Source organism: Chenopodium album, chromosome 9 (assembly GCF_948465745.1).
Source record: "Chenopodium album chromosome 9, dcCheAlbu1.1, whole genome shotgun sequence".
Classification (NCBI taxonomy): Eukaryota; Viridiplantae; Streptophyta; class Magnoliopsida; order Caryophyllales; family Amaranthaceae; genus Chenopodium; species Chenopodium album.
The window spans coordinates 3,821,854-3,876,365 of record NC_137842.1 but is presented as its reverse complement, the minus strand read 5'-3'; the positions used below and the strand labels follow the sequence as shown (position 1 = coordinate 3,876,365).

Here is a 54,512-nt window from a genome sequence, read left to right as displayed (position 1 = left end):
TTGCGTAGCAAGCCAAGCTTATGATTTCTCTACTCTACCCATTTTCCTCATAAGATAAGATATCTTTTTATTCGGTCGTATGAAAGATAATTATGAATAGGCGTTTTATGACACTGCATACACTTCCCCATAAATATAGATATTACTTTAATCTATCCAATTTACACTTAGGGGCCGTTTGGTTCGCACGAGGGAATCGGAATGGAATGAACAAAGGGAAAGGAGAAGAATGGAATGAAAATACCCTCTTTTTGCTTTGTTGTTTGTTTTTAAAACAAAGGGAATCATTCCCCCACCACACCACCACCACTACAACCACCACACATTTCATCAATTTGTCATCTTTCTCAGCCACCAAACCCCTCATCGGCCCTTCTGATAAGTCAATATTTTATATACTTTATTATATCATTTTAATGCTATTTTAGAGTATAAATTTATAAAATTATAATGCTTTGTTGTCTTATTATGAGATTTTATATTGTAATACTCGATTTAGTGAATTATACTCATAATAAGCTTGCTTTAAGAATTAATCAGGGGCCGTTTGGTTCGCGCGGGGGAATCGGAATGGAATGAACAAAGGGAATGTAGGAGAATGGAATGAAACCCTTTCCAAGTACTATGTTGTTTGGTTTTCAATAAACAAAGGGAATCACCACCACCACCATGTAGGGAATTATAGGTACTACGCAGCGGAAAAAAACATGAATCATATTCATACAGTACCTAATCCCAAGATCTAATGCATAACACATAAAGAACATATAATCGTACCTTTGAAGCGTGATTCCACGTGCGATCGAGCAAGAACATTGGGAGATAAAGAACCTCAAGCGTGATTCCTCTACTTGGTCCACGGGCACAGATTAAGACCTCCACTAATGCTAGTTAGTTGCAATTGAACCCTTCAATTGACCTTCTATGGAGAAGTGCGAGCAACGAACCACCATAAACCACCATGAACCACCACATGCGCCACCAAGGGTGGCCGGCCGCGATTCCAAAGGGGAAGGAGAGGGAGTCGTGAATTAGAGAGGGAATAAGGGTTTTGGGATTGGTTGCCTTGATGTCAAAATTCACTGTGTGTGAATTATGACTACTTGCTTGCAACCCTAGGCATGAATCTTATTTATAGATCTCATCTCTAAATAAGAGCCCATGTCAAAAGCCCAAAACTTATTTCCAATCTAACTATGCTAGCCCAATCCATTTCATGATTAGTTAATTGCTCATGAGGCCCATTAATGGGCCTCTAACTTGCTTAACCCAATACCCTTGTGTGTGACCTCATAGGATCCATTCTAGCGGGCTTTGGACCATTCGACTAGCCCAAAGATCATCTCTCATAGTCTAGCAACAGATGATGACGCCCCAAGAGAACGAACTTATTATCTCCATAATAATGATCCTTGATATATCTAGTAATTGCACTTATCGAAGACACAACTCCTTCAATCTCCCACTTGTCTGAGACAAGTGCGCAATATTCAAATTCCTTAAGTCAATGTGTGTCGATTTGATAATATGATTGCATCTTATGTCGTGATCATATTAATCTACAAATCGTTTCTTGAAATCTGAGTTAGAATTACAAAACAAATGATTACTATGTAATCCATTTGAGCACGACCATGCATTTTCTGAATTCTCCCTCTTCAAGAGGCCTGAATTCTCCCTCTTCAAGAGGCCAAAATAAGACACACTCCTAATTAAATAGGAAGACTCTATCCAATCTTGTGGCAACCAAAGCTCCCACTCAACTTCTGAAATAACCAGGAAACACCCTTTATAATCTCCAGTTACGGGCAGACGTTTGAATGTACCACAGTTATATCATCCATTGAATGAGATCAATGTTCCACTCATGTCAAAGGAATCCACTAATATATCCGGAAGCTCTATACTTGAACTTCAAAGTAGGTCTATAGTTCGATCATGCATCATTCATGCATATCCATGTGATTGACCGAGCATCACTACGCTCCTATAGCCCATGAAACTGCGCTATCCAATCAATCTTAACATGCTAGTCCAAATCGAAATCATTTATGTCCAGTTTAATGACTTCGAACTAGGAACTTAAATAATGTATAAATTTTGTTCACCTGTGGGGTTTCATTCAAAAGGTCATCAACGTAGTGAGCCCATCAATTCATAATTATTTTGGACATTTTATTTAATCTTGAAACCACGATTAAATAAGATTGAAACTTTGTTTCAATTGATAAACATAATTCTGCAAGCTAATGTATTACTTTTTTAATATGCTTTCTCAAAACATACACAACTAAAATTACATAACTTGCTTCAATCCAAAAACCTTAGTATTACTCTCATACCTTGGTCATGGAAGGGGTTCAGTAAGTAGAGTTCATGAGACATTCTCATAAACATGAACTTTGCAATTTCTAAATCTTATAATCATTTTCATCTCCATACACTAAGAGTTTTCCTTCGCCCTTTCGCAAGGAACTTAGGAATTTCTAATTTGTATTCCAACGTTACATTGGATTTCGATTGAAATCTATCATCGCTTGTTCTTAAAACACGTGAATCAAATGGATGATTATAGTCCATGATGTATCTTTTGCAAAATGCATAAGGACCATCACTCAAAATCTTAATTTCATCAACCTTTCTCAAAGAATTGAATCATTAAGCAATGTGCCATGTTACATGGGAATGAAACTCTTTTCAATATTATGTTGAACCTTATAAGAATCTTATCAATATAAGTTCCTTAATCAAACTCAAACATCCTTCGAGACCTATCTCTATAGATCTTGAATCCCAAATGTACTCATCATCCTCTTCAAAGTTTTTCATACAAAATGCATTACCCACCACTCGACTCTTCAAGCAATGAATAATTGCTCTCTGTACTAAACCAAGAAGACTTCATAGCTCCCACTAAACATCTTGTACATACAAGACCTTTTCTTCATTTTACAAAAAACATCAAACGATTTGATTTACTCACAAAATTAAGAACATTAACTAACTCCCTAATGCTTAATTTCAATCCATTATGGATATTTTATGCATCCCTAGGATTATTGGATCTCCAAACTTTTTATTGTATCATATACAAATCTTATTTCATGAACAATTTCAAGAAAGTGTTTTGAAATCCATTTACCAAATCTTATAAGGTAGAAATCACTGAAACATCTTTAATAGATCTTTGCAACGTGACTAATGTAAAGGTTTCATCGTAATCATAGTCATACTATGAATTAGTTGAATCCTTTAGCAAGTCTTTTCTTACTTAGAAAACATTTTTCTTTCTTGTTTGTTTTGCTTATAATGGGTCTCACCCAATTAGGCAAATTATTCAAGTGTCATACACTTGCTTACAAACTTAGAATCTATTTCAGATTTCCTGGTTTTTAAACCACTTGGAGTTATAACTTGTCAAATAATCTTTGTTACTTGCATAATCATCATGTTCCAAAATGAATATTTTAGAACTCTTAATCAATATGAAATCATATTTCTTTGACTAAGTTTTACATATGCTAGTCATCATTGTGGGTTTTGATGAAACAATTGAAACTTATACAACAACTTTGTTTAGTTTCAATGAGAAACGACAATTGAGGATGTGCACTTGGAATGTACTACCTTCGACACATGGTTATTATTCCCATTACACTTAATGAGACCACGCGTTGTCATTTGTAACATGAGGTGAATCATGCTCATATTGTTGCTTTTATTCGATTACTTCTTGAATTTCTTCAAGATTTTCGAAATCATTTTTCTTGAACTCTTTCAAGGCTCTCGAACTTTTCGAGATTCTTGTACTCCCACTTGCCTTTTTCAGGAGACACTTTTTAGCATAGGATGAACCAATCATGGTTTGAACCACGTTTGTTTGTTGATTTTCTCGAACTCTTTCGAGATTTACACTACTCCCACTTGACCTTTTGGAACAATTTCCATAAGGGCACCTGCCTGAGCAACAAACATTTTGTGCTAAGTATGGTTGTGTAGTAGTACCCCGTGCTCTATATATAGGAATAGAACGTGCATTAAACGTTTTAATACAACTTTTATTCCTTATTTTGTAGAAAGACTTTATAAGAACTTTTCTTATCCATATCATATGTGGAGTCTTTGCTACACTTGATTTGACATATATAGTTTGTTTAGTTTTGTAGCTTATCTTAAAAGTATATCCCTTGAACAATGGTTGGAAGATAGGTAATTTTCATCCATTATCAAAATATATCTCATATAGATTGATAGCTCCCTTCATAAACACTTCACAAGGTTTTCTTTCGGAGTTTGTCGTAAAACGATTTCACAACTCTTGGATGTTCATCAATGTCTTGGCTTAAATTCTTATTATTACGATCATATCGCAATACTTTGAATGTGTTGCCAAGTATATGTCTTGACTTAAATTTTCACAATTACAATCATATTGTAATGTAATCATTATGTTGTCAAGTATCACTGAACTTCATACTGAACATTTTGAACTTTTCAAAATTTTCACTCTTATGCTTCAACTAAGCACATGTGATCATATCACAAATGAAGTTTTATTGTACGTCTCTAGTCTTTGAACCTTTGGTTTTCTTACATCAATATGTATTCGACCTTGAGTTCACATCATCATTTCTCTAAATGGTGATTTTGTCAAAATTTCAAATTAGAATGATAATTACATATATCAATGGATTCATAATCTAATGATATTGAAAGTCCATCCCTTTGGATCTTTCGCATGCAATGTTCATTTTGTTCGAATTATTTGACATTTTAGAGACAAATCATTTATAGAAATGGTTCAATTATTTCTATCATATAGAACTTTGAACCTATTTAGCAACTCAAAACACATTATGACTCAATGAAGCAAAGAATAACATTTATTCCACGTTTTTTAATCTTCGATGCGTAGTCATTACCAACATTGAATGGTGTTTTGATAATGGCAAGAATGAATAACATTTATTTAATTCTAGCCAATAACAAGGTAAGGTGAAATATAGGTTCTACTTGTAAAGTTGCAACTTTTGCTTCCAGACTCGTAGATTCTACTTGTGAAGTAGCAACATTTGCTTCTAAACTTGTAGATTTATTTCTCCTTTAGCCATACTTCTTCATTTAGTTCAACCTCATTCTCAATGAGAGAGAACTAAACAAGACATCATATGTCCAAGAAGTAGTAGCAATGTGCTAAATCAATTTCTATAATATACTTCTTAAATTGGAACATTTCCATTCTTTTACCTTCCAACTATATGAGGTAGTTTCTAATCAATTGGAATTGGTCCATTTAATTTGAAACATTTGTTGTTCATAACAACTTTTAGCATGTAAGTAGTTCTAGGTTTGAGAAGTAGCAACTTGTTTGCATTTCTTGGCCTATAACTTCTTAATGCAATCCTCATATATTCCTAAACCTTTCCCATTTGAGCCACTTAGAACACTTCTCTTAGGTTCAAAATGATGCTTTACTTAACTACTTTAAGCACATTTCATGATTTTGCTAAGTCTATTCAATCATCATTCATATTAGAGTTTAATCAACTATTTAACTCCGGCGAGTTGTGGGGGAAGTACGGCGAGTCCGGCGGTGGGGACTAGGTCCGTGGCGAGGTGGTTGGGCTAGTTCCGGCAAGTACAACGGTGGTGGGTATGGTGGTTAGGGAAAGGGAATGGGAAAGTCTAGGGGGGTGGGGAATTAATGTAGAGTAAAAATGGGTGAACTCAAAAATAAAAATGGGTAAAGGGAATAAAAAAAAGTGACAAACAAACAACAACAAAGGGAATGATATCAGTTCATTCCGATTCCCTTTGATTATTAACCCCAACCAAACGGCCCCTCAATGAATTTGATTTCTCTTGTATTTTAATATGTTTTCCAATTGATAATTATAATGAGCATAATGTATTTTTATTATTTTAGGGAAAGGAGATCAAGTCAATGTTCATTAGTTAAGTGAAATGGAGCAAAAGAAAATAATTAAACAAAGAAAGCCCACTTGACTTCCTAACGTGATACACTTCACCAAAGAAAGAATGAAAGTGGGTTGAAAACCCATTACCTCAAAACTTCCAAAAGAAAGTAGCGGCGGCAGCAAGAGGCAAACCCACGAAAAACCCTCAAAAAACTCACTGATATAGAAGAGCAGCCACGCAGCAGAAGGGGGTATCACTCACACACGAAGAGACGAAGAGCAACCGGAGATTAAGGACGGAGCAGCAGCACCTCGCGAGAGCCGTGACTGAATTTTATGCAATTGACTGGTTTTTGCTTGATTTTATATGTTTAGTATTGACTCTTCATTAATTAGTTGTGTTCTCTTGATTTCCATGTCTAGCTAATTTCGTTTGTTCTAGGTTAGGGATGTAGTCCTTTATTATCTATCAATGAATTGAATTACTTTGTTTGGGTTTGATTTATATAATTGCAATTTGATAATCTTGTTTAATTTCGTATTATTAATTTGGCCAATTGATTGTATGTTTAAGGTATTGATTTAATAGCGGGAGTGAACTTTCAATACTAGTTCGTGGGATTATCAAACGTCAAGTAGTATAATTTTAGGAATAGTTATACACTTGGGGTGGTCTTATTGAATTCCTATTCTTAATGAGTTTATTTCAATTGTTGTGATCACGGAAATAGACATAATTTTGATTTAAATATACGTTTTCTGCCTTGGGAGAGGAGATTACATGCTATTGGTAATTCGATCATTGCTACATTATATATGTTCAACCCTACAACTAGTTTAATTTCATTATAGAGAGTAATTGATGAAACCCGAAACCTAGAACTATTTCTTATACTTGTTAGCAACTTTAATCATATCGTTTATAGTTTTAGTAGTACTTTTCTCATATTTTCGTCGTCTAAATAATATTCTAGTTTCTTAATTTGGTACTTGAGTAGACCTCCTTGTGGATACGATACCTTGCTCACCCTATATTTACTGTAATTGACCCGTACACTTGCGGTAGATTTAGACCCGACCACCTTCCCCGCCCCTCGCCGGCTACACCCCTCCCCTCACCGCCTTCCCTCGTTTTGCCGCCGCTAGCAGCGTGAGCATCGAGTGCCGTCATTCCATGAAGAGACCCACCAATTGCTCAAGAAAACCAAAATGGAGGCACCATTGTTAAACGGCGTTGATACGTCGGAGCCGCTTATCACCGCCGTAAATGTTCCCGGAGAAGAAGGAGATTATCCACCGGTAACGAGTTTCAAGGATGCGACGTCGGTTTATTGGTCGGAATCCGTGAAATTGTGGAAAATTGGCGGTCCATTAGTGTTCAATATACTATGTCAGTTTGGTACTAATTCACTCACTAATATCTTCGTTGGACATATTGGAGACCTTGAGCTTTCTGCTATCTCCATTTCTCTCTCTGTTATCGGAACTTTCTCCTTCGGATTTCTGGTTTTGCAGGGCTAGGGGTGATTTTTTGCGGGGCTAGGGGTGTTTTTTGCGGGGGAGGGGGAGGTGCAGCGGTGGTCGGAGGATGGGCGGCGGTGGTCTGGGCTGGTTTTCCGGTGGTGTTGGTAGGTGTGAAGGTGGTGATGTGGTGGTGTGAAGGTGGGTAGGGAAAGGGAATGGGAAAGTCTAGGGGGGTGGGGAATGGAGTTGGAAGGATTTGGGGTAATGAGGAGGGTAAAGGGAATGATTAAAAGTGTTAAACAAACATCAACAAATTAAAGGGAATCGAGCCAGTTGATTCCCATTCCCTTTCCTGATTACCCCCAACCAAACGGCCCCTTAGGGTATCTTTTGTTGGGCAAAATGAGTTTTTTAGAGCGTCATCCCTCCCTAAGGATTGATATAGCCATAACTTACCAACTTTCCTATTAGGGTTTTTGTTTTTTTTTTTTTATTTTTTTTTTTTTGTCCGAGTAACCAAGAACAGTCGCAAAGTGATATTTTAAGAAACCACTTCTCCTAATTTTCCTCTTTGGGTATTTATTTAGTTTGGCCAATAGCAATGGCTGCACCCTGAGAATATTACTAAATTATACTCCCTTCGTTCCCGATTGATAGTCACTTTTGACATTTTTGGTGACTCAAAATGCTAGTCACATTTGTTTTATTCAAGTACCATTAATATTTTTTTTTACCAAAATTCTCTAACATTTGCAAAAATATTTGTGCAAATTTAACTTTTTGATGTAAATTTTACTTTCCCATGTACTTTAATTACTTTCTCTCTCTACTTTTTTGCATACCCAATGTAAATTTAGTTTTTCAATGTACTTTCTTTAATTCTCCTTAATTCCCGTGATTTTTCTTCAAAAGTGACTATCGATCAGGGACGAAGAGAGTATGAAACACATAACATTGTATTATCAATGCATTTAATAAAAATATATATTTTATCAATGCTCACTTATTAAAAGATCGTTTAATTTTGATCAAGGTCACCTCGAGCCCAAATTTAATGAGCTACTCATGAGCCAAGCTCGAACAAGTAAAAATATAACGTGCTAAGCAAGTCATTCGAAAATTGAACGCTCAATCGAGCTTGGCTCCAGCTCATGTATTTCTTATATATCAATCTTAACTTAAATAGGTAAATACTTGGTGACTTCTCTATTGACAACATGATACTTATTGGATTTAGTTGTTAATAATGGGATCCAATCCATAAAATGAAAAGGGTGTTGTGTTGACCCATTTAATCAAATAGGTCATAAACTTCAACCCAGCTTGCTATTATTTCATTGGGTTCAAGTACATTTATTTGACGAATTGGGTAGTTAAACTTTTGCCCGTTCTATTCCTTTATGGCTAGACCTGGCAATCTTGATTGACTTGACCCGTGACCCGAAAACAATGAGTCGAAATTGACCAATCTACCCAACTTGACCTAACCTGAAAGTGGATTTAAGCCGATTCTCGAAATGACCCGACCTAAAGTTGACTCGATATGATTTTAACCCGAATAGACCCAATGCCTGAAATGTCCCAAACTAAAACTACCTACGGACTATTATCAAACTAAATTATGCATGATGCCATCAAAGACTCAAATTGTTTCATCCCCAACCACAACTGAACTCACAAATCAAATAAAATTATCGATTTGAGCTTGATCTACAGTAACGACATGAAATGAATTACTCGAATATGACCAAACTCGATTTTGACCCGACCCAAGCATGACCCGAACATACTTGACCTGACCCAATACTCAATCCGAAACATAAATTGACCTGATTTGAACCCAATTGAATATAAGTTAACCCAAATTGACCCGACCCGTACCTGACATGAATGAACCATTTGCTAGGTCTGCTTACGACCTTGCCTATTCCAAATTCCCAATCCGTCGTGGTCTCGTACTGTCGTACCGCCAAATAAGCATCATCCACACCTTCTGGTCCTTCACTCTCCCGAAGTTTGAGCTCAAACTCAAATCCTAAAGCTCTCAAACCCTAATTTCTCAGATCATTCATCCTCAAATTCCGATTCTGCTCAATTCATTTCTTCACAAAACTCCCGTCATCCTCTACAATTCAGGTATTTCTCTAGATTATTACATTCAATTTTTCGAATTTCTTGTTATTGTGACTCTAATTTTTTAAGTTTTAATTCACCATGACCGTTATTACCATGCGTGCTTTGATTTCAATTCAATTTAATTTGTAAATTGTTGGATTATTGCTTTTGATTTTGAGAGGGTTGATTGTATGTTGAAATTTCAGAGTTGGGTTATTTAAAATCGTTGAAATTGAGCGTTTACTGAGGCGCATTGTATGATTTCGACTGTTGGTTATTCTGAATGAGTTTGTTTGTTTATTTTGGAAACCCAATTTAATCTCATCTGCTGTTGAAAATTAGGGTTAGATTCTGGCACCACATACTTAGGATTGACATGAGGTTCTAGGGTCCAAAAATGTTTTCTGCATTAAAGAATTTAGGGCTTTGTCTGGATTGAATCTGATTGAAAGGAAAGCGTTTACTTTGATAGTCTTGATTCTTGAGACTCTCGACTCTCTAGTCATTGATTAAATTTAGCTCAAGATATTTGGGCTATGTTTGGGGTTGCATTTGATTGAAAGAAAGCGGTTACTTTAATTGACTCGATGACTCATGTGTCATTGATTGATTTAGCCCAAGACATTTGGGCTTTGTTTGGGTTGCATTTGATTAACAGGAAATTCATGATTGACGAGCATGGGCAAGAGTCTCTGTGCTCACCGGGAAGGTTGCTTAACTCCTCATATATGTGACTGGTGGGAATTGAGTGCTATCTCTGAGATATTAGGTCTATGATATGGTTTGATCGCAGTTGTAACCGATTGTGTTCTAGTATGCTTATAGCTTATGTAAGATGGATGTATTTGTGTGTGTTTTTTCCTTCTCTTGTTCTTTAAGTTGTGGGGTTGAAAATTCAGACTCACAGATCATTTAGATAAACTGCTTTCTTTGAATTTTGACCATGTCTTGTTTACTAGCAGAACGATGTTGTCTAATTTTTCTAGTTGTGAATATTATAGTAACTTGATCCTCATGTCAGATTGGTAATAAGTCAGAACGTTTGATAGCAAAGGGAAAATGCCTACAGAGAAAAGTCCCAACAAACTTAAATCAGAAGTTGGCAATAAGGATATAGATAAAAATCACAGACATCGCCGTCAAGATGCTTTACCGCTTGAGGGTTCACCAGCTTCTGAATCTAAGCAGGATGTCAAAGATGCAAGTTCCATGTTGGATAGCAAGACTAATGGAATAAGTGAAAGAACCAATCACTCTAATCCAACAGCAGTCTCCCGTGGATCGTATCATCAGGTTTCCTTAAATAAATCTTTTTGATTTTTTTTTTTAATTCTATTTTGCAATTATTTATTTCTGCAATGTATTTATGTGTATCACTTATTTATTTCTGCTGATATAATTATTTACTGCTACTTTTCTATGGTGTTTCCATTTTGTCTACAGCCTTTTTTTTGGCAATTAAAATGAAGGAAATTTAAAGTGAATTGAGAGTTTTCAGGAAGAGACGTGTCTTAAAAATTATGTATGTGTGTGTACACATGTGCATGTATGCTGGATGAAGTGCTTATGTTTCTACAGTGCTTGGACAAGTTATTAAGGCTACAACTGATTTATTTTGTGCTTTAACCGTGCAAATATCCAGTATAATGATATTAGCATGGATATGAGTATGTCTGTATTATTCTGAATGTGCTATTTGTTCAAATAGGCATACTTATGAAGTTATGAGTTTGATCACTTGGTGGTTATTCAGTATTTGCAAATCCATTTACTGGGCTGAACTAGGAGGGTACTTGTTCGTCCAATGATTTCAGTGCCCCCGTGTAAGTGTAACTATATTAGGCTTGCCTATTCATGTCTTGTAACAGCATGATGACCGCCGAACTGCCGCCCGAGATGGCAGCCGCTCTGGACGCAGATCAACATCTGGTAAGTTTTTTTCTTTCTTAACTTGTGGTTGCTTTTCTTTCTTTTTTTTTTCTTCTTTCACTAATTGCTACCTTTCCTCTTCAAAAATGTTCTTAGTTTTGAGGATGTATGGATACGAGTCATATGACCCTCAAAATTTCTGACATTGTACTAGATGCTTTCTCATAGGATGATAGTAAAGCTACAATGTGGCCGTATAACGGTATAACTTGACACAATTAGAATGTAGTCATACCATTATCATGAGGAAGTTCATGGGAGAGAGTTTTCTTGATGTGGGAGTAGACGACTGTAAGATTTGCAACCTTGCCTGTCCTCTCCTTGACTATAAACACTTCTCAGTGTTTATCTTCCTTCCTTCTATATCATCCCCCCTCCCTCTCCTTTTCTTTTGTTTGAAATCAATGCTGATGTCGGATTCACTTCTCAGTGTTTATCTGCAAGTAAGATATCTAGAGTACTGGGTGCAAGGGGTGGAGAGTGATTTAGAAGTCAAAGGTTTATTGTATGAAAGTGGTTGTCTGGAAGAACTTATATCGGTCGAATTTGTCAGATGGGTATCTTAAAAGTTAAATACCCCTCGTACCAAATTAGATATACTAAAGAGTATTAAAAGTATTGTGGAGAGTGATTTAGAAGTCAAAGGTTTATTGTATGAAAGTGGTTGTCTGGAAGAACTTATATTGGTCGAATTTAATTTGTCAGATGGGTATCTTAAAAGTCGAATACCCCTCGTACCAAATTAGATATACTAAAGAGTGTTAAAAGTATTGGTGGCCATTTGAGCTCGTTTATGGCTGGAATTCTCTTTGAAGGTGCGTGTTTAACTCTAAATCTTCATATTCTTATCTGAGGTGGGAAATTATTTGAAAAAGGGCAAGGGAAAATAAAGAAACCAGGGGAACCTTTCCATCACAAAACCCAAAAGTAAATTTCTTGTAAATAAAAAGACACAAATTACTGACTGTTTGAGCTTTTCAAGGTGCTCTTATGTTACTAAGTTTTTTAAGGTACTCTTTAAATTCCCATTTGATTTTTTGGCTGCTATACTTGGTCAGTGGGAGAGGATGGTAATTGGTATTGAAAGAAGTCTCTGGTAAGTTAATGTGTAGACTTTAGTGCTTAGTTGCTTACTGCCATTAGACTGAAGGGAAAGAGGGGGATGAATTAAGGCATATGAGTTGGTAGCTGGAGGAAGTGGAAGTATGGATGACGATGAGGGACTGGAAAGGTAGCGGGCACTTGTCACAGTTTTTACCCACTGATGATGAAAATTTGAGAGCATTTGTTGGATTGGAGTAGCTGAGGTACCAGGATATATGCACTAAGTTAATTGCAAGAGATGAGGGCTTTACTTTGAGCAAATTATTCTCACAAACTAAATCAGTGACTTGGGTGTCAGATAGTCATTATTTTCTGCTTCCTTGGATTTCATTGTAGTATATTTGGTAAGAACTTTTGACAAACTCTTTAATATCATTAGGATCTACAGCTTATTGTTAATCCTTTGTGAATAGGAAAAAGTCCTCAATGTTCCTTGACTTCCTTCCCCTATACAGTTTGAGCTAGATATCTTGATATACTTTTCTTAATTTGAATCTTTTTTGTTGGTTAATTCTTTTTGCTATCTATTTGCGTAGAACGTGGATGGTGGAGCGATTCCAGGGACGAAGACCGAGCAGCACATAGATCAGCACCCTCTAATCCAAAAGTAGGGGAGGAAAAAGCTCGAGCTCAAGGTGGTGACAACCATGCCTGGCGACATGATAAATTTTTGGAAGCGGAATCTGATGCACATCCACCTACCAAAAAAAGACGTCCGTTTAGAGAGGAGAAACTTCCTCTGAAGTCTGAGGGTGGAAATGATGCTGTTCCTGAACCTAGTAAGTTTGACCATCCTGCTAGCTCTACTGGTGGTACTGGAAGATGGGAACACGGAGCTCGTGATCGTCGACCTCTGGAAAGAAACGAGCATGACCGAGGATATGTAAGAGAGAGGTCGTTTTCAAACCGAGGACGAGTTGAAAATACTAACTTTTCTCCCAGAGGCAGGTTTAATGGTGCTGATAATGATGGCAAATTCAAGGGGAGGGAGAATTTTGGTGGAAGACAAGGGTATCGTTCAAGTGGTTCCCAGGTTGAGAAGTGGAAGCATGATATGTATGACGAGGCTAATAGAAGTCCAACCCCTAAAAAGGAGGAAGATCCCGTAGCAAAGGTGGAAGCATTACTTTCTTTGTAGATTGGGCAAGGCTTGGTAGAATCAGTGTTGGTTCTTGATCGAGGACTTGTTAGTTTGTGTAAAACTTATATGATTGTCTAATGTCTAGAGATTCTAATTTGGCAACGCTAATATATCCAAAGCCTTTTACAGCTTTTGGTGTGCTGTGAGGACTTTCCGACTTTGGTCTGTACATTTGGCATACAATTGCCTATTGCTGTGATTGATCTTGCATTTCTCTATGCTATCTTAGGACAACGCTTGAAGCATGAATTTATTACACCATTATACAGCACACCTTGAAGGTTCGTTTTTACATCTTTTCTCTTTTGCTGGAAATTGAACCACAAATCTAACAAAAGACATCATAATTTTTATAATGAATGGTGATGATGCATGTTGAGCATAAATTGACTTAGCCTGAGCTGTACTCAGTGAGTCTTGTACTACGCCCAGCTTGAAGAGTTGTGTGCTCAATGTTGGATTTTGACTAAAGCTCACAAGCTCAAGCTGCAAACGCGGTGTGCTCAATGTTGGACTTTGACCAACAACCCAGTTCACAAGCTCAATGTTGGCAATATATAAAATAGTTCTCAAAATGAATGCAAAGCCTCAGTGAGTCGTATACTGTATATTATTATGTCAAAATTATGCCACAAAATCAGCTAGATGGTAAGTAGCTAGTCTTAGCAACTATAAGCTGTCTGTGTGAATTTATGCTAAATCCCGTTCTGGTGCGATGTCTCACATGACCAACAACCCCGTTCACAGGCGAGCAAGGTAGTTTCTTTTGTAGCCAGACATGGCCTAAAGAGCTTGCTGTGAATATGAAAATATACATGAGACATGGCATCATCTAGTAATCCATCCCCTGTTGATTCTCCTGAAGGTTGTCCAGTACATTTTTTTCTCCAATCAACATCTCAGCCAGTCCTAGCAAGCAGATATACAGAGATCTTTCAGACAAGAAATTAGATAGTGTGACGACTAATTTTAGACAAAGCGAGTACTACTTGATTCCTCGAAAGAGCTCGCCATAAATTTACCATTGGTATAGTGACGACAATCATGGTGGCCAATGCGTAAATCAGTTTGCCAGCTGCTGTTGAACTTATAGGCAGCTTCTACAGCATTTGATAACTTGGATGAACCAATGTGCCAACACTTTTTCTTAGGAATCTTGCTAATTTTTCTTACCAGAATATTTCCTACACAATCAAGATGTACAGCAATAGAGAGTGACAAATTGGTACATTGCTTCGGTTTATGGAGTTACAAACCGCAACACGAGTAAGTAACAGTATTCGCTTACCTGGGATAGCTCTACCAGATAAGGCAGCCAGAGCCACATATATGTTTTCAGGATCCTGAGGCTGAAAATCAAACACTAACCCCTGCAAACAATAATTATTCCTACAGAATAAGGACAACTTTTTTTTATCAAGTCTGATCTTTTCAATAAAATTATCCACAAATAAGCAATGTCTATTCCTATATGGTGCTCCTAAGACCACCATAGTGACACGCTATGGCGGAGCATCATGCTTAGTGCTCCCAGGAGCATGAAATAATTTTCCAAACTTTAAATTTGGGGGAGGGGTGATACGGAAGAAAGCAACCTGGGAGCTTGAAGGAGAGGCAGAAGTGATGGATGGTTTGATGATGAGCATGAAATGCTGAAGATGCCACAAGTTGAGAGAATAGGCAGCAGACATGAGTAGTTGAGCAGGTCCCTTGGTTGCCCGTAGAGGTGTCGTGGCCACATAAATTTCATCTCTGCCTCTTCCCGGCGCCGTGAATGAGGAATTGCCTGGAAGGTTGATGGCCATTTGTATATCTTGCTATGATCAATTCACCTCTATGCTGTAATGACAAATTTAGACACAGAATGTAGTTAGCCTCTTAGAATTCACTGCTTTTCTCATATATAAGTGGCCAGTAGTGGTAGACCCATCCTTTTTACATTGGATATCATTATATTGAATTAATAATGTCTTTAGCTTGGTTTTGGTCCTCTATATAATATACAAGGACTATGACCGCGACTGTTTTGTCTTACAAATCTTAATATTTCTAGGTTCGTCATCTCTTTTACTATATTGACTAGGCACATTTGTTAATTTACAGCTATAACCATAAACGGTCTACAAAAACTTTTGTGTGCCTCGGGTGTATAATAATTTTAGTACTCCGTATATGTCTTGTAACTTTTCATATAGCTGGACAGTAAAATTTTCGTATCACAGACAATAACATGGAGTAAAATGTTAAGGATTTTGACACAAACGACTTGGAAGATTGCTAGCAGGTCAAGTAAGTATGTTCAATTTAAAATAAAGGGCAGTGAATTTACTCTAAACAAGTATTAAACAAAATACGCCGTATTTTATTGATCTAATAGCGAGCCAGAATTATACTTCCCGTCATGGATAAACATACAAGAGTCTGATAAAAGCTCATTACATCCTTATTTCACCAAAATGGGCTTAATTCGACCACATCGAAAATACAACCATTACTACATAATACATATAGCAGACCAATTTAACATATTCCTCTAATTTAACATACACACACAAATTAAAATGAAAGGTAAAATCCATCACATAATCTCAGAAAACAGAAGTTTTTTTTTTTCCAAATCATGCAGTATCAGCCTCAATAACAGCAACAGCAGCATCTGCTTCAGGTTCTGCAGGTGCTGCAGCAGGACCAGCCTTCACTTCATCAGTCTTCTCAGACGGCTTCTTCGCTTCTGCAGTGTCATCCTGCTTCACTGCTGTTTCCTCCTTTGCTTCCTTGACTTCTGCTTCCTTGTTTTCCTTTTTGCTTTCCTCTGCCACAGGCTCTGGTGCCACCTTTGAGGACTCCTCGACAGGAGTAGACGACTTCTTTTCCTCAACCTCAAGCTCTTCTATTGCTTCCTTAGCCTCCTTGACTGCTTGATTATCATCCTTAGTTTCAGTGTTTTCTTTTTCTTGTTCTGCAACATTTTCTGCTTCAACAGGTTCTGCTTGCTGTTGTTGCTCTTCCTCAGTTTTCGCCTCTTCTTGTACTGCAGTGTTTTCAGTTTTTTCACCTTCTACTGATGCTGGTGGTGCTGGTTGTTTCTCTTCTGCAGAGTCAACCTTAGGCTGCTCTGGCTCGGCGACTTTTGCTGCCTTCTCTTCTTCTACTTGGGGTGGTGAAGTTTTTGCTGGCTCCTCCACTTTCTTCTCCTGTGGCAGTGCTGTCTGAGCTGAAGCAACCTGCTCAGGTTTAACCTTAACAAAATAATTAACCAAATAAAACAATATGGATCTATATGAAGTTGCTAGTGGACCAACAATTTGTTGCTACATATCAATAAATAATTTTTTTACTCCTGCATTATTTTGATTGATTACATAGAGGTTAACTCAACAACAATTAAAAATAATGAAATTCGATTTTAAACTCAAAGTGACAAAGTTAGTGTAGGAATAGTGTGAAAAATCAAAATGATCGTATAAACAGATGTAGCAAATGAGATACTCCATACTACTTTTGTAATCATGCACCACAAATGACATTAACAAGGTTAAGATGTACGCAATCCTTATTAAACAAGCACATGATCAAAAACCTTAATAAAAAAAATGCTTTCAAATACTGTATGAAATTTAGCTAGTGAGAGGATTTAAAATATTAAAATACTAGTAAGGAACACTCAAGTACAATAATCAATTTGATCAATAATGCACAAAGACATTATTGCATATACATATTGTACTGATCAATCAACATAAATAGACATATAGTACTGCATCACTATGTACTCCCTTTGTCTAAATTTAGTTATTACGATTATAATACAACGCTAAAAGTATTATCAATCATAACACAACACAAGAAATATTAAGAGTACTAATCTTTAATTTTTGTTGTTTATCATAATTCATAAAAAGGGACTACATTGATAAATCAATAGAGGAAATAATATTGAATTATCTTACCTGGACAGTGGCCATTGCTATGAAGGAATTTGAGTAAAATGATGAAAGTGATCAAGAAAGAAAACAAGAAAAGGGTGTTAAAAGAAAGCAAATAAGGGAAGTAAATAAGCTGAGCTGAGAAAAGGTGATGAAAAAATTGATCAATGGGAAAGAGTATTTATAGGGCCGATCAAGTGATGGTGCATCTACAAATTTTATTAGGTGGGACCAAAAAAAAAAAAAAAAAAAAAAAAAAAAAAGGGTTTTCTAGTGGGAGTATTTTGAAGAATCTTGGGACTTTAATCAATTGAAAGCACTGAATTTAAGGTCAAATTAGCATGTTTGCTTGGTATAATATGAGTATGTCAAAAAGATAAGAGGGTTTACCATATCTAATAGGAAAAAAATGATTTATTTAAATAAAAGGGTTATTAAAAATATGAAGAAGAAGAAGAAGAAAAGTTAAGATATTAAATATATAATAATAACGTTAAAAGATGTATGATTAAGTTATAAATCTTTAATTTAACTTAAAATTCTCTATGAAGTAAGATTTTAAGTCACATCGATCTGGTAGGAAGCCAATTTACACTATGAATTTGTGTTAAATAAAACCTTTCAAAAATCTTAGCTTACATTTATGTAGCCAATACAACAATAATGTAACGATATTTATTTCCATTATAATTATTGAAGAAGGGAATTGTAGTGTGAACATAACTTTTTCAAATTTGAACTTAGGGCCTGTTCTCATTGACTGAACTGAACTGAGCTGAACTGAACTGAACTGAACTGAACTGAAATGAAATGAATATTTTATAAGAGAAGAAAATTAGGAGTTGAATTGAACTGAACTGAATTGAATTGAAATGAATATTTTATAAGAGAAGGAAATTAGGAGTTGAACTGAACTGAGCTGAACTGAACTGATCTGAACTGAACTGAATTGAACTGAACTGAACTGAATTTCAACGTAAGAGAACAGACCCTTACAAACATTTAGAAAGTGACTGATTATTTAGTTTTTTTTAAAGGAAGTTAGGGTAAACCGAGATAAATCTTGTTTAGTTTGTGTTTGATATCATCGTTCAATGTTTGGAGTTGTGTGCTGCTGTGCTTTGTGCAGTCTCTCTTAAGGGTAACCTCACTATGATTCACTCATGTTCATACATTATACTGCTAGAATCCCTAGTTATTGGCTATTTCTAGCAACCTCCAAAATTTCTAACATAGTGAATTTGTTATGTATTCATTAAGTCAAACTTAGGGACTAATGAAATATGATTCATTCAAGACTTTTTTTACACTGGGATCTACCATTACACGATCACATACATCTCATGCTAGAAGCTATTGTTTCATAAAGTAGAATTATTTTATTTAACTCAAGATTTTATATCTTTTTGTGGCGAAATCCAAGAGATCGTGCATGTTAAATTGTGTAATATTAAGCTATTTATGAATAATGATAATATCAACCTTTTTTGTACAAATCTTTGTGAAATATATACAATAACTCAAAATCGTAGACCATCTCCCTAGTGTAAAATTCATTGAAACAAAATAAAAGTGTACAAATATACCTCTAGACTTTATGTGATTAATGCTCCATTTTTGTTTGGATCCTTTTCTTAACAAGATTGTTGTTATAGATCTTAGTCCAATCCTTGTAAATATTTAATTATCGTTTATTTTCAAATTGGATGGATTTATATATTCTCACAATTTTATGATATAGCAAAACATATGTATTGAATTTTACAAAATTTACAGCTTAAAAAACAATTTAGAATTTCTATAATGTGTTGGATCGAAGTAAATTGTACTTTAATTGATCGAATCAGAAAGTAAATGTTTAGAGAAGAAATTACCCAACAATCCAGTTTAAATGTTTAGCATTATTTTAAAGAGGAATAATTTGGTTTGGAGTAATAAAATGAACATATAATGTTAGCCATTACTTAATGTATTTTCTTAATTGAGAGAGATGGATAGCTCAAGTGGTTAAAGCTCTCCTTCCGATTTTCAGGTGATCCTGGGATCGATATTTATCAGCCGTCCTTGTGGCTCTCTAAACACCCAAAAAAAAAAAAAAAAAAAAAAAGGCATTTTCCTGATTAATAATTAATAAAAGCAAACCCTTTTCTATCTATATTATAAATTTATTTTAACAAAAACAAAGTGATAACTTACAATAAGGACAATCATAAGAAAAACTGTTACATGCATGGAAGAATGCAAATGCATGCCTTTGATTTTAAAATAGTAAAAGAGACATATAATAAAAGAAAAGAGCCAATATGTTAGGTTTAAGTCCTAGAATCATGGTGATGAATTGAAAATGGTTGCTGAATTTCATTATAGAAACATAAAACGACACTATATAAGGTAGCATAAAAGCCTTAATTTCAAAAACCTTGCGTAAGCAAATGGAATAATCATGTATATCTATTCTATTGGTGCTAATTTTGAAGATGGTTAGATCTAGCCATTGGAACCTAACTTATCACTTATCAGCCACCGAAAGTCCTTCTCTAAACCACTTTTTCCCCATATTTTCATTGGCTTTTGTTGGATGGGACTCATATTGGTGGTCATTTCTAGTTACATGTCAATAGAAATAGTACTAGGCTAGCTTCTAATTAGATACCCTTTACGGTAACAGGTAATTGTGAGTTAATTGAAACAACTATTAGAAAGAAATAAACAGTGGTCGTTTTATTGACATATAAGTATAAGTAAAGTTGTGTATTTTAGTAAATGGCAGTAGAGCTTTAAATAAATGAGGGTCTATTCTCTTCAACTTAATTTCATTTCAGTTCAGCTCCAATCAGCTCAGTTCAATTCAATTCGATTCAGTTCAGTTCAGTTTCTAATTTCTTTTTCTCATAAAATATTCAGTTCAGTTCAGCTTCAATCGTCAGTTCAGTTCAATGTAATCAGTTAATTTCAGCTCAATTCAGTAAATCAGAACAGGCCCTGAGAGCACATAATATATACAATCATGGCTAGGAAGTTCTAATTCTTATATAATTGCTCAAAAGTGTATGTCGAAAACTCTAAACTTCTATAATCAACTTTTTTTTTTGACAAGCTTCTATAATCAACTAAACAACTATAATCAACTAAACAACTAGAAGTATGTAATTACGTATTATACGGAGTACTTTCTAATTTAATCAAACGACCACTAAACCCTTAAAATCTACAACTCGGGCTAAATATATAGCATGTTCATTATTCATTTTTAGCCTTCAATTGTCCTTGTCTGTTAAAGGTCATGACTGATAAAATCATAATAAACCGCTCTAACTTGTAACTTTGTTTCTAAGTACATCTTCATTATTCTATTAGCATGTTCAGTAAATCATATCTACTCGACTAAGCTAATTATTTTTTTTATCGAATATCGTAAAAAGAAGAAGAATGTATGCATGGTAAAAGAATATTGTAGATCCCAATTATAGCAGACCCAAACTGAAGACTTCGTACGTTTATGTTATTAAAAGTGACTTGATTAATGTGTTAAGAGCCATGTTTTATTGTCACTACACATCCCATATTAAACCTCCAATTCCTTGTTTGGGCAAACGGCTAACGCCCCCATTCCAAAAGTTGCTTAGCTTTATGATTTCATGTACTATGACCGATTAAAAAAAATTGGACGGTGATTAGGCCCCACTAATCACATCTTTACAGCTTCATGGCCAATCAAATTTTGCCACCTGTCAAAAAGTATTAATCATCCTACGTGTTTCCTTGTCAAATCCGCTACTAGTCTACTATCCTTACTAAATTGCATGATTTCTTCATTGATTCATAAATGGCATAATAGGGTTGGGTGTACGGTTTATATGTTTGTTCTAGTGAATAATTCTTTTCATCATTAATTGATTTTAAAGATCATCTTTTTTTTTAGTAGTGATTTAAGATGGAAATTTAGTTTGCTTGGATTGTGGGAATTCTACTAGTGAGAAAATAATTTTGTTGTACCTTCATAAGGTTAATATATGATCCAAACGAGTGTTATTATTCACTGACACACATGATGTAGATTAATGAATCATACTTAATGGTCATGACCAATAAAAACATACTACGAAGTATTATTTTTCATATAGTCCATATGATATTGTCTAGTTTTATATGGTTTGAGTAATAGGAATATATTAGGAATATAGGAAAATATATTATTGTGATATATAGCATGGTATCAAGAGTAGGTTAAATCTTGGGGCCGTTCACACAAATACTCCCCCTGCTGGTGGGTTAGAATATTAAACCCACCGATGGGATTCATAAATTTGCTTCCGCTGTGCAATAGTATTGCTCTTTGAAATTTCTATTTTTTTTATTTAATTTTTTTTTTTTTTTGGAATAACCATGTGATACATGGGTTATTATTGGTGTATGTGATCAATATGAATGATCATATGTGATTTGGTTAGGTTGTAGTGTTTGAGTGTGCTTCCTCCATTATTGCATCTCCATGGAGATGAAGAAAAGCCACGTTTGGCGTATTGTTTATTATTAAAAAAAAAATTGCAAAAGACCACGGACACCAGCGAAGGGTCTGGCAAAGAAGATCACGGACACCAGCAAAGGGTCGTGGCAAAAAAAAGATTACGGACACCAGCAAAGGGCCGTGGCAAAGAAGACCACGGACACCAGCAAAGGGCCGTGACAAAAGACCACGGACACCAGCAAAGGACCGTGACAGAAGACCATGGACACCAGCAAAAGGGCCGTGGTAGCAAAAGTTTGTTTTTTTTAAATAAAAAAATTGAAGGCGGCATCAACAGAGTAGTGCAACTCGATCGACTTCAACAAAGTGCGAATTTCCAATCGTAACGTTCGTGTTACTGCCGTTACGATTGCGGAAGGGTGTTAGGAATATAGGAAAATATATTATTGTGATATATTTTCCATATAGATCTTATGATATTATATTTAGGATAATAATATATCTTAGTGATATTCTAAGATAGATCTATGGAAGTTTATATGATAGAGTTTATATTGTGTAGGTTATCTTTTGTAGGCTATAAATAATAGCCAAGATCATCAATACAATTCAAGCTATTCTATTCTATTTCCTCTCTAATTTAGCAGAATAATACGAAGAAGTAAAAACCTAGCTAATACTTGATCTCCCTGTAACCCTTATTATCATGCTTAATGTTTAATTTGGTAATGCACAACTTTAAACATCGATATTTGTTATCAATCCCTCCATCACAATTTAGTCATCACACGAAGGTTATGCACCAACATAAATTAAATTAATGAAAATAATCAACTCATTTGCTACACAAGCCGAAAACTAGTTATGTTTGAAAGGGTGATAGTAGAGCTGATCAAAGCTAGCCGGCCCGATTTTGGGCGGGTTTTGGGCAACAATTTTCGGCCCGAAATTGGGTTAGGCTCGGTCCGGTCCGAAAATTTAATTTTTTAGACAGGTTTGAAAATGCGTTTTTATGCTATTTTTTTAGGCACATCCCAAAAATGGCCTGAAAAGCTTGACCATTTTGGACGGGTTTGGGCACAAAAATTCCACCCTGAAGCTTGGCCCGACCTGAGAACTAGGCTTAATTTTTTAACTTCAGCCTACCTAGCCCGCCCAATAATCACCTCTAGATGATAGGTACACCGTAAGGTTATTATTGCCTAGCTGAAAGTTTATACTTTACATTCATATTCGAGGTTACGAGTGCATTTCTTTTACTAAGTTAACTAACCATTTGGTTGTATATGGATAATGTGAGTATGAAACCAAGGGAATTGACAAATTATAAATACATCGATTCATCCTTATATAAATAAAAATAAACTAATTATGAGTTAGCTAAATAAAAATAAACTAATTATGAGTTAGCTCAATCGGTAAGGAGCTTACTTTAGATCCTAAAGGTTTGAACTTTACTAAGGGCATGTTCTCATTGACTGAACTGAACTAAACTGAAATGAATATTTTATAAGAGAGAAAATTAGGAGCTGAACTGAACTGAACTCTGAGCTGAACTGAACTTTGAGCTGAACTGAGCTGAATTTCAACATATGAGAACAGACCCTAAGTAATTAAGTGTTTGACTTTTTAGTAGTGGACCGAAAAACCGTAAACGTTAGGTCTTATAAAGGTGGTGCGCAAAGGCGCTATATGAATAGGCAGGCCCACAGAATTGGGCTTGTTTTTTTAAATAATGGGCTGATTCCAAAAGGATTGGGCTGATCTGATCAATCACAGAAATATCGAAGTTTGAGTGCAAGTTTTCTCTTCTCCATTGAAACAGCCGCTTGTAATACAGCTTGAATCTACCTCTCTCTCCTCCATTGAAGCAGCTTTCTGAGGTAACATATTTCTTTTCATTTTTTCATTTTTTTCATCTTAATCACCAAATATCAATTTCACAATCTAGTGTTAATCGCCACATTAATTTGATTTAGGGTTCTTCTAAGGTGGATTGATTATTGAACTATATATATTGCTTATAATCTAATAATTACTGAAATGCTGGAATTTTCTGTTCGTACTTTAATCGAGAAGAGTTTAATTTGATAAATGGGTCAAATTTGGTTGCTTATTTGTTGAAGAACCCTCAAATTAATTTTTAGGACGGAACTATGAAAAGGGTGTTCTTGCCCTGGCTCAGAGATGGGCCTACTGCTCCCATTGCTTATCGTACTGAAGCTGTGAAGAAAGTTTGGGATTACATTAAGCTTCACAATCTTCAGGTATTTTGATTAATTCTTTGATTAAGCTTAATTTTAGGGTTTAGGGTTTTAGGGTCCTATGCATTTGCTACATTTTGATTCGTTGGATGTTTGAAAGTTGATCCATTGACTAGGTCGATTTTCTAATTTTGATCCATTGAAAATGTGGAGGTTTTTTGGAGTTGCTGGTGGGTTTTGATTTATATACCATTCTAAATTGAGTGTTTTGAAGGTTATGGTATTTATGCATACAAAATAAGGGATCACTCCGCATTAACATTGCATTGTTATTGAAAGCTAACAAGTAATATTACATTGGTACCTTAAATTAGAGTGTTATAATGCTTTAGTAGAATGAGTTCCATATAACGGGAAAAATAACATGTGTGTTCTATTCATCTAATTTTTACATATCTAAACTTATATGAAATTATCTGAACTTATTAGACCTTATTAAAAACGTACTTTAGTTGAATTTTGAACTTGGGTAACCCTTATTAGAACTTATTTTTCATGAACTTATCTTATCAAAACTTAACTGAACTTAGTAGAATTGAAATAAGTGAAATAAGGTGAACATAACATACCCTTAAGAGTAGTTGAAAGGACAGAGAACGCGAGTTGCAACTTGCAAAGCATTTTTGTTTATGTTTGCTTCTCTAGTCTAAACTTGCGATGAAGCAGAATCCTCCTATCTATGGATTCAATATGCATGTAATTGCTAATTTTTGTTGAGTTATGTATATGGATTTTTACAAGAATTGATTTTGTAGGTTTATGGGGAAGGGGGTTGTATCTCATAATATTTTATTTTCAGCCTAACCATGAAAGCAATGTTGTAGGCATTTAAATGTAAATTCAATTCTTAATGAATGGTTTGACAATTTGCATTTGAGTAGCACTCAATATTTTCAAAGGTGGCATTTATACATCATTGATGCTCTCTGATGGATGTCAAGGGATTCTTTCAGAATTTATAATTCATTCTAGTTTTTTTTTTTTTTTTTTTTTTTTTTCCCTAAAAGTTTCAGGGAATTTCTACTTCAAGGACGTTGCTTGCAAATTCACCCTCTGATGCAACGCCGATCTCTTCTCCTCTGATCCCAATATCAGCGGCTGGAGCTGGGAAGACTGATGACCAGACTGAAAACCAGGCTGTAAAACCAAAGCCTGAAAAGGTTCAGGCAATCTTGAAAGGAATAAAGCAGGTAATGGTTCAATGTGGATCCATTATAATAGTCAAAGTTCCCTCCCCTGGAAGTTGATAACCCTCAATGCTCTATCTTCTTCACGTGTCAGCTTATACATTATGCAACTGCCTTAGTTGAAATCAAATTTTGGATGTAGTAACATTCCGTGCTTCCTTGCTGTGTGTTGTTTTGCTGTTTTGGTGAATTGTTACCATATTAGTCCATTTTGCTAGGTTGAGTGAGGTTGCATTTTTTAATGACAAGATGACATTATGTGTTATGACTAGTATTCCAGCCTGTCTAACAACTCTGTTCAATTGCTTCTTCTAGAGTCCTAAAAAGGTAAATTTGGTTGCTGCTTTGATCCGTGGAATGCGCGTTGAAGATGCTTTGTTACAGCTGCAAGTGACTGTGAAGCGGGCTTCAAAAACTGTATATCAGGTTTGAGTTCTTTTCCTGGACTTAAATCAGTATTTGGTTTTGGAAAAGTTAATGTGCAATAGCTTTAGTTCAGAATAGAGATTAAAACTTACTTTGTGAAATCAAAATGAACCTGAATTTGAAAATTGCAAACAGTGTTTGAAAGAGCTTGAGAGTTGAGGCTTCACTTAGCTTTTGGAGTACTCATGAAGTCATGATGGCATTAGGAAATCAGTTTTCTTCTCAGCATGGATGTTTCTATTTACTCCCTCTGCCCCTTATAAATGGACCACATTTGTATGAAATCGAGTAAACCACAAATATTTTTCCCTATCTGAAAATTTTACCTTTTCACCATATCATGTAGTCTTTCTTCTCTAAGAAAAAAACTTGAAAAATATTCTTTCTTTAAATTCATAGTTAGGACATCTTGAAATGGTAATTTTAAAGTTTAATTTTAACATTAGAAAGGTGAAATTTTTTAACTGATGTGTCCATCTGACTTTAGATGGACTTCTCCCCACTTTCCTCAAGAGGAGGATTTTTTAGTAAACAAAGAAACTTAAGCCATTCTCCCTTGTGGCTGTTGCCAGAAGGTGAGCTTTATAGACACCCGGCCTAGTAATTTTTATGCAAGTACAGTGGTCAAACGATCAGCATCCTGTTGAATTTGATGTGCAATATTCCTGATTTGAGCGGAGTCCTCTTCTGGGGTTGTTGGCCTTAATTGTGACCTGGCAATCATTCTTTAGAATAGCATCTTTTAAGTCTGGGGAACTGTCTTGAATGTGAGTAGGATGACATAGCATTCTGCCGGAAGCAGAGAAATGGCACATACTCTAGTTGAACCATTGACTCTGTCTTCATAGGGGAGTCTGCTACCCATAACACTGCTGCCTTCTATTCTCCTCTCCTTTTGACCGTCTTTTTCCATGATGCATCAACAAAGATGGAGATCATCTGCAGTTGGTGTATTTGATCCCTTTGCCATACCATTACTCTTGATTCATTCTGCTTTGTTCTCTCAAGTTGGCAGCGAGCAGTGGTGTTTCTGGCTGCTCTTACCCTTCTGCACCTTGATCCTCGACTGAGCTCCATGATCGTAGCAGGCACACAGTACCATTTCAAAAATGGATCTCATTTCTATGTATCCATATTGCTCATATGGTGGCCATGAATTCCATTACTCTTTTTTCAAGCTTGTCCTTGCTGAATGCGGTAGAAGGGTGCTTCAAATCCAGCCTCGGGAAGGGATCTTCTGAAATTTGAGAGTTATTTATGCCTACTGCTGAAGCTACCCAGAGGCGAGCTGATGAAAAATCTCTAAATAGGTGTAAGGGTTTTCATCAGCATCCTTCCATAGGCTTTTCCAGATGATGACTTGAGGATGATCTTGCGGTGTGCAATGAGATGCCAGTATACAGACTTGACTGAGGGCTTACTGTTTTTGCACCTATCCATTCAAACTCATCCTGTGTATCAGCTTTAGAAATGGCCATTGCTAGGATTTCTTCTGCTACTTCCTGGCTGAAGGAGCTCTAAATGATGTTTGCATTCCAGTTTCTATCTTGTTTTATAAGGTCTGAGACCCTTGAGGTCTAGGGCCGGTGTCATGGGGGGCCTGTTTCGGGGGGCCTGTTTCATTCTCACCTCCTTGTCTCCTACCCATTTATTCTCTTCTGAGTACCAACTTGCTATTCCTACTATTAGGTGCAGTCCTCTTCTTATTGCCTGTGATTTGACATTTACTGATGATCTTAAATGATGTGAAGAACTTAATGGCTTGATGTCCGTCCTACCTCATGATTATACTTGAACATAGTGTTAATTTGATATGCAGGTGGTACACTCGGCACGTGCAAATGCTGTCCATAATCATGGATTAGATCCAGACAGACTTTTAGTTGGTATGTTTTACAATAGCATATCTTATGAGTTTAGGTATTGCTACAACATAATGCATTCAAAAGATGGCTTAATTTGTGACAACTATCTTTATTCTCTGGTTTTTGCAGCTGAAGCTTTTGTTGGTAAAGGAATTTTTAAGAAAAGACTAAGCTATCATGCCAAAATGAGACATGGGATAATAATGAAACCAGAGTGTAGACTGACAGTGGCAGTAAGAGAATTGACACCAGACGAAGAGGCTGAAATAGCAAAACTCAGAGTCAGCAATTTCAAGAAGCTTACAAAACGGGAACATCGGCTGGTCCCTCATAAGCTCATTGAGAGTACTCCAGTTTGGGGAAGAAAGAACAAAAACAATAGTCAGGAGTCAACTGTTAAGGCTTGAAAGAGTTTCATTTTTGTATTTCCATCTGTTATCACACTGGATTATTGCCTATTTCTTTCTTACCTGAGTTTTGGGGCGCGTACGATATGATGCCGTTTGCCATTTCTATGTTATCTGTATATACATTTTGCCCAATAGATTGGTGTAAACACTAGATGTCCTCTACAACACCAATGCTGCATGTACTGAAACTACTTTAGTTAGAAGATGATATATTTCAGGTCATCATCTATGTGAACAAAGTTAGCTTATTGCATAGAGTAACTTACATTTCAGAAATAAGATTCTATCGAAGACGAAGGAATATGAACATTGAGAGAGCCTCGAACAGATGAGGCAATAGTTACTGTATTAGCATTGTTGATTTTAGTCATTGTATCAATTCGAACCGTTAAGTTGTTGGTGTTGAGTCCCAATCTTGATGTTTCTATTTGATAGGTTTATGTTTTTTGCTAAAGATTAGTTAGAATTAACAAACTAAGGACCTGTTCTCATTGACTGAACTCAACTGAACTGAAATGAAATGAATATTTTATAAGAGAAGGAAATTAGGAGCGGAGCGGAGTGGAACTGAGCTGAACCGAACCGAACCGAATTTCAACGTAAAAGAACATGCTCTAAATATAAACACAACCTATAATTCAGAAGAAAAAAAAAAAAAAAATCAACCACACAAGAATCTAAACAATAGAATTACATTAAATGGAATTGAATATTTAGATTTCAAATTCTGAAATTCAATTCCAACATTTGAAATGAATATCATGTTTCCAAACACAACATTTGAAATTAATGATTGTGCTTTAAGAGAATGTTAACCCTGAATTTAATGAAAAAAGAATACTGCTATCTCTAATTAGTTTTAAGGCACGGTACCGATTAATCGCAACATGTCCTAGTTTTTTTTTTTTTTTTTTCATTATATTAATCATGCAAAACAATGATATTAGCTACTATTACTTTAGGATTTAGGGTGAATAAATTGGTTATCCAATGTAAATATGAATTTTTAACAACCTAATGATTTTTTAATTTAAAGAGAAAGACCCTATTGAGCCAAAACGTCTCACATGTCTAATCTGGCTCTTTGGGAGTGGGAGGAAAGGTAAAGGAATCCCCACCCACAAATAGTCTATAATGAAGTATGATTTTAATATAAACTTTTCCACTAGTCTAAGCTTTGTTTGGTAATTAATTTGAATTGATAATCGGACATTTAAAAAATGTTTTAATTTTATCTGAAAAATATATTAACTTTAAATTAAATCAATTTCTTAAAATATTAGCATAATAACGCCAAAAGCAATGTCAAGGATATATCAAAATTCACAACTAGACAAGTACTCTCTACGTATTTCCTTGGATTTCATATAAAGACCAACCAATATAAAAATGGTTGAATAGACAATAAGACAATGAAATTTGCCTTTTGTTTTTCCTACCTTTGTTAGATTTTTTAATGAAACGTGATATAATAATAGTAATACTAATAATAATAACAACAACGCTTGTTAAAAAAAATGAACTATGGATTGGATTCATAAACATGAAAATGAGAAAATATGTAATTTGTATCCGATCCAAATTTGGTTATAATTCGGTTAGTATATTTAATCCAATTATATCGAGCTAGATATCTAAATTTCTCCGGTATTTAAGTTTGAAATTGGATCAAACTTCTTTATTTAGGTTAAAAAGTACTCCTTTTGTCGATATAAGATGGTCTCATCTCTATCAATTGAGTTTTTAAAGGCTAGTTCATTTGAAGTAATGTGAATTCTTATTTTTATGTTGTCATATGGTTGCACAGGAGTTGCCAATTTAAGGTGTCAATTAGGTAGTTCGAATCAGGTCATTATCGGGTATCCACTCATTCAGGTTGATTTCAGGTTTAGATCGATCTAAGTCGGGTCATCTTCAATTCTATTATCAATATGCTTTGTTTAAATACGATAATCATCATTAATACCATTAATAATTTGGTTAGTTCTAATCAGTTTTACCAGGTCAAGTAATAACAACATATAATTCATATAAAAGTACTTCGTAAAATACAAACATTATAAAAATGAGACTAACTTAATTCTTCATACTTCGTATAACATTAATGAGAAAATAATCTCCCAAAGTAATCAACTTTAACGCGTTGTCAACTTTAAGGCATTACAGAGTTTAGAATTTCCGGATCCGACACTGCTAGCCATAACTCCAACAAACCCATCCAGGCATCCTCATCCAACAGACAAAAGACAAGAATTCTATAAGCCTCAATCTTAGGCACAGAGAATGCGTTGTTTAGAGAAAGTACAAAACTAGTTAAGTTAGTGACCCTCACGATCATCTATCATTTCTTAGTGCACCTCACGATCTCTCTCTCTCTCCTCGCTCCTTTCGGATCACCACAAGAAAGAAGAAGCCTTTTCTTCTCCACTCTTCTTCCCCCCTTTCATCTCTCTCTTTCTCTCTCCTCTTTCTCTCTCTAATCAGTTAACCAACCAACCCACAACAACAACAAACATCATCAACATTCAATCAATCAATCATTCATTCTCTCTCTTTTGACTTTCCATTTTTCCTCTCTTTCATCATTTTTTTTTTTGGTTCCTCTGTTAAAGGGAATTCTGTTCTTGTTATTTTGTTTTCTGGGTTTTTTTTTGTTTGATTAATTTTATCCTGCATTGTTGCAAATTTTTGTTTCAATTGGGTTAACATTGAATTATAAGAAATGGGGTTTGATGAAAATAAGGAAATTGGAGAGAAAAGTGGAGCAGAGAAAGAGATTTTAAACCCAGAAAATGATGAAAGAGACAAACTTGGGAGGCAAATGAGTGAGAATTCTCTCTATACAACTGATCATGATGAAGAAGATTATGAGAATAAACTTGAATTGGGCCCACAATTTACCATTAAAGAGCAATTAGAAAAAGATAAGGTCTGTTATTTCTTTTTAATTTATGATTTTTAAAAATATTTCATAAATTTTTTTTGAATTTTTGTTAATTTTTGTTTTTGAATTTTGTAAAAAGATTGAAACTTTGTTAATGGGTTTGTTATAAAATTGGGAATGCAGGATGATGAGAGTTTGAGGAAGTGGAAGGAACAACTCCTTGGAAGTGTTGATTTGAATGAAATTGGAGGTATATTCTGTTTTCATAATTTTATTTTTGATTTTTTTTATTTGATTGGATATACATTATAGTTTTTTAAAGAGATTTATTCATGATAGTTCAATTATATTATAAAAGAAAAGAACTTTTGGTGTTACATAAATGTCATTTGTATATTATATGATGTTTGTCCTGCAATTTTGTAAAAAATTGTCCCATTTATATAAGCTAGGTAAATGCAATCAGTTTGCCTCCTGATTTATGTACAATATGGGCACCGAATTATAGCGAAAATTTGTCAATGATTTTTGGTGTTTGAAGCTCAACAATGATTGAATCATTCAGATAGGTAGGGGTGGTAAATTGGCAATCTTAATTCTTAAGATCCATTCTTAAGATCCTGATTGATTAGGCTAGTTAAAGAGTTCATTTGAAGCTTTGGGTGGCTTTTTGTGAACCAAGTTAGGGAAGGACATCTATACGCGTTTGGTTAGGGATCATACATGCCTCGAAAATTTGACATTCTCAAATTAGAACCAGCTTGAGGAAAGGATTGATATGAGTTTTAAGGGAATCATTGATGATTTACTACATTTGCCTGGTGCACAATTAAAGGTTTAAGAGGATGGAATAAGTATTGTTACTCAAGCTCCATGAATGTTTCGGTTATCTTTGAATCATAAATCGATATAATATATTGTTGTTTCTCTATTTTTCCATAAAATTTTGCATAATAATGCTGAAGTGCATGTATTTGTTTAAAGAGTTTAGTATGTGTTAACACGATCACACCGGTATTGGATTCTAAATCGAAGAATTGCAGTAACAAATGGCACGGAAAAAGGCTTACCTGATTCTAGCGTAGTCTTTACTGCTTATAGTTAACTTGGTTGAAAATTCGGCACCACTTGAAATTTCCTTTATTGAGGTCATTGAGCCGCCGTGTTTGGAAAAGAAAAAAGTGGTGTATAGATGGACAATTCTACTGCGCTTGCGTTGATTTGCTAATTCATTCCTTGTTAATGACTCTTTGTGTTGAAGGGTCCTGTCTTGAATAATGAGTTCATTTAAGTCACTGCTCCAATGGATTAGGTGACACGTGGCATGTAACTTATCCCCGAGTAATAATTAATTTTCTGTATATGGGGGAAGGTAGTCCAACATGATGATTAATGCTTTAACTAATAATTTCAAAGCAACTGCATCTCCAGGCCACACTATAGCATCATCTTCATCATTACTTGTTAAGTAAATGAGGAAACTTTAAGCATTATATTATTTGGTTAGTAAAAAGGAGATTGTTCATTAGTATTTCGTATGTTTTTTACTGTAACACAATCTGTAATCATTTAGTATTTTACTGAATGAAACTTTTTCGATTTCATGCTACTCATGTAACACTTCGGTTTTTGTGTGTATTGCAGAAGCCCTAGAACCAGAAGTGAAAATCCTAAGCCTTTCGATTCTTTCACCAGACAGACCTGACATCTTTCTGCCAATTCCTGAGGACGGAAAACCAAAATCACCATGGTTTACTTTGAAGGAAGGTAGCCGTTACAAATTGAGATTTACGTTCCAAGTTAACAATAACATTGTACTTGGGCTAAAGTACACTAACACTGTATGGAAAACTGGCATAAAAGGTAAGCTTTTCTTACAGTATTTCTTCAGCTCTTTTGAATATTGAATACTGAAGATCAAAGATAGTGGAAACCTTTGGCTTAATTGATCCTATTTACAGTGGACAAAACTAAGGAAATGCTTGGAACCTTTAGTCCGCAACTGGAGTCATACACACATGAGATGCCAGAGGAGACTACCCCTTCTGGTTACTTTGTGCGAGGTTCATACACTGCTAGATCAAAGGTTAGTCACATTCAAGTATACTCGTCATATATTCCTTGCTTATGTGCTCAACTTTTTGAATATATCTAGTATCAGTGTATCACTATCAATTATATGCTCCCACATTTTTACAATGGAATTTATTGTAGACACATTGCTGATTTTTCACAAATACCCGGAGTACCCTGATTTTTTTAAAAAAAATTATAATTCTTATTATGGACAGGAAAGGTTAAATCAATTAATGAGCTATTGCATACTTCAAATTGAATTGCTTTTTTTTTTTTCCTCAAAACATGTCTTTACTGCTGAAATTACCCTTCTGCCTTACACCACTCCATTCTGTAATCTTGTAACTCCCTTGTAATAAAATTTCTCAGGTCGTTCTGAGCTTTCACGTTTCAACTAGATGATTTTTTGTATCCTTCTTCCATCCATTATGATGCCTTCCGGTCACAGTTCTAAGAATTTTGAATTTTAGAAATTGTTAGGGTCTTTACCTTGGTTATCTTGCATATTCGCATTGATTGTCACCAACATTCATGTGAAAGATGTGAAGTGATCTATCTTTATTACTCCTTTATAATTTTGCTGTCTCAGACTCTCAGTCCAGGGTACCACGCTCCCCATTTTGCCTGTTCATAATAAATTGCTTTTCTAAATCATAGAAGGTTCATAAGAATCATAACTTCTATTTTAATCATCAAATAATTTAATATTGCCTCATTATAAACATACCAAAAAATTTACACGGTTTCTAAATCTTGGATTTCCATATGATCTGTGTTGGGGAAAACATCTAGCCTATTTAAGCAACTCAAATTATTCTTGCTGTGATTTCTTTAATGTTGCTTGCTTGGCTATACCATGTAAAGAATTATGTTTGCACAGCTTGCATTTGACAAAAGTCGCGGTGCAACTTGAAAGGCATGAACTAAAACATATATTCCTGTTTATTTTGCAGTTTCTTGACGATGATAACAAATGCTACTTGGAGATCAATTACACATTTGACATTCGTAAAGATTGGTTAACTACATAAGAGTTGTGCATGATCGAGTATTTTTTCACCAAATTATATCCAACTCCTTACTCCGGATTTATCCTCTCAAGATGAATATAGGTTCTCAAATTTGAAATGGCTGCGACATTTTCTTTTCTTTTCTTTTCTTTTTTTTTTTTTTTTTCAAACGTATCAACGGGAAAAGAACAAAAAAGAAGAAAAAAAAAAACTCAGATGTTCTTGTGTAATAGGAGTAGCTGACTTTGTTCAGTTTGCTGTTTTTTGCACTACCTTTGATTCTTGGAGACTCAAACCATTTTCAGGCTAATAGAAAATGTAGAAGTTTCGTTCTTTTTTCTTTCTGTCTGTACTTCTGTAGCAGTTCAGCTGAGCTCGAGTTTATTACAAGCCACCAACATGAATACCTAGTATTCTACCAAGTGCCGAAGCCCAACTGTCCTCCCACCCTTCATTGCTTTTGCGTGGAGATTGAGACACCGAGGGTCTAACTTGTGTTGTGCCATTGCTAAAACTCTTTGGCTATCACATGGTTTGGCGGTTACTTGAATCAGTTGCCGGGTGCAATCAACTTGGTTATACTTGGTTGCATGACCATTGAACAGTTCAAGTGTAATTTTGTGGCTTTACAAGAACACCCTACAAACATCAATGATTGTGATTTTTGGAATTTTCAATTTTGACATTGGTTTTGGTTTAGTGTTTAAAGTTTGAACAAAGTTTTGGGTTGAATCCAAAAGAAACCTTACTTCTTATCTAAAAACAAGTGGGCTTACTTTTTGGGATCCAGACCTTGTACAGCCTAGCCAGATTACAATCATACAAAAAAAAAAAATTAGAGCTAGCCCACCCAGCCTTAAAGAAATTACAAGTAACCTTAAATGTGCATATTACAAAAACTAATTACTTCTATCGGTTGAACTTATGTGTTGACATGTGTGTCTGGACGTCTGGTCAAACTTTGTCAATTATTCAGAAACAGATAGAATATATGACTAATAAATTGATGGCCTATTACATTTGTGGGCACACTAGATTTCATCAACGATTTTAACGTGAAATTTGCTTCTATAATTTATTTCACTCTTTGAAAACTAACAAAAAAAAAACTAGGGTGCTTTTCAGTCAATTTTTAAACTAAACATGATTAATATAGGTACGATTATTTTTCACTAAATTATACCACTTATATTAGATGACATATTTGAAACCCTAGAATCAATTTTTCACCTACCGAGAAGAATAAAATAAACACCAAAATTTTTAAAAATTGAAAATGACATCGCACGGGCCTTAATAGCATATTAAGGGTGTAACTATATAATTACCATAACCATCAACTTAATTAATCAAATTATTTGTCATTCAAAACACATTGATATATTGACATCAGCAAATAGCAATATGTTTAGCTTCTACTGCTAGAAATCAAACAAGCAATACAACCGACACCCTCAGGCCTCATATACCGAAACCGAATCATTTGGTTGGTCCTACATTCACATTCCTAATTCTAACTAGCATTATTTTCTCATTTTAATGTTGTTTAGTAATTAAATGTGACAATTTGATGTTGACTAATCTCCTACATCACATATTTAATATCAAAGACTAAGCTATCCAATATTAACTAATTCTTTTAACACAAGTGTTAAGGTTTTTGTATTATTGATTACCTCGTGTTTTTGTTAATTTACATAATGGTCGACGGTTTCTATTTGCCTGACTTTAAATCATTTTGAAACAAAGTCTTTTATTATTTGGTATTTTATATAGCGATTTGAAATCATTTTAGAACTAAGACTTTGTTATTACGAGAAACCTCATGTACAATCTGGATTAAATGTGAACTTTGGTAAGAGTAGAATGACTTGTTAATAATCATGAAAATTACTGACAATGATGATATTCACAATCATAGCTCCGCACAACCAAAAGATTTTAGTTTTGGCCCACTTTAATCATCATTCATCAACGAGTTGCATCATTCATCATGCCACATCATGCCCAAACATTTAATTTACTTTACAGCAAATTTTTTTTCTTTAATTTTTTGTATAATACAAAGGATAATGGTAGCAACTTTGGCAAGTTCCTCTTTGTCTTAAAAAAAACAAAAAAAAACTTTGGCAAGTTTAGGTTTCTAGTAATAATCTGATGTTTAATTTGTTAAATATGAACTTTTTTTTTTTTTAGAACACTTAAAATATTAACTTTTTTTTTTTAACCGACTTCAAATATGAACATGCCCTTAATCTAGCTAGGCGGGTTTTCAATATATAGTGTAAGATGGATGTAAAGTTATTGATCACAAATTACCTCAATATAAATTGATTAATTAAGTTGGTATCTTTAATTTATAAAAGAATGATTAGATCTCTTGAAATAGAATTACTCCTAATTTCTAGGAGTAGTAATATTTCCCTTAAAAAATTTATCATCTTAATCACTTCCTAATGAACAAAGATAACCAAAAAGTTAAAGAAAGGGCCTGTTCACATTTACTGAACTGAACTGATTGGAGCTGAACTGTACTGAACTGAACTGAGATGAAATGAATATTTTATGAGAGAGGAAAATTAGGAGCTAAACTGAACTGCTTAGAGCTGAACTGAACTGAACTGAACTGATTGGAGCTGAACTGAACTGAAATTAAGTAAATGTGAACAGACCCAAAAACCCAATAAATGAATAAAAGTTACCCTTATTTAAAGTGTTATACAATAATAACAATGTTAGCAAAAATGCTTTTAACACCCTAATATAAATTAAATATGTTTAAAAAAAATGCTTTAAAAGTTATATAGAGTAGAGTCATGGTGTAGGTGGTATATATTTGTACCGAAAATGGTATTGTATGGTATAACTTTTTGTCATTTTCTCCATCCCTCGATATAACTTTATACCATAGATAGCATTACTCTTATGGTGATCAACTTAAAAAGACATCGTGTTTAATCACTTAAGTAAAAATAAGTTGGCTCCCACATAGTTTTGACTCGAACACATTGCACATTTTTTTACTATCTATTAATCAAATACACATCCGGAAATAACCAAGCAATTTTGCAAGAAAATGGCAATGATGGGGTAGAGTGCAAGGTTGGAGACCCCCCAATAGTACACAACAATTATAAGTTTTGAGAGGGTTGATTTGGAAATCCCACCTTACTTGACCATTTTTCTAGATCTCTTTTTCCATCAAAACACTCATCATATACAAAGTATACATACCATTATACACTACTACTTGTATATTGAAAATTAATTAGATAATTAATTAATTAATTTTTTTTTTTAAAAAAAAACCATACATTAATTTTAGCACCAACCAAATCTTATTTTAACATAAAAATCCCAGCTCATGAGCAACTTTTGTAAGCTTTTACCTGCCAATAACACTTACCCTTTAAATACTCTCACATTTTAGATCTTCTTTACCAATTGTCACTCTCTCACCTCTTCTCTGTACTCTCCTTTTTCAGGTCAGTCTTCCACATTTTCTTTATTTTTCATTCATTCTATTCATGATTTCTATGTTAATCTAGCTTTTGATCTATTCACATTTTGTGAGAATAATGTATTAGTTTGTGGGTGTTTCTGATTTACTGTTATATTAGCTGATCTAGATCTATTTGCATTATAGTGCTGATGTACATGCAATATTTTACTGATAATTCTGCTTTTTTACTTAGAAAACTGATGAATTTGACCATTGTAGGAAGTTTAATTTCTTGTTAAGCAAAGAATTTGAGCTTAATTAAAGTGGGTTTTGCTGATTTTAAGTTCAGTTTACTTAGATTTTGACTGATTTGATACATTTTCAGTTGCTTAGCTCTACTTTAATCATTGCATGTAGCTTCAATGTGACTAGTTCTTCGGTTCTTTCTGAATCTGACAATTTTGTTAGTAATGGTTGATTTACTTTTCTTAGTTGACCAACCAAGATCTGTAATTATTGTTAATTTAATTATACATTTTGTTTTCTGGGGTTTGTTAAAATGTCAATTTCTGTAAGATTTACTCAAATAAAGTGTAAATCTTTGATGGGTTTTGGTCAATTTGCAGGAATTGTGAATTTTGGGCAAATCTGTAACTTTAAGTATTGCTTAAAATAGCAAAAATGGAGAAAACCATGATACTCTTATTTGCTACTACTTTGTTGATGTTGAGTTCTCCTTTGGCCAATGCTCAAAAGAAGAGCAAACCTGTTGCAAGTCCAACTCCAACCCCATCTCCGGCCCCGGCACCGGCTCCAGACTATGCAAACCTGACTGAATTACTGAGTGTTGCTGGCCCTTTCCACACATTCTTAAACTACCTAGAATCCACCAAAGTGCTTGAAACCTTGCAAAACCAAGCCAACAACACTGATGAAGGCCTTACCCTCTTTGTACCCAAGGACAGTGCCTTCTCAGCCCTTAAGAAACCTTCTTTGTCTAACCTTACTCATGACCAGCTTAAGCAGTTGTGCCTCTTCCATGCCCTGCCTCACTACTACTCTCTCGCCGAGTTCAAGAACCTCAGTACCATAGGGCCTGTCAACACCTTTGCTGGTGGTGATTACACCTTGAACTTCACCGATGTCTCGGGCACAATCCATCTGACTTCAGGATGGAGTGTCACCAAGGTTAGCAGCAGTGTATATTCTACTGAACCTGTTGCCATTTACCAGGTTGACAAGGTGCTTCTTCCTGAGGCCATCTTCGGAACTGACATTCCTCCTATGCCAGCCCCAGCACCGGCTCCTGAAATCGCCCCTGCTGCTGCTGATTCTCCTGCAGATGTGGCCAAAGACGGAGACTCACCAACTGCCTCAAAAAAACCCTTAGATTCTTCGGCCTCCTGTCGAGTCATGGCTAGCCTGGTTCTTGCATTAGCAGGACTTGCCCTGTTCTTGTAAGAAGGGATTTTGTTGTTCATTTAACTTATATGAAGTGGGTATTTTCCCAATAGTAGTACCTTTGATTGTTTCATCATTCTTTTATTCCACCCTTTTTCGACGAGATTATATTGAAAAACATTGTATGTGAATGTGAGATTGGTTTCAAAAACCTTTTGTCAATGTCCATTTTTAGTTCTTCAGATTTGTTGGTTATGTTTATTTTTTCTTCTTGACATAAAAATATGTCTGTCATGTTATACATTTTGATTCCTGATTAAATGTACAAATGTGCAATAGTATATATGTTGCCCATGTGTTCTTTTATAGAACTTGGCATTTTTTTATGTTTTCTTAATCTTGACTGCATTTAATTATACTTTGGATCTTGATGATGAAGGAAAGACCAAAGCTGTAATATGAATTATTGGTGGGCCACATTAGGTGTTCTTTTGTTTTCATCAAGTTGCTCACTTTGATGGGAAAAGAATTTTATGCTAATACAGACAGACAAATATACTTGGAGTCCTAAAGAAGTGATCTAAAAATGAGCAAAGGTAATAAAGGGAAGGACTGCTTGTCATGGTAATTGTGTGACAATGTTCAGTTTTTCACCTCATAATTGATTAGCTTCTTTTTATTATTCTGTCTTCAAGGACACAAATCAGGGTTCAGGTTTCCGAGGCAAGCGCAAGCAAGGCTGCGTAGAGTGGCGACTGAGACTGGATTTGGGGGCATGTTGAAGAAGGAGATGTTAGTCAATAAATAGGACATTATGGGCTTAATTCATAACTTTGAGGAAATATTGTTACATTTTGTACAAAATTTTTAGAAACTAAGTGTGGGACTATAAACCAATCCTGCCCTTCAAGTAGGTAAATTATGAAAAAAAAAAAAAAAATGGTGGTTACTAAAATTGCACTTCTCAAAAGTCTGCAATTTAGAATATCACTACAATTACATTTTGTGTATGATCACTTGCAACGACCTATAACCAATTAAGATCTTGCTGGTTTACTAAACTATGTAGCAGGTTGATGCTGCCACCAAAGCTCAAATTAAGGTGTGTTGCAACTAGATTTTCATTCACCATAAGCTGTAAATCATCTTCAGAACATGGTCAGTACGAAGTGCGAATCTAGATAGAAAACAATTGAGTGAGATGCTCCTGCTCTTCGATTTAAACCAGGGTTAGAAGAGGATGATTTATTTACAATACACCAATGTCGATATAAACTGACCAGACAAAATATTTGAGCACAAATTATTGCGAGAAAACAGTAAGAACTGTGAAATGCAGATTAAGATGCAGTAATCAGTACTAAAAATGCAAAAATTTCCCATATAAAGCACAAGTAGTAGATTACATAGGCTTCTAACAGAAAAAACAAGCTCATGTTCAGCTACATCATAACATGAACATCCCTGTTAAGGTGTTATCAATTCATCAAGACAGAAAAAGCTTCTTTCTGCAAAACATTCATACACTAAAAGTTTGACTACCAACTAGACCTGCTAATAACAGCAGAAGTACTGACGTGACTCGAACACTAGTTAATTGAAACATGGGGGATATGTTGAATGTTGGACCAATCCTCCTCATCCGGATTCTGACATCTTTCATACAGCTCGGGGCAGCCTCGAACATCTAGCTGCCTCAGAGAAGTAAGTTTCTTCAACCAAGCAGGTAGCGAGTGCAACTCTTCACACTCCCAAATTCTAAGGATACGGAGGTTGGTTAAGTACAGCATTCCTGTTGGAAGATTCACCAGCTTCGGGAGTTCCCTCAATTCCAAGGAACGGAGGCACTGATCAAGGGATCTCCATGGCATTCCATCTTCCTCTTCTGATTCAGGGCTGGTGAAGAGATTGGGTATATATTCTAAAACCAGTGTTTCCAAGGCGGTGAGATGCTTCAACCCTCCAGAAAGACTTCTTAGTTCAGGACAATGGCATATTATCAGGGTTTGCAGAGAAGACGAGCAGCTATGAAAAACCTCCTCAACTTGTGACAAACTCTCCAGCTCCTTGTCCCAGTATATACAAATACGAGTAAGACACTGGAAAACTTCTGTTGGGAGCGATTTGTACCATTCTATGTTATCTGTATTCAGGGATCTCAGTTTGGGAAGACTCAAAATTTTAGCATCTGACAGTGATGATGATTGACAAGAGGATGAAGTGACCTCCCATTTTTCATCCCAACTCTTTCTTATCACACTTATTTGCAGTGTTCTATTAAAAATGTACAGTTCCAGGTCTTCAACCTTTGGACACAACAGAACTGAGGTCATTCCCGGGCATTCTTGTACATGCAATAATTTCAACTGCGGAAAGCAGGGAAATGATGATGATAGAGATGTTTTCTTTCGGATGCCACCAACGCGCAGATAATCTCCTACCACCTCTTTTTTATGCCATGCTTTCAAGTTTGGCAGCTTGCATAACCGAAGCTCTTCAAGACAATGAAAGAAAAGGAGATTGTGTTCACTTAACCCTGCCTCAAAAGAATCAATGTACTCCAAATTTGGCAGGTAGAAAATAGAGAGGAATTTCAGATGATTTAGGCTTGCAAGAATAGGAAGGTATTGCAAGTTATGACAATATGATAGTTCTAGCCTAACCAGATTCGGGAGGAAGGTTGCCAAGCTATCATCCCTTGCCCAACCTGGCATTCTTACACAGTGATACCCAAATAACACCAATCCCCTGAGATTCGAATGCGGCTGCAGGTCTTCCAGCATGGCTTCTTCATAAGCAATGCTTGCATCACTCTCTGCATGTTCAATACAAAACCGAATATAATTGAGACGATCCTTGCTCCTTAGATATGATACTTCCATATCGCCTTGCTTAACATATTTCAGATTCTTGGGAAGTTGGATATGCATTTCAAGTTGTCCTCTGAGGTTTTTAAAAGCTTTTAGGCCTTCTAGTTGATCTGAGCATTGCTTTAGACTTGAACTTGCTTTTACAGGAAACTTAGTCAGTGTGTGAAGACAAGTCAGCTTACCCAAGTCTGAAGGTATAGAAGTAAGCCTATAACATGCCACTACATCCAATACCCTGAGCTTAACCAACTTGCTCAAATCTTTTGGCAACGCTTTCAATCTGATGCAAGATCTTAATACTAATGTCTGCAAATTATGGAGGTTTGTAATTGATTCAGGAAGTACTTCCAGAATTACATTGTCAGAGAGGTCAAGACATCTCAAATGTAGTAACTTATCAATTGAATTCGGTAGACTTTGAATGCCCGAATCCTTCAAGACCAATGACCTTAGGCAAGTCATATTTTCCAGTAATTGATCTGTAGATAACTGATCCACCCTGCCAACCTGAAGATAGGTACGAATTTGACTCTTGCTGAAAACATTAACTGCAGATTTGCTTCTTATAACGGATAGATGGTGAGCTTTTCCATCCATGTTGCAGGTGAAAGGATTCGCTACACATATCTCGTTTCCTGCAGATTCTTCAGCAATATCATGCATGAGAGCGTTTATCTTACACGAGACAACCTCACCATATTCATCAATTTGTACATCTTGAAAAAAACATCTCTGTAACAACATTGAAAAATATTCTTCACCAGCGTCTTCTATGCTTTGACTTTCATCTAATGGAACAACAAAGCCTTGTGCCATCCAAAGGCTAATCAACCACTCCTTTTCTATCTCAAATCCTTTAGGGAACAATGCACAATAATTGAAGCAACTCTTCAGCGAAGATCCAAGGTGACTATAACTAAGCTTCAATAGCGGCATGATGTTTTTGCCGTTTCTGATGTCTGCTAGTCCAAACTCCTGAATTGAAAGCCACTTACTCTTGTCTTGACCATGTAGAAGACTTCCTACCACCCTTACAGCAAGAGGCACACCAGCACATCTTTCAACGATTTTTCGCCCAATCTTGACCAAGTCCTCTGGGGGAATTTCTTGTTCAAATGCCATTTTTTCAAACAAACCCCAGGAGTTCTCTTCAGATAAGCCTTGCAACTCATATACAGGACCATTTCCTATTATTTTTGTTGTCTCTCTGGAACGTGTCGTTACCACAATCCAACATCCTCTTCTACCTGCCATAAAGAATTCTGCCAACTTAAGCCATTGATCAAGATTCTCAGTCCATACATCATCTAATATTAGCAAGAATTTCCTTCCTGCCACTTGTTCCATAAGTCGGTCTTGCGTCTGATCTGCTGGGCCATCATCCATCTGCTGCAAACACGATCTTAAAATCTGATTAAAAATTTCCTTCACGTTGAACTGTTTCTGGTCTTGATCAGAGACACAAGTCCACAACCTCAGCGAAAATGCACTTACAACCCTTTCATGGTTATACACCAGTCGGGCAAGAGCAGTTTTGCCCAATCCTCCAGGTCCCACAATACTAAGGAATTTAACACCCTGGTGAGCATCATCAGAATCAAGCAACATACCTAAAATTTTGAAGACATCATCCTCTCTCCCAACAATATTATCTGCACCGACATACAAACGAGTTTCCTCTCTTCTCCTCCTGATGGGTAAGAACTCAAGACTGAAGCCAAACTTATTATCATGACGAGCAACAGTGTCTAACTTCTCTCTGATCTTCTGAACTCCTTGAGACAGTTTGTAAGCAACACCAAACAGGCTGAAACGAGAGAAAAAGAGACACACCTCTTCAGAAACTTTGCCATCTTCTATGAGTTGCTTCTGCTCAGAAAGAGTAACAAACTCATCAACCAAATCATCAGCATCATAAATCACATCCTTGAGCTCCTGAATCAATAGTTGTGCTTCATGGGGGACCTCTGGCAGGGCACCTGCATAGTGGATCATAGCCTTGACAGCAGAGACCGTGTCACAGAGGTGATCGAGTTCTGGTTTGTAACCTAAGATGGAACAGACATCTTTGAGTTGAGAACATTGCAGTGCTTCAAGGAGAGTTTGGACAACAGACAATGTTCCGGAATTCATTTTTCTTTCAGAGTTCAGCAGCTGTGGTGGACTGATGGGAGGTAAAGATTATGATAATGCCAAAGGGTTAGACTAGTTAATACTTAATTAATTAGTGAGTGATCAGCAAACTCTACTCCCAAAAAAAAAAAAAGAAAAAAAAAATCAGAGTAATAAAGTTGCTTCACATGTTATAGATCCAGAATACTATTTAAGATATTTGTAATCAAACAGCAAATCCCGAAGTTTCAGCGATAGTCAAGCTTATTAAAATCGAGTACACTTATATAAATTTTCCTGGTTGATGAACATGGTTTGTATATTTTAAGCATCACCCAGAGCATAACTAAGTACTTATAAAGGAAACAAGGGATTATCACCTAATCGGAAAATTAAATAAGATTGCAGAAACAACATGACACCACAATATACAGGTATAATTATTTTTAAAAAAATGCTGGTTACTAAAACTGCACTTCTCAAAAATCTGCAATTTAGAAACTCGCTACAATTACTTTTTGTGATTGAATTGCAGTAATCAGTACTATAAATGCAAAAATTTCCCATATTTAGCACAAAAAGTAGATTACATAGGCTTCTATCAGCAATATCCTTACAGAAAAAACAGCAAGTTCATGTTCAGCTACATCATAATAGGAATATCCTTGTTAGGGTCTTATCAAGACAGAAACAGCTTCTTTCTGCAACACATTCACACATTAAAAGTCTGGCAGACAACTAGACCTGCTAATAGCAGCAGAAACACTGAAGTGATTTGATCACTATCTAATTGAAACATGGGGGGATGTGCTGAATGTTGGACCAGTCCTCCCCATCCGGATTTTGACATCTTTCATACAGGTATGTAAGGGCTACCTCGAACATCTAGCTGCCTCAGAGAAGTAAGTTTCTGTAACCAAGCAGGTAGCGAGTGCAACTCTTCACACTCCCAAATTCTAAGGATACGGAGGTTAGTTAAGTACCGCATTCCTGTTGGTATATTCACAAGCTTTGGGAGTTCCCTCAATTCCAAGGAGCAGAGCACTGATGAAGAAATCTCTTAAAAATAAACACAGCCATGTATCTACTATTTACACAGGCAGTCAATTCATTAGCCACTGTGCTTCAAGTCTTCAACAACAATGCAGTGCAAATAATCATCCCTGCAACCTACAAAAATCCGTCCACCAACCATAACTGGTGAAGAGAATACGTCTCCTTGCAAATCAATTTCTGCAAATTTCTCAACTCCCTCTTCTGCTGTATTATCCTCAGCAGTAACACAACTTACCTGAAGCAGAATAATTCTACCAGAACTGGAGCAAATGCAAACCAATCTTTCAGAAGGATCAGATATTAACTTTACATTTTCATCGACAAAAGCTGAAGATGTAATTGGACCTCCAACATTGTACTTCCACAAAATTCTACCCTTTTCCAACTCAAAAGAGTAAACATTCCCATTCCTAGAACATACCAGAGCCTGAAAACCAAGTGCCTTAGAGATGCATGGTCCGGCAAAAATTGGACCATCAGTTTTCACCCTCCAAATAATTGATCCTTTTGAGTTCAAAGACAGAACATCCCCGTTAACTAAGCAGCATAACACATGGCCATCAGAACTTATGGAAAGAGACCCAAATATCGGAGCTTTAAGTTCAAGCTGCCACGCAACAGAGAATGGAGAAGCCTTTAACATTATAGCTGTCAAATTTCCATTGGTTGTGCCCAGGTAAAGCATATCACGAGCCTCATCAATTGCAGGGGAGCCAAAAATACTTCCGGTGCAAGGGAATTGATAGACACAGTGATAATTTCTATAATCTAGAGCATACAGATTATGATCATGTGAGCCACACCATATGAGGTTCCTGCACTTGTCTATGGTAGGTTGTGACTTAACTTCACCACCTGTTTGAAAAGTCCAGTTTATGATTCCCTTCATCATATCAACAAAGTATATGTTTCCTTCGTAGCATCCAACTACAACCTGAGAGAAATCTCCATCGATCATAGCCGAACACTCCACTCGACCTTTTAATTTTATCTCCCATCTTATGGAACCACTTTTAGCATTAACACAGAGAAACTTATGGGAGTGAGACCCTATAAATATTAAGATTTGGTTATCTTTGAAAGTAACTAATGGTGATGCATCAACACAAGACTCCAAGGAAACTTTCCATATTTCTCGTAATGACCCTTTTCTGTTACTAGGAAGTTCAAATTCCTGAGTAGGCCACTTGATATTTAAATCACAGTTGCTATTGTAGGTAACCTTGTTGCAACGGCTGATTGCACATTCGCCTGGCATCGAATGAGATTCCCATAGAATGGAACTAGGTGAGGTTACACCCTTGAGATTTGAATATAAATCAGAAACTACTTTAAGATGCTTAGGTTTTCTTTGCTCATCAGTGTCAGTCCATGCAGTTTCTCCGTGTTTCCTGGGCTTAACTAATCCAAAATTAGATGAAGGAGGCGAGTCAACTTTCTGAGCTTTGGGCAAAGTTTCCCACTTTACTTGGTGGTCAACCTCAAAAAGACCTTCTTTCTCTGCAAGAGCCTTCTGAAGCTCTAACGGACTTGGAAACATGTACAGCAATCTCATATCAATTCCTAAGTTATGAGCCACATGAGCTGCAATTATCGAATCACCACCCATTGCAAAGAAGTCATCATCGTTACCAATTTCTGCAACACCCAAAGAATTACAAAAGGCTTCTTTAATATGGTCTAAAGTTTTACCACGTTTAACATGACTGTTGTTTGAACCATCAACGGGAGAAAAAAGTCTAGGTAGTAACATATAATCAACCTTTCCTGTAGAAGACATAGGAAGGGTTTCAGTACAACGAAATTCCTTGGGAATCATAACTGAAGGAAGTCTGTCAACCATCCAACTTTTTACAGCTGCCAAAATTTGAGATGCCTTGCCTTTATCTTTCAACACTAGAACCGCTTTAAGAAAGGCATGCCCTTCTTGCTCATTACAGGAAATTACAGCAGCATCCACTATGTCTATGTGTCCTCTTAATGTATCTTCTACCTCCTCCAGTGCAATACGTTGGCCATTAACTTTAATGGTGCGATCTTCTCTTCCACAAAAAACCAAGTCACCACTGGGAAGCCTTCTAGCAAAGTCACCCGTTCTATAGTAAAGCTTACTACTCTGACACCCATTATCAGAAACAGATTCTTCTCTCAATCCCTCATAGTCCAAGGGCATAATATTACCATCAATATAATAGCCTCTCGAAAGACATACACCCGTTACACATATCTCTCCTTCATCACAGTTCCCATCTTTCTCAATAAGCCTAACACCACAATTAGAAATGGGCTTACCTATAGGAACACTGCTCAACATTTCACTTTTAAGAATTACTGGTAACCATTTGCAGTCAAAGTAAGTACAATCACCAGAGACCTCGGTGCTTCCATATATATTTAAGATAGTATAAGCCTTAGGCAATATCCTAGAAAGCATCTCCCATAAAGATATAGGAAAAATTTCACCACTCAACACCAACAACTTCATTGAAGACAGCACTTGCTCGGAATACCGTCCCTCTAAAGCAGGAAGAAGCGCCCTCATTAACGATGGAACAGCGGTTATTCTAGTAATAGAGTAATCATACAGAAAATCAACAAGACCAAAAAAATTCCCCTTCAATTCATGAAAAGGGGGCACCACCAAAGTACATCCTACTAGCATAGGAGCTAGAAATTCTTGAAGATGGTCAACAAAACTTATAGATGTCTTGAATAACAAAACATCATCCTCTTTCAATGGATAAAACTCTTGCATCCACAAAAACCTATTCAAAACCCCTTCTTCTGTCCCACAAACACCTTTAGGTTTACCAGTAGACCCAGAAGTATACATCAAATAGCTAAAATTTCTCAATTTCTCACTCTCACAAGTCCAACCCAAATCCAATTTCCCACATTTTTGTTCAAGAACCCCATCAAAATCTATGCATATAACATGAAATTTGCAGCAATTAACAAGCCAATGTGATTCATCAACCAAGTGGGTACTACTAATTTTATCAATATTCGAACACCCAATTATAATATCAACATTTGAAGATGAAATTATTGATAAAATCCTATCTTTAGGCCAAGAAGGATCAAGAGGCAGAAAAACCCCACCAAACTCTAAGATAGAAAGTACAGTAATTACATATTCTACTGAAGGTACCATGTAAATTCCAATTATTTTTGTTGTAACATTTGATTTGATGTTACCTGAGGTGGGTTTGATTAAGGAGGGATCATCACCACCATTGAAAATGTGATGAAGCCTGACACTGAGGGAATCAACGGCAGATGATAGCTCGGAGAAAGTGAAGAACTTGTCGCCATCATATACTGGAGGATTAGCATTACTAAATTTAGTTTCAGAATTAAGATTTTTGGGGCCTTTTTTGGCTTGAATAATGGCTAATTTGTTAGGGTTAGTAGAGGCAATTTGGTGGAATCCATGGGATATGCAGCAGTAGGAAGAGTGCTGCTTCTGCTTCTCCATAATTGTTTCTTGTTTCTTGTTTCTTTCCCTTTTCTCTTATTTTACTTGACTAGAACATGCAAGTAAACTGATGCAAGATTATACTGTTTCACTTTCACATATGTAATTATTCGAAAATTTTACAGTAAATGACGCGTACCGATATGTACCACTAAATTAATTAAATATATTATATATTTTTTGCATTCACTTAACACAATTTGACTTTAGCTAAGATGGTAAATTGCATTATTCCTTTGTGTAGGGGTTTAAGGATCAAATCTTTGTGCTCACCATTCTCTTATTTTTTTTTGCTCTTCTCATTTTTTTTTAATTTTACATCATACAACCTATTTAGAATTACCCGTAGGACTACATTATAATTAAACATCTTATTATAAATTTTGAATATTTTGCAATTTATTTGATCCATTTTGTTTTCCTTTAGACTACCTTCATAAAGAAATATGAAATACTTGTTTGATTTATTTTACATCATACAACCTATTTAGATTACTCGTAGAAATACTTATATTATGATGCAGTATGATCTAATGAGAGGACAGAATGACAAATATATAGTCAAATTCTTTTTTAAAAAAAAATATATTATATGAATTTTAACATCCCATACACGTATCCCTTATTTTGAAATAAATGTTTCCTGTATTTGTTTCATACTTGTATCCGTGTCAATATCCATTCTTATGCAGCCTATTGTTTAACTATATAAAAATAAAGTCAAAATAGTGGTATAACATGTCCAAAGTTTTATTGTGCCAATTAATCAATTGTTTTAGAACAAATGGATTTTTTTTTCCTTATATTGAAATATCGGTACTCCATTTATATGACACGTTTCTACTAGTCTTCTCTATTACTCCATCCGTTTTTAAATACTTGCTCCACTTTTCTTTTTCGACCGTTTTTAAATACTTGCTCCATTTCCTTATTTGGAAAACTTTTACTCTCTCCGTTTCACAATAATGTTCCTGTTTCGTAAATTGATGCAAATTTTTATCCAACTTTGACCGCAAATATCTTTAATATCACACTAGCAAAAATTATAAAAGTTAGATATTAATAATCTACTCACCAAGAAGATCAAACTAGATCTCATATCACTATATTTATTCTTATAGATTAAGAGAAATTTAGAAGATTCTCTCTTTCTTAAAAAAGTCAAAGATTTCAAACAAGAACACCATTATGGAACGGAGGGAGTACAATATTTAACTGATTTCACTCACGTAGTGGACCCACCATGATCATATTTTATTAATTTCATATTATCTCTCCTCCAATTGTTTCCACTACTTTTGCTTTTTACAATTTTTTTTATTGTTCCACATACCTCACTAACTCCATATATTATTAATTTCTCCAATTTCTCCTAAAACTCTGCGCATGAAGAAATGGAGCAATAAAAATGGAGGGAGTACTTCTTTTGTCCTATTTTCTTCATTTCAAAATAAATAAATGACATGTTTTGACTTGTTACGATATCCGCACAAGGTCTAGTTTGATTAAGGGTCTGTTCACATTTACTTAATTTCAGTTCAGTTCAGCTCCAATTAGTTCAGTTTAGTTCAGTTCAGCTCTTGGATATACAAATGTGTGGGTGGAAAGTGATTTTGCAAAAGTGGTGAAAGCAATTACGTGCTTGAACAATGGTGCTACTCCTATTCACCTCCTATTTGATGATATTAGATTGGATAGCTTATTGTTTGATTTCTTTAATATCTCTCATATTACCTCCTACTCGTATTACTTATTCTACTATAACCTCAGTTATATTATTAATGTAAAAAAGAAAGTGGCAATTATAGAATAACACCATTCAACAATAAGTCAATAATACATGAGATAAATCAAGATAGCTGCTCCATTAAAAAAAAAAAAAAAAAAAATCAAGATAACTGCTTGAGATAAATGGATGCATCTCCCAAAATAACACGCTTAAATAGTGTAGCTTCATTAAATTCGCTAGTGATGAGTTTTGCCAAATACTTAAGTCGTTCAATTCCCATGGATGCCGTCTGCATTAAAAAAAAAAAAAAAAAAAAAAAAAAAAAAAAAAAAAAAAAAAAACACTCAACCTTGTATCTATCACTCTATTATATATATGAAAGTTATAAATCAATCTAATTCAACTTTACCGTATAGAATATTTTGACCAATCTGATTTATTTTCAGCTTCAATATATTTTAAGATGTACATGCCACAATCAGTTCTGCATAAAGTAATATAAATTTATATAAATTTGATTAAGAATCGATTGTAAAATGAAAGTAAAATGTTAACATTACAATAATACTCCAATATGATCTGCATTATCATTTTTTTCCTGCATTTAAATAAGTGTTTACATATATTGATAGGAATATGTAAGCATCCAATTAATTATATATAAGACTATAAGATGTATAGAAAAATAATTTACCTTGATGCAAATATTCTCTGTACAATTGTGAGCATGTTGTTTTGAAGGATTCAAATTCAAATCCATCGATTAGTTTCTTTGACCAAGCAACAATAAACTCAGACCATATAATAGGTAATTTGCAAAATCTGAAAATTAAACAAAAATATTAAAGAGGTACGGAATGAGAAATCTACCCAACAATGACAAAGTCAAGAATTTAAGTAAAATAGTTGATCAAATTTGAAAATTGTAATTGACATCTAAATACTCACGGAAATTAAAGAATCTTTTTACCAAGATTTTATATAAACTAATAAAAAAAATACTAATAGATCGGGGGGTGGGATTGAATCCAAAAAGAAATAAAACACAAATTAGTACTCCGTATAATACTAATATTGGTATTTATATTATATAAAAATTGCAAGTTTGATTACAAACTAAATCCATTAATTAAACGTCCTAGTACAATGCAATGGTGAACAGAATTAGATGAAGAGTGACATTATACTGTCAATTAAGAATTTGACTCGAAATTATAAAAGCCTCATATGCATTTATCTATACTCTAATTGACTAAAAATGAATAAAAAAACAAAAAATTATAAGAATTGACTAATAACAAGTAATAGAGTAGCAAATCACACAGTAGTATCGTGGTATGGAGCACTTTCACCAAGATTTTATATAAACTAATAAAAAAAAAATCAGAAATTGCAAAAATTGAAATAACATCAACAATTCATAACAAAAGCTGAAGAAACATTACGAGGGAAAAGAATAGAATTACTTGACAAATGCATGCCGAGATTAGGGTTAGGGTTTTTTAGGGTTACGTTTTAGATTAATGAAAAGAGAGATTAATATTGAAAAAAACTAACAAATTACCTCAATTGAATCTTAAAATTAAAGATGTTGAATAATGTTGTCCCCAAATTACAGTTGCTTCAAGATTTAAATGTGATGAATGAAAATAACGAAGGACGTAGGTAGAATGGGAGAGCGAGAACGATAGAAACTGAAAAAAAAAACCTACGTGAGAAATATAAAAGGAATTAGGTGTTTTCCTATATATATATATATATATATATATATATATATATATATATATATATATATATATATATATATATATATATAATTTAGTAATACATAGCAGTACATAACATTTATGGTACATAGCAGTATTTGTCATGCACTGTAGACTCTCCCGTAATTATTTTGGAGAAAATCCAAGTTAAAATCCGTGATAAACGAGTATTGTCGTGGCAAAATGGTAATAAAAATTCATTGATGTGCGTGCCCAGAAAATAAAAAATTGCTTTTGAACAAAAGTTCTGACATATTGCTACTTTGCTAGTTGCTAAGGAAAAGTAAGATGATGGAGATAACAAACGTTCGTTAAGCTTTTTATTTCAAAAAAGCAACCACACACAGTTTCAAGTTTCTTGCCTATTAATGGAGTTCGAAAATGTATGTACTCATCTTCAAGACTTCAATGGTGGAATTTCAATGGAGGAGGGAAATATAAATTACGCTTTGGGGTTATAACTATACCCTGAATTTCCCTATTTTCCATAGGGTTTTTGTTTAATTCCGCCATTAATATATCGGTGTTGGTGTCAGTGTCGGCATCGGCGTAAGAAGAAGAAAAATGAAGGTGGTTGGTTGAAAAGATGAAGGTGGGTGGGTTGCAGGAAGAAGAACAAGATGGTGGTCGATTTTTAGTTGTGGGTCAAAGGGGAAGAACAAGATGGTTAGATGGTCGTTTATAGGAAGAAGCAGGGGATAGCAGTTTGTTCCAATAATGGTGATAAGTAGGAGGAATAAGGAAGTCTGAGGTAAATACCGTGAGTCACAATTTTCATGAATAAAGTGGTCCCATCTTTTGAATTTTTGTATTATTAACATAAATGCCATTGAAATAAATGAAAATGTTTTATCACCGACATTAAAATGGGGCTCGCTCATTATTTTGTGTTATACTCGTTAGTACTAGTTTTTTGGCCCGGGCGCTGCCCCGGGTCATTGTATGTATATAAAAATACTATATTAAAAAAGTAAAATACATTGGTGGTTTTATAAAAATAATATTGACCATTTGTTAATTCATTATTTAATATGAAGTAACCTAAATGTTATATCGTATCAATTTATTTTACTTGTTAAAAGGATATTTTTTTTTCTAGCTATATATCAGAAAAAATGTTTCTTCAAGTAACATATTTCGTGGTTAAGATAAATATTATATCGTATCAATTTGTTTTACTTGTTAAAGGGATTTATTTTTCCAGCTATTTATCATTAAAATTCCTTCTAGTAACAAATTTCGTGCTTAAAAGAAAAAACCTTAATTTAAATTTGGGTTACACATTTTAATACCTAAATATAAGTATATAACATATACTAAAGGTTGAGTAATGGAAAGAAATGAAATTAATTTTATAATTATATTGTTGTCAAAATATACACATATAAGTTGGCAATTAAAATTTTTGAATTTATGAATATGAATAACTCTTTTTAATACAACTTTATTATCATAAGATTTGCTGTTAGAGTGATGATTAAAGTTTAACTTTAATGAAGATAAGGTCATGGGTTCAAATACAATAGTATTTGAAGGTGACATGGCAACACGTGGCGAGATTGACAACATGTGGCGAGATGATTAAAGTTTAACTTTAATGAAGATGAGGTCATGGGTTCAAATACTATTGCTCACAAATTATTATTTTTTGTGTGGAAACATTGATGATTGGTAATAGAAGGTGACATGGCAACATTTGGCGAGATTGACAACATGTGGCAAGATTACAATATATATACTGATTGATTAGTTGACTTGCATTTTTGAGTTTTAATATATATACTGATTGATTAGTTGACTTGCATTTTTGCAATACAACATAATACAATTGACATGTATAATTAAATAGCTATAATTAGGGGTGTAAATGAGATGATACGTTCGTTAACTACTCGCGAACAAGCTCGGTTAAAGCTTGGTTAAAACTCGGTTGTTAAGCTATCAAACAAGCTTGAACAAAATATTTAAGCTCGTAAAATAGATGAACAAAGCTCGAACAACATCATGTTCGACTCAGTAATGTTCATGAATAAGCTCGTTTAAGTCTATTTGTAAGTTTTTACATGCCCAATTAAAACTCGAACAATTTATATATCTTTTATTCATACATACTAATTATTTCATCATGTAAAGGCATGAAAACTCCGTCATTATCTTTTTCTGTAGAAAGAATATAACCATCTTATATAAAATTAGATGGATGTGTTAAAATTTGAAAGAAACAAATTTTTTAAATGAAAAATTAGGGTTTGTTTATTTAATCAAGCACGATTTTAACCCGTTCAAGCTTGAATTTAAACTCGAAATGCAAACGAGTACGTCCGTGAACAAAGCTCGAACAAGCCAAATTCTTAACAAGCCCAACTCGAACAATATTTTTAAAAGCTGGTTCAAGCTCGAGATGTTCGAACACAATTTTTTCTTATCAAACTTAGTTCGAACAGACTAAAACTCGGCTTGACTCGGATCGT

The 54,512-nt window shown here is 35.0% G+C and overlaps 8 protein-coding genes across 10 annotated transcripts; 4 read left to right on the top strand and 4 right to left on the bottom strand.

Annotated features, from left to right (window-relative positions):
- The first annotated feature begins 9,330 nt into the window (after positions 1 to 9,330).
- Positions 9,331 to 13,894, top strand: LOC145558279 (uncharacterized). 2 transcript variants are annotated; one of them, XM_081619474.1, is made up of 4 exons: positions 9,331 to 9,518; positions 10,499 to 10,790; positions 11,366 to 11,426; positions 13,067 to 13,894. In XM_081619474.1, exons 2-4 carry the CDS (start codon positions 10,557 to 10,559, stop codon positions 13,666 to 13,668), a joined length of 897 nt encoding a protein of 298 aa, XP_081475600.1. In that variant the 5' UTR covers positions 9,331 to 9,518; positions 10,499 to 10,556; the 3' UTR covers positions 13,669 to 13,894. The 2 variants fall into 2 exon arrangements, with proteins under 2 accessions (XP_081475600.1, XP_081475599.1); XM_081619473.1 differs by having other exon boundaries at positions 9,332 to 9,518; positions 10,519 to 10,790.
- A 309-nt stretch (positions 13,895 to 14,203) lies between these two features.
- On the bottom strand, positions 14,204 to 15,592 carry LOC145558280 (uncharacterized). The gene is made up of 4 exons (XM_081619475.1): positions 15,267 to 15,592; positions 14,960 to 15,041; positions 14,694 to 14,855; positions 14,204 to 14,580 (listed from the first exon to the last, which is right to left on the bottom strand). Exons 1-4 carry the CDS (start codon positions 15,474 to 15,476, stop codon positions 14,504 to 14,506), a joined length of 531 nt encoding a protein of 176 aa, XP_081475601.1. The 5' UTR covers positions 15,477 to 15,592; the 3' UTR covers positions 14,204 to 14,503.
- A 501-nt stretch (positions 15,593 to 16,093) lies between these two features.
- Positions 16,094 to 17,775, bottom strand: LOC145559417 (uncharacterized). Of its 2 annotated transcripts, none has more exons than XM_081620843.1 (2): positions 17,622 to 17,775; positions 16,094 to 16,910 (listed from the first exon to the last, which is right to left on the bottom strand). In XM_081620843.1, exons 1-2 carry the CDS (start codon positions 17,634 to 17,636, stop codon positions 16,290 to 16,292), a joined length of 636 nt encoding a protein of 211 aa, XP_081476969.1. In that variant the 5' UTR covers positions 17,637 to 17,775; the 3' UTR covers positions 16,094 to 16,289. The 2 variants fall into 2 exon arrangements, with proteins under 2 accessions (XP_081476969.1, XP_081476970.1); XM_081620844.1 differs by having other exon boundaries at positions 16,094 to 16,895; positions 17,622 to 17,757.
- A 6,060-nt stretch (positions 17,776 to 23,835) lies between these two features.
- LOC145559416 (uncharacterized) lies at positions 23,836 to 28,439 on the top strand. The gene is made up of 6 exons (XM_081620842.1): positions 23,836 to 23,948; positions 24,213 to 24,332; positions 25,337 to 25,519; positions 25,832 to 25,942; positions 27,762 to 27,828; positions 27,937 to 28,439. The coding sequence occupies exons 2-6, from the start codon at positions 24,222 to 24,224 to the stop codon at positions 28,212 to 28,214; spliced, it is 750 nt and encodes a 249-aa protein (XP_081476968.1). The 5' UTR covers positions 23,836 to 23,948; positions 24,213 to 24,221; the 3' UTR covers positions 28,215 to 28,439.
- Positions 28,440 to 30,549: 2,110 nt separating this feature from the next.
- On the top strand, positions 30,550 to 34,527 carry LOC145559415 (rho GDP-dissociation inhibitor 1-like). The gene is made up of 5 exons (XM_081620841.1): positions 30,550 to 31,146; positions 31,285 to 31,351; positions 32,746 to 32,964; positions 33,063 to 33,187; positions 34,131 to 34,527. The coding sequence occupies exons 1-5, from the start codon at positions 30,940 to 30,942 to the stop codon at positions 34,206 to 34,208; spliced, it is 696 nt and encodes a 231-aa protein (XP_081476967.1). The 5' UTR covers positions 30,550 to 30,939; the 3' UTR covers positions 34,209 to 34,527.
- Positions 34,528 to 37,519: 2,992 nt separating this feature from the next.
- Positions 37,520 to 39,272, top strand: LOC145559414 (fasciclin-like arabinogalactan protein 7). Its single transcript, XM_081620840.1, has 2 exons — positions 37,520 to 37,672; positions 38,256 to 39,272. The coding sequence occupies exon 2, from the start codon at positions 38,311 to 38,313 to the stop codon at positions 39,088 to 39,090; it is 780 nt and encodes a 259-aa protein (XP_081476966.1). The 5' UTR covers positions 37,520 to 37,672; positions 38,256 to 38,310; the 3' UTR covers positions 39,091 to 39,272.
- Positions 39,273 to 40,619: 1,347 nt separating this feature from the next.
- On the bottom strand, positions 40,620 to 44,460 carry LOC145559305 (disease resistance protein RGA2-like). Its single transcript, XM_081620730.1, has one exon. It carries the CDS (start codon positions 44,031 to 44,033, stop codon positions 40,620 to 40,622), a length of 3,414 nt encoding a protein of 1,137 aa, XP_081476856.1. The 5' UTR covers positions 44,034 to 44,460.
- On the bottom strand, positions 44,453 to 48,558 carry LOC145559413 (putative acyl-activating enzyme 19). The gene has a single exon (XM_081620839.1). The coding sequence runs from the start codon at positions 48,544 to 48,546 to the stop codon at positions 45,124 to 45,126; it is 3,423 nt and encodes a 1,140-aa protein (XP_081476965.1). The 5' UTR covers positions 48,547 to 48,558; the 3' UTR covers positions 44,453 to 45,123.
- Between the last annotated feature and the right edge of the window lie 5,954 nt (positions 48,559 to 54,512).

Bases quoted from the DNA above. Each gene is read 5' to 3' on its own strand.
- LOC145559416 (XM_081620842.1), top strand. From the start codon at position 24,222: ATGAAAAGGGTGTTCTTGCCCTGGCTCAGAGATGGGCCTACTGCTCCC. The intron at 25,520-25,831 runs GTAATGGTTCAA...TGCTTCTTCTAG, and splicing joins TCTTGAAAGGAATAAAGCAG to AGTCCTAAAAAGGTAAATTT. The intron at 25,943-27,761 runs GTTTGAGTTCTT...TTTGATATGCAG, and splicing joins CTTCAAAAACTGTATATCAG to GTGGTACACTCGGCACGTGC.
- LOC145558279 (XM_081619474.1), top strand. From the start codon at position 10,557: ATGCCTACAGAGAAAAGTCCCAACAAACTTAAATCAGAAGTTGGCAAT. The intron at 10,791-11,365 runs GTTTCCTTAAAT...GTCTTGTAACAG, and splicing joins CCCGTGGATCGTATCATCAG to CATGATGACCGCCGAACTGC. The intron at 11,427-13,066 runs GTAAGTTTTTTT...CTATTTGCGTAG, and splicing joins TGGACGCAGATCAACATCTG to AACGTGGATGGTGGAGCGAT.
- LOC145559415 (XM_081620841.1), top strand. From the start codon at position 30,940: ATGGGGTTTGATGAAAATAAGGAAATTGGAGAGAAAAGTGGAGCAGAG. The intron at 31,147-31,284 runs GTCTGTTATTTC...TTGGGAATGCAG, and splicing joins AGCAATTAGAAAAAGATAAG to GATGATGAGAGTTTGAGGAA. The intron at 32,965-33,062 runs GTAAGCTTTTCT...TCCTATTTACAG, and splicing joins ATGGAAAACTGGCATAAAAG to TGGACAAAACTAAGGAAATG.
- LOC145559414 (XM_081620840.1), top strand. From the start codon at position 38,311: ATGGAGAAAACCATGATACTCTTATTTGCTACTACTTTGTTGATGTTG.
- LOC145558280 (XM_081619475.1), bottom strand. From the start codon at position 15,476: ATGGCCATCAACCTTCCAGGCAATTCCTCATTCACGGCGCCGGGAAGA. The intron at 14,856-14,959 runs GTAAGCGAATAC...TTGATTGTGTAG, and splicing joins ATCTGGTAGAGCTATCCCAG to GAAATATTCTGGTAAGAAAA. The intron at 14,581-14,693 runs GTAAATTTATGG...TCTGCTTGCTAG, and splicing joins TTGTCGTCACTATACCAATG to GACTGGCTGAGATGTTGATT.
- LOC145559413 (XM_081620839.1), bottom strand. From the start codon at position 48,546: ATGGAGAAGCAGAAGCAGCACTCTTCCTACTGCTGCATATCCCATGGA.
- LOC145559305 (XM_081620730.1), bottom strand. From the start codon at position 44,033: ATGAATTCCGGAACATTGTCTGTTGTCCAAACTCTCCTTGAAGCACTG.